At 42.9% G+C, this 72,089-nt stretch overlaps 1 protein-coding gene across 2 annotated transcripts; it reads right to left on the reverse strand.

The window, feature by feature from the left end:
• Positions 1-18,965: 18,965 nt before the first annotated feature.
• On the reverse strand, positions 18,966-55,828 carry TGFBI (transforming growth factor beta induced). 2 transcript variants are annotated; one of them, XM_073355508.1, is made up of 17 exons: positions 55,649-55,828; positions 49,907-50,005; positions 37,358-37,422; positions 35,565-35,722; positions 34,307-34,471; positions 33,063-33,209; positions 32,102-32,243; positions 30,357-30,569; positions 29,488-29,625; positions 29,052-29,197; positions 28,486-28,622; positions 27,538-27,668; positions 23,971-24,095; positions 23,518-23,620; positions 22,553-22,632; positions 21,358-21,382; positions 18,966-20,040 (listed from the first exon to the last, which is right to left on the reverse strand). In XM_073355508.1, the coding sequence occupies exons 1-17, from the start codon at positions 55,768-55,770 to the stop codon at positions 20,000-20,002; spliced, it is 2,037 nt and encodes a 678-aa protein (XP_073211609.1). In that variant the 5' UTR covers positions 55,771-55,828; the 3' UTR covers positions 18,966-19,999. The 2 variants fall into 2 exon arrangements, with proteins under 2 accessions (XP_073211609.1, XP_073211610.1); XM_073355509.1 differs by lacking the exon at positions 55,649-55,828 and adding an exon at positions 53,009-53,181.
• Positions 55,829-72,089: the final 16,261 nt, after the last annotated feature.

Raw genomic sequence — 72,089 nt, forward strand, 5'->3', positions numbered from 1 at the left:
TGTGGAAAAGGACCTAGGGGTGACAGTGGACGAGAAGCTGGATATGAGTCAGCAGTGTGCCCTTGTTGCCAAGAAGGCCAATGGCATTTTGGGATGTATAAGTAGGGGCATAGCGAGCAGATCAAGGGACGTGATCGTTCCCCTCTATTCGACATTGGTGAGGCCTCATCTGGAGTACTGTGTCCAGTTTTGGGCCCCACACTTCAAGAAGGATGTGGATAAATTGGAGAGAGTCCAGCGAAGGGCAACAAAAATGATTAGGGGACTGGAACACATGAGTTATGAGGAGAGGCTGAGGGAGCTGGGATTGTTTAGCCTGCAGAAGAGAAGAATGAGGGGGGATTTGATAGCTGCTTTCAACTACCTGAAAGGGGGTTCCAAAGAGGATGGCTCTAGACTGTTCTCAATGGTAGCAGATGACAGAACGAGGAGTAATGGTCTCAAGTTGCAGTGGGGAAGGTTTAGATTGGATATTAGGAAAAACTTTTTCACTAAGAGGGTGGTGAAACACTGGAATGCGTTACCTAGGGAGGTGGTAGAATCTCCTTCCTTAGAGGTTTTTAAGGTCAGGCTTGACAAAGCCCTGGCTGGGATGATTTAACTGGGAATTGGTCCTGCTTTGAGCAGGGGGTTGGACTAGATGACCTTCTGGGGTCCCTTCCAACCCTGATATTCTATGATTCTATGACGGGCATTTAATATTACCCTTGGAATATGTGGTGATAAGTGACTAGTGTGCTATTCTGTTTAGAACTATTTTTCATTAAGAAAAAGTTATATGAACACTGTTGAAGGACCTCACTTTTGGACTCTAGGTGCCATGGTATCGCAGTGGCATGACCTCTATAGTGGAAACCTCTATATCTTGAAATATTTCTGTGCTGCCCTGGTGCTTTATTTTCAATACAGTAGATGCACAGACAGCAAAATAAGGAGGATAAAATTGCTTTAAAGATACCGGGCTTAGTGTCCATTCGTTGGTGCAAGGAAGATCAAATTGCAAAGGCACAGTTTCCTCTGTGTTCAGGGTAAGATTCACCACCATTGGACAGTGGGGTGGGAGGAGGTATTGTTTCATGATTCCTGTGTGTATATAAAGTCTGCTGCAGTTTCCACGGTAAACATCTGATGAAGTGAGCTGTAGCTCACGAAAGCTCATGCCCAAATAAATTGGTTAGTCTCTAAGGTGCCACAAGTACTCCTTTTCTTTTCACCATTGGAAAGGCATCCATGCCCAGCCATCAAGGCAGGACAGCTTGAACCTCATATTGTTGCACCCTAAAAGCCCAGACATGGTAGCAGCCCAAGGATGCACTGAAAGCCCTGTCCCCACCCTGGTCAGCATCACCCACTTTTGAGTATGGTGCTGGTCAGTGCCATACTGCCCAGCAGCCAAGACAGTCCAGTGCTCACTCACTCACAGTAGCTGTTCAATTGTTATGGCTCCAAGAAAGACTGAAGCCAAAAGCCACAAGGAACGTTCAGCAGCAGCCCGGGAAGAGATCCGTCAATGGGCTAGAAAGATGGATTTCTGAAATAAAAGCTACTTACATTTTTTGGTGTTGTAAATTTCAGCACACTAAGTTCACAGCGATTCAGGACAATTCAGAGAAGTTGTCAGGATGCATTCTGATGCACAGGTGGTGTCCCTGTGTCCTGCCATAAATATTGCTTGTTACTCCTGTTCACTGTATAAAATCTGTCCTCCATTTCTCATGTGCTCTCCGGGAATAAATCAAGAGGCCATAGGTCAGCTGATCCACCTTATTTTCTGACCACAGATAATCCAAGCAGACTCCCATTCAAGTAGGCAGCAACTGCTATGAAAAAAAACCATAAAAGCTTCAAGCTTTTGGGACCTCACAAAGTTTATTATTGCAATATAAAATGTGGAGAAGAACAGTAAGTTTACAAGAAGCTTTACAAGTCATTACCTTAAATAACCTCCCCCACATCTTAATATATGGGCTGCCAGCCAACACAACGACAACAAGTCAGTACATGTATATCTAGAGCCAAATCCTTGTCACCTCTCTCATGCAAGGCGTCCCACTGAAGTCAAGGGGACCTTTCATGCAGTTCATAGTGAGTAGGGATTTGGCACCTAAGACCAGACTCCAAATAAGCTCAGCACCCACAGTTGGGACCTGATTTTCAAGAGCTCTTCTCCCACCCATTAAGGCACCATAATAAATAGACAGATATTCAAGAGTTCAGCATTTTGGTTGTGGAGCCCTTTAGAAAAACTGGTTGTAAGCGCCACAATAGGAGCTGCTGGAATCAGGCTGCTCTTTTGGTTATATGGCCCACAGTACATAGAAGGATTTACAAATGACCTTTCTCAAAAGCCCGCAGGCTACAGATCTGCATGTCTTAGTTGGATCTGAAGAATTTGCAAGTCTGAACTCTTACAGATTAAAATCAGTGAGAGGGGGGAGAATTCAGAAAAGAGCAGGAGAGTGATTAAGGGACTGGAAAACATGCCTTCTGAGCGGTAGACTCAAGGAGCTCCATCTATTTAGCTTAACAAGGGGTTGACTGGTCACAGTTGATAAGTACCTGCCCAGGGAACAATCTAGCCGACAACAGTATAACAAGAACCAGTGGCTGGAAGATGAAGCTAGACAAATTCAGACTAGAAAAAAGGTGCATGGTTTTAACAGTGTGGGTAATTACCCATTGGTACAACCAGGGATTGTGGTGGACTCCGCATCACTGGCAATTTTAAAATCAAGACTGGATGTTTCTCGAAAAGATCTGCTCTCACTCCAACAGGAATTAATTCAGGGAACTCCTAGGGCTGTGTTATGCAGGAGATCAGAGTAAATGGTCACCATGGTCCCTTTTGGCTTTATAATCTATGAATTTGCCTTACCTCGTCCTTTTGCCACTTTGACAGCACCACCGAGATTCATCTGCTTTTACAATCAGTTTTTGAGAAATACTATTGGTTTTTGCCCTATGTAGCCTCATAGAAAAGGGAAAAAATATCCTGGATTCATTCAATTTTGTCTTTTTGTTTTAACACAGATCCTTTAAAATAATCACAGATAATTCCACAACAGTTTAAAATGATAATTTTGATGTGTCTGTCATATTTCAGTCACCCTCTTCTCCAAGAATACCATGTCAACAGAAGCAAGGAATTCTAGGGAAAAAACTTTTAACAAAATGTTGCATGGAGTTCCAGACATGCTCGGGCAAATTCATTCCTGGTGCAATGGATACAGCTCCACTCTGCTTACGTGAAGGCTGAATTTGGTCCGTAGTTTTCACTGGATTTTGTTCTGTTTTTTGCCTGTTTAATATAGCAAACAGTCCAAAGTGCAGACTTCCTGAGACACACAGCTTGGACTCTAGGCATTGACCTGGTACAGCATGAGCACTGGCAATGAAAGCTTCCCTGTGCTTCTCTGCTAACATGCCCTAATTTAAAATCTGCTGCACATTCCCTGTAGCAGCCCACTGACCTCTCAAATCCTCCTAAATTCAGAATACATCCCATTTACAATACGAGCCCTTTTCTTATCACTGTCCAGACATGCTGTTCATATAGAAAAGCTACGCACTGTGTGATGTCGTAACATGTAATATCTGAACTGATACACTTTGTTATCTTTATTTACTGATTCCATACTACAGTTTACATTCACCACTTAGACAGAAAAGTTTGCTCATTTTAAAATTTCCTGTTTGGCATGGACAGCTGTTCACAACGATATTTATAAATATTTCAACAGACTCTCTGAAGGAAATCTGGTTGCAATTACCAAAAAATAAAAGGGAGATGGGTTTGAGCCTGAAAACCCTCACGCCCAGGAATAATTCTCGTCTGGGAGCAGTCCCATGAGAAAGGATTGCTCAAGGGAACAAAGGGGCTCATCGTTTAGTGCACTGCATTCATAACAGTTGGAAAATATGCTTTAACAGACAGTGGTTTAAGAGGCACATTTTAACTAGGAAAGTTACAGTGCTCCTGTGTAGTATCCAGAGACAGTAGTTGTGGAAGAACATTTGGCAGGCATGGAAAGGACCACCTACTCTGTGTGTTAGTCATTCCACTCCCCTTCCAGTGCATTACAGCATCTACATGTTTTGTGTTTTCGAAGCTTCCTTCTTAGTGCTGGCTACTCCTTTCCCTCCCCTTTGTTCCCTGCATCCTTTGTGCCTCTGTGTGTCCCTCTCCCTCATTATAGCCCAGATGTGCAAACAATTTAGTATTCATTCAATAGGAGATACATAGTTTTTATTCAGTGGCAGAGCTGTCCTCAGAGCTACATAGCAGACTTTGATCCTGATATACTGCTGGCCCTGCGAGTGAAATCCACTGCTCCTTGCTGAAAGCCTGAGATACTGGGATTTATATAGGGAAACACTAAGAAACGGAAGCCCCCCTCCGTGACTGCTATTGCAGCCTAGAAGGTGGGGACAGATATGCCCATTTGACAAATATGGAAACCTAGGCACAGAGGTTAAGTGCTTTGCCCAAAGCACCCTGGGAAGTCGGTGTCAGAACTCTGGACTGCCTGGCTTCAGACTAGGCCTCATTCACTACTGAGACAGCAGCTTACCTGATCTGGTGTTCGGATGCACCTACTGCTTCAGTTTCCCCACTAGATAGACAGCGGATTTGGAGTTTGTTCGGGATTTGGCCTCCAACCAAAGGACAAAAAGGAAAACCCTTCAGGGCAAAGTAAGATCCCAAACAAAAACAACCCTTCAGCATTTCCCCATGCTCAACAGTCCCAGCCTCCAGCACCTCTCTACATGGCGTCACAGGTAGCCCTCTACTACAGGCCCCAGACCTTGAGCCCTGAACAGTAGGCAGCAGACTGCCCTGCCGTACTGTTAACCAGGGTCACTTCCTACAGTCCTTAGCGTCCAGCTCCTTCCACACGCAGCCCTTCTCAGGCTCCCTCTCAGCAAGGAGCCACTGCCACAGGTCCTTCCCCATTCCCGCAGAGCCTCCTAGCACAGCTCAGCTTCCTTGCTGAGAGCGGACTACCTGCTCTCAATTATCGGCTCTCTCAGCCACGTGATCCAGGGGGTAGGAGAACCATGCACAGCTCAGTGCTGAGATATGAAACCGTTCAAGGCTGAGGTTCCTTGTTGACAACTTATTATTATATTAGTCCAGAAAAGAGAAGACTGAGGGGGGACCTCAAGAGGTCATCTAGTCCAGTCCCCTGCACTCATGGCAGGACTAAGTATTATCTAGACCATCCCTGACAGCTGTTTGTCTAACCTGCTCTTAAAAATCTCCAATGATGGAGATTCCACAACCTCCCTAGGCAATTTATTCCAGTGCTTAACCACCCAGATAGTTAGGAAGTTTTTCCTAATGTCCAACCTAAACCACCCTTGCTGCCATGTAAGCCCATTGCTTCTTCTCCTATCCTCAGAGGTTAAGAAGAACAATTTTTCTCCCTCCTCCTTGTAACAACCTTTTATGTACTTGAAAACTGTTTTCATGTCCCCTCTCAGACTTCCCTTTTCCAGACTAAACAAACCCAATATTTTCAATCTTCCTTCATAGATCATGTTTTCTAGACCTTTAATCATTTTTGTTGCTCTTCTCTGGACTTTCTCCAATTTGTCCACATTTTTCCTGAAATGTGGCACCCAGAACTGAACACAATACTCCCGTTGTAGCTGAACCAGGGCAGAATAGAGCGGAAGAATAACTTCTCGTGTCTTGCTTACAACACTCCTGCTAATACACTCCAGAATTATGTTTGCTTTTTTTGCAATGGTGTTAGTCCGTTGACTCATATTTAACTTGTGGTTCACTATGACCCTCAGATCCCTTTCCACACTATTCCTTCCTAGGCAGTCATTTCCCATTTTGTATGTGTGCAACTGATTGTTCCTGCCTAAGTGGAGTACTTTGTATTTGTCCTTATTGAATTTCATCCTATTTACTTTACTCTAGATGACCTCCTGAGGTCCCTTCCAACCCTGATATTCTATGATACTTCAGACCATTTCTGTTGTGCTCAGATACCCTTAGGACTCTCTGCACTAACATATAAATGAGGGACAGGGGAGAAGCGAACAAATTAAAGTTCTAGGTGTGCATGCTTTCTCTAGAGGAGCTGTGGAACAATCAAATAATACAGTTTATGATATGGCCTCGGATTCAGCTAATGTGAGACAGAGGTTACTCTTTTTACACTAAGCGACTGAGCAAGAGACTGATTGAAGAATGGGAAAGTCAGATAGAGAGGAAACACTTGCTGCTAAGCTAGCTTCCCCCCAACAGTCTGATTTTAACTGCCCATTGCTGCATTCTACCCTTTGACAGGGAGATGACATGCATGCTGTAAAATGGACTGGTGTAGCCTCCTAGAAACACTTGTGTGGTTTTGTCTGGGATATTAATGGAATGAAAAATGCTTATCAGTAGGCTTGGGAATTGACACAGCAGGGACAGATATTGTAACCACATGCCGTATCTTCGGGGGCCATATTTCTTAAGTGTATGTATCACTGTGGGCCAGGGTTGTATGCACCTTGAGGAGTGAAGGTTATCACAGCTCCTCCAGAAACAGTGGGGAGTGATTAAGGTAAATCACTTAGGTTGCAAACACCTCCAAAGAGGTGGGGAGGCTTGCATATACTGATTCAAACTCAGTTTTCCAGAGACCAACAGAAAAAGAAAGGGGATTTGATATAAAGAGGCTGGATTTAAACGGACTTGAAGCTATCTTTCTGAAGCAGCAAAGCAGGACCTTCATCCCGTATGGAAGTGTTGGAAAGACTTTGGCTTGCTAGGGCCTCATAAGACTGATGGGTGACTCCTGGTATGTTTTGTATTTTTAAGTCTGTTTATTGTTTTTCATGTGATCTCTGTAATGCTTTTACCTTAAGAATAAACATGTTTGCTTAGCAAGAGCTGTGGGCTTGTAACTTGTAACTGCGGGCAATACATTGTTCATAACCCTCCGAGAGAAAGCAAAGTGCTGGCTCTGGCTGTTAGGCAGACTGGCTTGTTGGGGAGATCACACCGTAAGGCAGGGAGCGGTGCAGCCTTAAAAACCTCTTGTCACAGGCGAGTGGGATAAGGGTCCCTGCCCAGAGACAGGTGAAGGCTTGAGATCTGACTGGGCACTCACTGAGTGGACCTTGAGGGGGCTAGGGAGATGGTAGGATACAGGTTCAGTTATCCAGTGATCAGAGGGTCTTACTCAGACATGCCTGAGTAATGAGGTGTGCTCTTCGATACAGAGGAAACTAATGGGACCTCACTGAACCATTCAGAACTCTGCAGCACACAAAGAGGGAGGGGTGTTAATAGTGCTAGGGGAACGGCTGTAAAATGCAAGCTAGCAGACGTTCATTGCAGCAAGGGAAGAGCTGAGCGGAAGGTGTTAACGGTTTTATGGACATATGGATGTGGGGGCTATAGAAGGGCACACTGAGCTATAGTGGTTCAGGTTTTATATGGGAGAGGTGGGTGGCAAGCTGTGGAATTCAAGAACAAGACAACTCCAACCCCTGCCTGAGGTGGAGCCAGTCCTGTGCTGACCTCCTCAGAGGGAGACTTCTGCCACAGTTATGTGGCACTTCTGGTGACACCCGCTCTCCTCCTTACAGAGGGGAGTACAAAGGGATCACATGAGCCATTCTAGACCCACCTCTTCTATCCAGGACTGGGCCCCAAGGAGCTGTTTGAATCTGCTCAGGACCAGTTATGAACTTCTCCTGAAATAAGAAAAAAAATCTGTTTCCCTTTCCTTTCCTCTCCCCACTCTTTTCTGGGCAGTATATTTCATATGCACTTGGTTGTTGAATTCTGATGCAGGAGTGGGCCAGGGAGACCCACACACTGAGGGTGATAGCTGAAAGTGGAGCTCCCCTTTTCTGTGGGCAAGAGGGGAGAGCCATCTATGGCACTGTGCCCCTCTCCATCCCCAGAGATGTCGCTACACGGGGGCTCCCTACAGAGGTTGCTTTGTGGATTCAGGAGGAGGGGAAGGAATCACTCAGGTCGAATCAGGAGAGGGTCTGATCTCCATGGCACCATCTTATGGTCTGTACCTTGGTTTTGGGGGTATCCTGTGCAGATGTTACTGAGCAGCTGCCTGCAGACCCAGGTGATGGCAAGTGCCTGGGAGATAGGGGCCGAGGATAACACTTTTAGATCCACGCAGGCAGGGGCCTAACGTCGGTGACTGGGATGGGGTAGTCGTGCCTAGCAGTTAGCACCAGCATCAATAGACAGAAATTGGAGCTCTGAGTCAGAATCTGAGGCCGAATGCCAGGGTCAGAGCCAGCTTATCTTTGCTGAGGCATGGCAGGGGCACTGCTGAGAACAAGCAGACCCAGGCACTATTGCAGACCTGGGGGAATACTTTGAGCCATCAGTGAACGGCTGCCAGACCCGGCCCTGGAGTACGGTGAATTGGGACAACTGCCCTGGGCCCCACGCTTTGTGGAACCCCGCAGGCGAGGTGGGGAGGCAAGGCGAGGCGAGTTGTCAAGCAGGTGAAGGGGGAGGTGAGCGGCAAGTGGGCGGGAGGGGGCAGTAAGGAGGAGCCCCGCTACCAGAACCTCCCCCTGCCCCAGTGCCTCCTCCGCCCTCTTCAGCGCCTGTCGCAGATCAGATGTTTTGTGGCATCAGGAGGTGCTGGGGGGGGAAGGGGGGGCGGAGAGAGGGGAGTGGAGCAAGGGTTCAGTGTGCTCGGGGGGGGGCGCAGAATTGGGTGGGGAAGAGGGAGGAAGGGGTGCAGTGGGGGAGGGGCCTAGGCAGAGCCAAGGGGAGCACCCCCCTGGCAGATTAGAAACTCTATGCCTAGGTCCCGGTTCCCGCAGCCCCCTAGGGATGGCCCTGACTACTGCTGCTGCTGGACTTAAGAGCCCATCTGTTGACTCGTTCAACCAATCAGGCAGGGTAGCCAATAAGACAACCTCCTCCAGGCTAGCGGTGGGCGGTCGATTGCCCAGGGACGGGCTGTGCTGTAGTTTCTGCTTCCTGACGCTTCCTGCCGTTGAGGGCTGCAGGGAGGAGAGACAGTTTTGGCTCAGAAATCCACACCCCTCGCTAAGGGCAGCAGCAAGGTTTGGGGTGTGCCAGCCAGGGAAACCTCCCCATTTGATGCTCTCCTACTGGTTTTCCCACCCCCCTGAATAAGTGGGCTACCTAGGCCCTTGTGTTACTAATATTAGAAACACCTCAAAAATAATTTTAAAAATCACTAATATAAATAAAATCCAGTACAATGCTAAGGATCACTCAGAGATCAAGCCCAGTCATGCCACCCTTGCCAAGGGACGATAGAACCCCATATATACCCACCCACATGGGCTTCTGTAGTCAGACAGATACACCCCATGCAGCAACTTTGTGTATCCTCATTTTTTAGGTGCAAGCCCAGCTCACAGTGTTACTGTTATACTATCTCGCACAATTCAAAAAACTTAACAACACTGAGCCAAGTTTTCATCATGGATTCAGAAAAGGCAGGGGAAAGGTTATTCTCCTGCTGTCCTATATGCGTTAGCGAAGCAGGACAGAGGAAAGAAACATCCAACCAATTTTGCATTGGAAAAAAAACTCAGTTTTAAAATGACTATCTTACAAGTTCCTGATTTGAAGTTTTCATATGGTAGAAAAAGAAATTGCTGAGTGAATAACTAGCAACCCCTAATAATTGGGCAGGCATCTGTTTCCTGCCATACTCACTTAGCTCATGAGAAACTCCGATTGGATTTCCTGTACTTAAAATGCTAACAGCTGGTCTTACCCTGATCACCTTCTGTTTTTTTAGATGGTTTCAAAGGAAGCTTTTGCATCAATACTAGTGAATGTTGCCCAACAGTGAGGTGCCCTTTGCCCTGCATGAGTGACGCACTGCTTCGATGTATTTATTTTGCTGTTTCTGATCATCAGTAACACTATAAGGGCACAATCCTGCAACTCATATGCCCATAAGTAACAGTCACTCTTCTGAGTAACCCCATGACATCCATTGGAATCAATGGACAAATAGCGGGAGTAGCAATTATTCATGTGAGTTAAGCATGCAGGATCAAATGCGTAATTTGCCTTATTGGAGGATTTTAAGGGGTGAGTTTGGAAAGGTTTCTCTCTTAGCACTCTGCAGTTTATTTCATAAATAAGACAATAAATCCTGGCCCTTATCAGTCTCTCTCGTTCTCAGTTGCAAAGCAGGCGGAGAGCCTGTATATTTACTGGGGAGAATTCATCCAGAAAAAAATCTACGGGCTCTTGGTTAAAAAAAAGAAATCATTTGGCTGTATTACAGGTCAATTTCTTTTTTCCCCTCCCTCCCCTAACTCAACTGATTTCCACCAGGGACTGAATACAAACAGGAACATTCTTATACAGCCTTATGACAAAGTTGTACAGATACAAAACACCATTCAGCTCAAGCTAAGATTGAGAGTCCATGGCCCTGCTTCTTGGCTGCTGCCTGGGAGCACAAAGAGCAAATGTCAAAGGAAGAAGAAGGTATTAGACATTTAGAAAATCATGAAGCAAGGAGTAAAGCAGGCTGTCTATCCTCTTAAGTTATAGTACCTTGCTTGAGGGTCAGTCACGTACTCCTGGAAAGAATTGGGGGAGGGCGGGAGGGAGGCACGGATGTCAGTCCACAGCTGCTTTATCAGCCCTGGAGATCCATGAGCAGCTGGATGCATGATGCAGCAGACTTCAGGCTTAAAGCCACCTTTTGTGATCCACTTCATGGGGTCTTCTTCCTTTGACAAATCACGTCTTTATGTTTCTAACTTGGGTTCAAAAAAGAACTAGATAAGTTCCTGGAGGAAAAGTCCATCAATGGCTATTAGCCAGGATGGGCAGGGATGGTGGCTGCTGGGACTGGGTGACAGGGGATGGATCATTTGATGATTACCTGTTCTGTTCATTCCCTCTGGGGCACCTGACATTGGCCCCTGTTGGAAGACAGGATACTGGGCTAGATGGACCTTTGGTCTGACCCAGTATGGCCGTTCTTATGTTAAAAAAAACAAAACAAAACTCTGAGTCTTTGAAAAATACTTGCTTATATGAAATTCCACAAAATTAATACATCTTTGACCCGAGTTGAAAGAAACTTCCGCTTAAGTACCTTTCCCTGGGAATTTATAACGTTCTGCAAACCTTTCCATTTTGTCACTAAAAAAACTAAAACACACCAAGGTGTTGCCTGCACTACAGCTAACCAGCACAAGAGGAGCTTATTGCTCTGTTTCAGTAACTAACTCTGACCTTTTTCTTACTCCCTTCGAGAAAAATTTAACAGGTGGAACCATTTTATATAGGCCAGTGGTAGCAATTAAAAATACATATCTAGTTAAACTGTGGAATATAATTCTTCCCAGTGATGGCACATGGGTGGTTTCATTTCTGCCTTTGTCTATGGCTATCAAAAGGCCTCACACGTCACCCTTCTGTCGTGTATCTGTGAAAGTCCTTCAAGAGATGCATGTACAGGTCACGAGCGCTTCCGCATTTGTCCGATGCGTGGTTTTGTTAGACTCATGACCCAAATATCAGCAGATGGGTCAAATCAACTGCAAGTTTTCCTTGTAAACTAGTGAAACACTGCTCCAAGGTTTGTGCGCTGTTGAGCGAGCACACATTTTCCAGCACATACACAGTTTTTCTCGGAGTAAAGCAGTGTTGTTTTTTCCCTTGTATCAAATATATTTGCAGAAGACTGGGCTTAAAGGAAAAAGATTTTGAGAGGGAAATAGTGTCTCTGAAGCTGCTATGTTTATGACCTTGTTTCAAAATCCAAATGGGAAAAAACACCCCGTTTGCCTTCCCTGTATGAATCATTTCACATAAAAATGTTTGTTGTTTTGTATAATTTCCAACCCTTTGCATATTTTCCTTTATTTTCCATGGTCCTGATGCAGGAAATCATCCATATTCTGGACAGCACATAGACGCACACTTAAATCTCATGGCAGTTCAGGGGAGTTAGTATGCTTAGAGTTAAGCCAAAGAGCTGTCCTTGAATACAGATAAGCACATGCCCTCACCTAGGTGTTTTTCTGAACTGGAAGGTTGTTATTACAGAGAAGACGTGGAAAGTGAAACTGCAATTTTTGCATGTTTTCAGTGTGAAAATACTTTCCTAAAATAAAAAAAGTGGGCTCCCTAGAATGTCCATCTTTGCTCATCAGTTGGCCTATCTTCACCGAGGTATTTTAACTGATTGAGATTTTTTTTCCAGCTGAAACTAGCCCATTTTAGAGCACATAATGAACGGGTGAGAGGGAAACCTTGAATTCGGAGTGATCTTTTATTTATTAAAAATATTTCACACCAGAGAAATGAAAAACCTCAGACTGCTTATTGGTGCAACATATCAGGTTCTGGAGGAGAATGCAAATTCTAGCTGATGATTTTCACTTTTCACTCTGTGGATGCATCCATGATCATTGATAAATGACATCATCCAAGGACATTTTAAACATGTGCAATCGCTATTATTGCATCAGAGATAATAAAGATATCTAAATACAGTTGCTGAAAATCAACGCACTGTAGCAATACACCTTGCTTAAGTGTGCAACAAATCACAAGCCTAACACCACTGAGTTATGCTACCTTCTACCTCCTCTCATGCAGAGCCTCACCAATTAAGCCCCAAAGAGTTAAGCTGGGTATTTGCTATCTAGCTCACATGCCAAAGCTCACCATGTTAAGGTTAAGATCCAAACAATCATCTTAAAAGAACACATGCAAGGCAATATGCAATATATTGCCACAACTGAGGCCAATATGATGACTGTGGAAGTTAATTGCTTTTCTGGAGATTAAAACAGATTCCAGCACAGCGTTCTGATGGACAGCAGTCACAGGTAACCGTGCCAAGAGAGAAATATTTCACAAGCATGGAGCCTGGAGTAGTGCTGAACTTGGCACGGAGAGATCCCTGTGAAATAGCTGAACTCCTTTCATGGAGAAGAGAATAGCAGAGGCTGTCTGAGCAAATTGCATTTTTTCCCAGTTGGTTAAGCCTTGATGCGTATGTAACTCCCACTCATGCCAATGGAAATTTAGACAAGGACTATGACACAGGGATAACGGTAGAGAGCTCACCCCATACACTAAGGTGAAAGTGGATTTATAGCTTCTCTCAGTGGTGAAACTTGGAGCCTCTGTAGAGGTCACAATCATTGCTGCCGGCGTATGCGTTAAAGTGCCATTCAAAGATTCCTGGTGTACAAAGTATCATCCTGAAACCAACAGGGCTCAAATTTGAAGTTTTAGCCTGTTTTCCGATTATCCTGAAATACCCTTTTGGCTAGAGTGACTAATAACTCTTGAGATCATATTGGCTTAGTCTGTTGTTGGCGTGAAGAGCAAAGTCTTAAGTTTATCCACACAATGGGCAGAACATATGCAGCAGCCAAACCAATTTCTCCACATTGCCCTGCCAATGCGTCTCAACCTTAGGAAATATCACACTGCATGAGACCTATAGTCCACCTAATTCAGTGTCCTGTCTTCAACAGGGGCCAGCATCAGCTGCTTCAGAGGCGGTGCACAAAAACCTGCCGTAGACAATTAACCTTGACTGGAGTGACCAACTCTAGATTTAAGGGTTTGGGTGAATTTCCCTTTGGCTTTCGCCTAACACTGCCCATCACAGGAGCAAATATTGGTGTTAGAGCAGGGATTTTTTTTGATGGAACTTTTCTCTGGAAACTGGACTGAAGCCATCATTCCATTCCACATAGGCTACTCAACAGCCATTAGTGGATAGTTTTTACTCACTCCAGCTCTGGCCTGGATCTGAACCAGCACTGTAAAAGACAAAAGACTTGTAACCCACATCCAGTTGCATAAACTACCTCATCCCTTGAAGGAATCCACTGTTTGAGACTCATTTAGCTGAGACTAGTTTAGAGCCAAATGAGAGCAAAATACGTATTTCAAAACTAGGGGTGAAATCCTAATCTCATTGACATCAATCACAAAATTCCAGTCCCATTGATGTAGCAGGAGCCAGATGCTCATCCTTCTTTCTTTACTGTTGTTCACTTTTGTTTGGTTGACTCACACAGCAAGTTTTTTTGCTTTTGAAGTGTATGAAATGTTACACAATTGTGCTGGTTCCTCTTTTTTTTTAGCTGTTCCCCTCCCCCACCCTGTTATTTGGCTCTGTCACAGCATCTGGGTTAACCAAGCCCAGGTGTCAACAGCCACACTGCACAGATACACCTGAGGTACCGTGTCCTCACTGGTGCTGCACTCACCTGTGTGTGGTGCTAGGCCTTCGGATGGCTCAGCCCATGGCTCTTTGGGCTGCAGTAAGTTGATCTGCTCTATGATTCTTCCCCAGTGAATTGTGAGAGAACTTGTCTGTCCTTCCGGGCACACAGGAGGGAAGGCATTGGATGACCAGCAGCACTTGAGTGATTTAGCCTGCATCCTCACTGCAAAGTGAGTGAGTTATCAGCCAGAGTGAATGTGGATCTGGGCTCTAACTCACACCCCCAGCCAGGTGGAACTAGCCTAGGCTGAAAGCACCACCAAACTCAGGTGAGAGGTTTGGGTGTGTGGATGAGAGGGTGTGTAGGGCAACACCTGGGTAAGAGTCTGTGGTTAACTTTGCAGACTCATTGTCCCATCACCTAGTACTGCAGTGAACGTACTTTGTTATGTTGTTGTAGTTGTATAAATTAGCTGTATTTCTATAAAACAGTTAGTATCTGAAAACCCCTGTAGCTAATACGTAGGCTACCAACTTGGTTTCCTATAACTTAGCTGATGGCAATATGGAAGGTTTACATTGGACAGGCCTCATTTTTATTTTCCACTGTATTTCTCAGTTGGTAATTTGTTTTTCCAGCGTAACTTATTAGAGTCAGTCACTTGACTTTGTCTCTGTGGGAGTCCTCCGCTCTTAAAATTATACTTCCCTAGGAGAGTTATGTTTTTTCTCAGCAAGGGTCAGTTCCTTTTTTTAAGGGTCTTCCTTTCCCTTCCTTATTTAGCCAGATTATGTAATGATTTCCCTCTAGCAAACAAAGAGCAAGTTCAGCATTCTCATCTCAGCTCCCCGTGTCTCCAGCTGCTACGCTCTCCCACTCCCTCCCTCTTAACCTCCTCAAAAACCTAAGCAACACACTCATACACATGCAAAATGTAACAGATTTACAAAGTAATAATCAGAAATAGGGTTAATGGAATACAGGTAAGACTTGGATCAGCCAATGCTTTAGCTCTCTCTCTAACCTGAGCTATCTGTGTAAGCTCTGTCCAGCTGCAGAGAGAGAACAAGCAAGATAACATTGGCCAAGGAAGCAAGAGAGCAGTTCCCCTCTAAAACTTCCAAAGACACACAAGCACACAACAGCACTTTGGTGCTTCCAAAAGTGGTACCAGAGAAAATATTTCCCATTCTTAGTTGCAGCCTCTCAGCTCTTCTCAGCTAAGAATATGCCTGCTCACAGCTCAGGCTACAGGAGAAACAAGAAGGAAGGAGCATGCCTGTCTCTCTAATACCAGTGCTGATTGGAGCAGTGTCTTTATTTTCTTCTGGCCACCTTCAGCCCTAGTAGAACAGGGCACAATGGCATGGCCAAGGGGTGCTTTATGGCTAGGCAGTGGAAGGGGTAGAGAGGCTATAGCAGGAGTATGGAAATATGGGGTTACAAGGCTCAGAAGGGATGGAGAGGAGGAAGAATAGTTGGAGAGCAGAATAAAAGATTGAGTGGCAGGAGGGAGGGAGAAAGAAGGGAAAGATGACCCCCAAAAAAATGTGAAAGGAGGAGGAGACATCCATGGTTAAGGGACAAGAAAAAGAAAACCAAAGTGAATGAATAAGAATGGGTGGGATTTCCCAAAGGGCCTACATAAACCTAGAAGCACACATACCCTTGATTTTGAATGGAATATAGGTCATTTAGGAGCATAGGAGTTTTCAAAGATGCCCTCTGTTATAAAGCAATCACAAAAGCAGGACAGGTCAGTGATGGGAAAGGCAAGATCTGAAATGGAAAGACTGAAAATTAACTTTAATATTTTTGATTCCGTAGAAAAGGGACTTGTTGCTTTGATCTCATCACACCCGTCTTTGCATCATTCTGCTGGCTCCCCTTCTCCAGCACATCAAACACAAATGACGTATCTTCACTTTCAACGTCCTTCACGCCCTGTCCCTACCCTACTGATCATTTCCTGTGCACTATCAAGCTGCTAACGCCCACCTCCAACCAACCAACATTGCTGTCCTTCATTGCCCACTTGTTACATTTTCAAACAAGTCCCTTTGAGGCACTTCTCCCATGCATGCGAAGCAAAATGGAAGAAAGCACAAACATCCACAAAAGCACCTCACTGTTGTCCTTCAAATCAGCCCCTTAGGTTTCTCCTTTGCCACAATGCCTACCAAACACTCACTCAATGGCTAGACACTCTGTGTGCTGAGATCACTCCCTCTCCTGCTACCCAGTATTGTCCCACCGTTTCCTTGTGTGCCCACATTTGTATCTGTCACTACCAGCAGGAGAGTGGGGTGGGGGGGGAGATGAAACCTTTTGTAGTGATAATCACCCATTTTTTCATGGTTTGTGTCTATAAAAACGTCTTCTGTACTTTCCACTGAATGCATCCGATGAAGTGAGCTGTAGCTCACGAAAGCTCATGCTCAAATAAATTGGTTAGTCTCTAATTTGCCACAAGTACTCCTTTTCTTTTTGCAAATACAGACTAACACGGCTGTTACTCTGAAACCTGTCACTACCTCTTATCTTAGGCAGACCTCTCTTTGGAGCATGGATCATTTTTGTTCAGTGTTTGTACGGGATGTGGTATACTGTGGGACCAGGACCGCAACTGTGGATCTGACCTAGGCACTACTGCAATATAAATCATAAAGGGTGAGTATTTCTAATGGAATGCTGGTATTACCGTGGTCGAACTGTGTTTAGATTAAGAAACTCAGTCTCAAGTTGTGGGCCAGGATGGCCTACCCACTTTGGAGAGGTCAGGACCTCCACTATCCTTGCCTATCACTGGCTGATTTTCAAGCCTTCTTCCTGCAACAAAAACTTTGATTTAAAAATGCCACCCCCACCCCCAGTAAAATTTGGGCCTGCTCCTGTGATCCTTCCAGTCTCACTGAGGTAAACCTGCATGTGGTGCACAGAATGTGGCAGGCTCAGGGCCCCCCCACACGTACCTTTGCCTTAGGCCCCTGTGACTATAGGGTTGAAAAGCTCCATGTCACTGCTCTGTTTTCAGAAGACTCAGATCCCAAAACCAAGTTCATCGTGCAGAAAAGTAAGAAGTGCGAGAACCCAGACAAAAAGAGAGAGGCTGTTTTTCAGCTTCCTATTATACACATGGTTCAGATACAGCGCGGGGAAACTGGTTTTGCATTTAATGGAAGAAAAATAAACTGGCATTTTTCTCAGCTTGGAAAACAAGAGAAGCCTAGATTTAATATTTCTGAAGTGAGATGTTTATACATTTGGCTTATTCGTTTTATACAGGCTAACAGATGGGCCCAACAGTGACTATAAAGGCTATAACTCAGCGAAGAAACGTTCCTGGCATCCTGATTTCAGAAAGCTTAACTCCAGATGTTTAGAAAATGCAGCAGAACTCCAGGAGGGAAGGCAGCCTTATGTCCGCTTCCCAAGTCTGCAGAGTAGAAGGAGATTGATTTGATGCTCATTAAGCTCCTAGAAGCCTTGAGGCATTAAAGTTAATGCTAATTATACTTGTTTTTCATATTTCTTCTGATACACTATTGGTTGGCGTGTGAAGACACTGGCTACCACAAATCAGTGGAGAGGTCCAGGGGCGGTTTTCTGGCTGGTATACAGAGAGACCAGAGAGTTTTTGCCTTTTAGATGGCCTTTGGACAGGCTTCAACACTTGGCAGCAGGAATTAGTGATTTAAGCCTCCACCCACCAAACCTGTTGAGGCGACTCCAGAGACTTTAACCTCAATGCAAGGTGATGGCCACTGGTGTGTCCCTGTCAGAGCTCGTAGGGGGTCTCACGATCCTCTGACGCTTGTGGAGAGAGAGTATAACCCTCAGCACTGACACCTGATGGCACTGTAGAAGACCAACAGTCCCTGGTAATCGGCAGGCGGGATCGAACCTGAGGCCTCTGGAGCTTAGTACATGAGCAAAAAGCCATATGGCCCTTAGCTAAGGCTGTAGAGAGAGATTAATGATTCTGCATTAAGTGGTCTTGATGCTACTCGATGGGACAGAACACCCCCACCCAGGAAGTGTGTGGGTTATAGTAGCACCTGAAGCCACTCACAGAGGCTCAAGCCAGCTGTCCTAGTCCCATGTAAGGCCAGCCTCAGTGCATAAACAGCTACAAAAATCTCGGTGTGGAGGTGGGCTGTACTACTCAGACTGCAAGGGCTGAATGTCCCACCTCCTGTCTGTGGGACTGCAGCCCTTCAAAATCCTGTCGCTTTGGGAAATGGAGCCAGTTGCATGGTGGAGGCTTGAAACCCTGGAGTGAGAATCCTGCAAGATGATCTCTTCAGGAGAAGCACAAGTGCAAGGTTAGAGATGATTCCTTTCAACAAGTCACTTGTAAAGAGGAACAAGATTGCAAAATAGAAACAAGTGGAAGTTTCCAAACAGATTGTTTTTCTCCTTTCTTTTTACAGTCAGAGCTGAATAGTACTGCCCTGCCAGTTGATGGTCAGGGGGAATCAAGCCTCCAGCCTCATTCAGAGGGACCATTACTGCTACAAGCAGCCAGGACTACTCCCATCTTCCAGTCCATTCTGCAGTGCAACCAGCCAAATTATGGCTGCTCAGGATTTGGGGAGAGAACTGCCGTGAGAGAAAACAAAAAAGGGGAAGGGTCTCTTGTTCTTTCTCCCCACTCTAATGCAGCCATGGTTTGGTCCACAGTATTTACCAGGCCAAATATAACCTAGGTCCCCAGCAAGTCTGAAGTCAAACTGTACCCTCGAGCAATAAAAATCATTCTGCTGTCATTAGTCATATGTTTTTGATTTTATTGTTTGTTTTTTTAAAAACCAACAGTTATTACAAATGAATCATTTGAAGGCTTCCGAGAGGGAGAAGTCTCATTACAGATATGATGTATTTTCAGTCTTCTTGTGAACTGAGACAGCAAAGTCAAATCCATATGCATAAACAAAACCAAACAAAACCAGAACAGTTCAGACCGCAGGTTTATATCATGCAAATTCCCTAATATCAACAGAAGGCTTTTAAAACAAAAACAAACCTCAAACTCAGACTTCCACGGAAGACTTTCAAAACACAGACGGGGGAAAGGAGGGGTGAAGAGAAAGAAAAGATGTATTCTTTGGTTTAAAACACAGTATTGCTTGGAAAACACTTAGTGAGTTCAACAAAAGGATAATCTTTACAATAATCACTGTGTAACCAACTGTAAGGTTGGCACCTGTGTGATCTATTTACTTGAAAGGCGATCACGTACAATTATGGCCCGGTCATTAGGTGAATGTTTTTGAAAAGGTGACAGACTTTGGATGCTTTTTTATTTTTTGCACAAATTGAGACCATATACTTTAGATCTTGATTTTTCAGAGGTGCTTAGAATCCACAACTGCAGTTGAAGTCAGAGCTGAAGATCAGTCTTGATTCAGGAAAGTGTCCCTGTTCAGACTAGCCCTTAACTAGTGCTGTCCTGAACAGGGACGGACCCAAGTACTTGCTTAAGTGCTTTCCTCAACCAGAACTGTAATCAGCACTTGCTCTGTGGCAGTTGTGGGCCTTACTTTTCAGAAGTGCAAGAGCAAGTACCTAAACTTGAAGCATCCAGAATCAGGGGTTACTTCTGAAAAGCATTCACCTTAATGTACAGCCCCTAAAGGTCAAAAAGAAGCAAAAATGGTTTAAAAATATATGGCTTTTTTCTCCTATCCATTTGAGTGGAAACAAAATAATCTTAAGTGTTATATTTGGTTTTTAAAAACCAATTCTGTCCTTCCCTTAAAATGACAGCAAAAGCTGATTGTTCTGCTGAATGTTCTTCACTTTATTGTTTCATCCTTGCTAATAACCTGGAATATACAGGTGCTGAAAAGGGAAAGGAAGAAGACAGATGTGAAAAATACAATGCACAGAAACGTTTAAATTCCATCTTCCCCTGGATTCACACAATATAATAAATCTCACTTGGACAGAAATCAGTAGCCAGCCATATACATTTGCTATTGCTTTTGCTCTGTGCTCATATGGTTCTAGTCAAGTCAGTAGAAGGATTCCCACTGATTTTAATAGGCTCTTGGTTATGCTCACAGTGCATGTTTTGGGCTTGTTCCTGAGAGGCAGTGAGCACTTACAACTTCCACTGATTGCACAGGGAGTTGCAGGTGTTCAAAGCCTCTCAAGGATCTGGTCCTTTAAGTCCAATAAAAGGAGGTAACCGCGCTATTTCTGATCTGCATTTCCCATTTATTGGAACATCATTAATACTAAGCTTGCAGTTGCATGGTGGCACCTTGGTCTCTTCTGTGGCACACAAACAGTTTAGTCTCCAGAGGCCTGGAATGCCTTAGTCTAACCCAAGTTATTGGGCTCAATATAATGGCAACTGGGTGAAATTTAAATGGCCTGTGATATACAGAAGTCAGATAAGATGATCAAGTGGTTCCATCTAACCTTAAACTCTATGAAATAAAACTTCGATAGCAGATGGTCTGGCCTTGTAACACCTACAGTAGGTGACTACACACCAGCATCACGGTGGGTAGGAAAATATTAAGGATCCCTTTAGAGCAGGGATCAGCAACCTTTGTCACGCGGCCCATTAGGGAAAGCAGCTGGTAGGCCAAATCGGTTTGTTTACCTGCCGTGTCCGCAGGTTCAGCTGATCGCAGTTCCCACCAGCTGTAGTTCACCGTTCCAGGCCAATGGGGGCCGTGGGAAGAGGTGGCCTGGCCCGCGCCGCTTCCTGCAGCTCCCATTGGCCTGGAGCAGCGAACCGCGGCCAGTGGGAGCTGCGATCAGCCATACCTGTGGATGCTGCAGGTAAACAAACCGTCCCGGCATGCCAGCGGCTTTCCCTGACAGGCTGCATGCCAAAGGTTGCCGATACCTGCTTTAGAGGATGATAGTGCAACTCTTATTGCAGGTTCCACATGGATTTTTTTTTTCAGCACTTATGAAATAGGTCAAAGGCAGCCTAAAAGTGCATGTTTATTGGGGGAGGGATTGATTTAAAGTGATAAGTGGAAGTTGGTGACACGTAGAGTTCCATGAGCACAGTAGCAAACGGAGACCTATTTGACTCCTAAAGGGGAAAGTTATTCCATTGGTTTAAAAAAACAGAGGGCTAGTAAAATTGGAAATATCCCAGAGAATACAAGAGAGAAAGGAAGATGTGTTATTTACCTAGCCGAGCACTCCTCTGGGAAACCTGTAAGAAAAGAATATTTAAAAACAAAATAAATTCTGACTCTTATCTATATTGGATAGCAACTAATCAATCACTATTTTCCAAGTATACTGAACAGAACTGGTCAAAATGTTTGAAACTATCAGCAAAAAGGATTTGTTGAAAAATAAAAGCCATTTTTTAAATTGGCTTGAATATCAAAGCCTCAGCAGCAATAACTTGAGCAGAATACAACTGCATCCTGCGTTCAGTGATGTGAGCTGCAGGAAGCACGTTACACTAGCTCTTCAAAGACAAATGCGGACTTCCTAGCTTTGTTTGGGTACAAGGGAAGGTACTGACTATGATGGCTAAGGTAGCAATCCTGAACAGGCTTCTGCAAGTACTTAAACTTTATACACTGAGACTTCAATGGATGATTGTTCACAATTGTTAAGCACCTGCCTTTTTAGGATCAAGCTCTAAAGTCCTACATGATTGGGGTCCTGGTTACCTGAGAGACCTCTCCCATTGTCTACCACCAGGGCCATAGAGATCAGCTGGGGAGTTAGAGATTTTTAGAGTGTGCCATCAAGTGGCTGGTGGAAAGGCATTCTCAGCAGAAGGTCCCACAATTATGGAATTCCTTGCCCCAGTGCGCTAAAAAAACCCTCAATCTGTAAGTGGCAAGGATCAGTGTCAGGTCCATCTCCTCTCCAAGGCATTTTCCTGAGGGGAGGTCTGAGGTAGTTATGGGGTATGATACATAGTTTAATGTTGGATAAGAATCTCCCATTGGCCAACAAGTTAAACATGTTTCTTTCTGGTTATTACTTCTACAGCTACAATTCTCTAGGAGTGCCTGGCACATTACAAACAAATGCAGAGGGGAAGCTCCCTGCAGTAGAGAACTTACTGGATCTGAACAAAGGAGCAGGGGAAATGGTGTAATAATTACATTTGAATACAACATATGCTATTGAGGTTTGGCATGTGTCTTACAGCACCAGGATTTTATCTGCAGTATGTTATGAAATGTTTTGTTTTTTTTTTTAATTGTAAGCAAGAAAGAGAAGACTGCTCAGGGTCCAGAGTGTTATGTGATTAGTATTTTCTTAAATCAAAAACTGAATAAATATAATGATCCTTAAAAATTGTTAATAGGTTTGTAATTTCAAGAGTGTCCCAATACATGGGCTAAATGTTGTTTACCTTGGATAATGCAGATGCCTGTTTGAAGATTTCTAGCGCAGGATCTGCGGGCTCATCTCCTCTTTCTTGAGGCCTAAAAGCTGTGGGTGTAATTAAATCATCATTAATATAGAGACTAAGAATATTTCCTGCTTCCCTCTACTAGTGTTCTGTATATCTAGGCATGAAATCACAATCACACATCAATACAACAGCACCCACTGAATTATAATACTTACTAGGTCATCCCCCGTCTTCAGATAGCCAAGCAAGCAATGGTCCCGCAGCTTGTTCTGAGTAACTTGGGTTGATTTGAACTATTCCTGTGACAGCCCATTCTCTACTGTACTTTAATTGATGCGTACATAACAATAGACAGATAGTCCCACTTTACAAAGTTGTTCACTGTAGCCGATAGCTGTATAGTCACTACACTACCATTAGCTCCTTCAGAGCAGGAGCACAATATACAAAGGCCCTGATTCATCCCTGGTCAGGACCGCTCTTGAGACGTTAAAGAGAAGCATACGCTTAAATTCCACTGACTTCAGCATGACTGCCTACATGTTTAAAGCTAGGCACATGCTTATGTAGCTTTCTGAACTAGGACCAAACTTAATAGAACCCAGATGAACAGATTTCAACTGTGACACCATATGTGGTTAAAATATATTAAAAATCACTGGATATGGATATTTTATAGTGTAACTGCATTGTGTAAAATGAACAGACTATATGACTGATGGTATATTGCACAGATGCTCACAAAGTATCAAAAATTGTACCTATTCTGCTAGCAGAACTTAAAGAACTAGTATATTTGCTATAGTAAATACAGCTATACAAATTTTGCTTCCTAATAAACCTGCACAGAATACCCCTTCTCTTAGCTTCTGCAGAGAAAATGTATTTCCTTTTATAAACTGTGCAAAACATCAGTGAAATTCCTAGCCAGCAGCTTTATATATTTAGAAATGTTGACCTACCTGGAGGTTGTAAGACAGCATTCACAGCATAAATCACACCATTAGTGGCCATGATATCAGTTTCGGCAACAGGTTCCTTGTTGACATTTACTACATTGTTTTTCTGGAAGGGGAGAAAAAGTGAAACCACCATTTAATGGATGGGACAACCCCCCCCCCACCCCCAAACCTCTACAATAAAGTTAGCCTGTATTCTCCCTAGAAGGCTTTTCCTGAGATCTCAAAACAGAGGTTATTATTTCAAGACCATCTGCTTCCTGAGGTTACACACATCTCTCCGCTAGGAACCAGTGATGCCATTTAGTGAGAGCATATGTCCATTTGGAAGCTGTTTTGACATTGTGCAAGTGAGCATAACCATATTGTGGGGAAAAAAAAAAAAAAAAAAAAGCAAAAAACAAAAAACCCACAAGGAAATCCCCAAAAAAAAAAAAACCCCCCACACAAACTTACAGCGGTGACTTCAATTTTATCACCCTGCAGAGACTTCAATCTCACAAGAGCTCCAACTGCTGCACTGACCAAGATTTCATCCCCAATATGGTACTTCAAAATGGTCGCAAGTTCTTTAGCATTACCTGCCAGAAGAAACATGTACAGAACAATGTTACAGCTTTTCCCCTATACACGGTCATAGTTTTAAGAGGTAAATGCCATATGCACAATCAGGTGGGTGAGATAATATTTTCTCATCTTTTATTAAAGGACATCTCACCACCTGGTGTCTCTAATATCCCAGGGCCAGCATGGCTACACCACCACTGCACGTGCATATAAAGTCACTTCACCCTCTACTGAAATCCAATCACCTCCGACATCAAATGGAAAAGATCATCGATTGTTCAAAGCACAGAGGCAATCTGGGGAGGTAAAATGTAAATATCCTAGCTGGAACTGGTTAGAACTTCAGGGTTAACACTCAGCTGTACAGAAAGGCCCCTGGGATCTTCAACCACAAGCAGGCCTAGAGCTGTGCAAACAGCGGATTTTCTTCTGTCTGGTGACCAAAGCTGGAGGTGGAGCGGGGCGGAAGAAAATAAAAATAAAAAAAACGTGCATTTCGGATTGAGCCCATACAAAAAATTCAAAGCAATTTAAACAATTTTTTTTTAAATGAAAAGAGATTAATTCCAGATCAAAACGTTTTACTTGATTCAAACCCAAGTGTGTAATTTTGAGTTTTTCTAAAACTTTTTAAAATAAAATTGAAGCAAAATTCTAAACAAAGATTTTTGCTTGCGGTTGAAAAATTGAGGTTTTATTTTTTAAAAAGGTGAAAAAAAACATTTCAACCTAAACAATTTGGTGAATGGACACAAATTCGCAAAACGTTTCAGTCGACCCAAAACTGCAACTTTTGGGAAAGGGTTAAAAAAAAAAAAGTTTTAGCTGGAAAACATCAACCAACTTCAGTCAAGACCAGTTTATGGTCCAAAAAATAGGTCAGTAGTGCAGTGCCCTCAAACCCCATGCAGAGGTGTTGGGTCAATGGTCACTCGTTGATATTTCCTACTACTTCCAGTACAGATCAGTCCCGCCAGTGCTTAATTTATGAAATCTAACACGATGACAACCCGGAGCCACTCCCAGTCACTTAGAAGATGAGGGGCATACTGAAAAACTCTCCAAAATTAAGGTGTTTCTTTATATTATTTGCTTTATTTCCTGGTATTGACTGGGTTTAAAAAAAAAAAGGAGGAACTCCGAGAATCTTGTCTGCTAGTTCACATATCAGAGTTGCCAATACTAATGTTACTTTAAAATAGATACAAAGCTTGCTCGTAATGAGCTAAATTGTAGCACTGGAGAGTCACTATTTTCACGGAACCAGAGTTTACAGACCTTGGTATCACAGACTCTGATCCAAACCCCACTGACGTCAAACAGGAATCTCTCTATTGAATTCACTAGGCTTTGGATCAGGCCCTGGAAGAACTAAGTTGGTGTATTCCTCGCAGTCTGTTTCCTGGTTAGCCAGAGGGTGGAGCAATAGTGGACATCAATCTCTCTCATTTCTCCTTAGAGATGCAGTGCCAACAACTACACTCTAGGTCAGGCAGAACATGTGATGCTAAGGGCCAGATTTATCAAGGTATTCAGGCACCTAACTTCCACTGATTTTAATGAGAGTTAGGCACCTAAATCCATTTAAAAATCTGGGCCTTGGTGCAAAATGAAAGACGCCCATCTAGCAAGATGTATATTTTATTTCAGCAGCTTCATCTCAATAAGCAGCAAATCTTTTCCTCTGTGGTCCATGTGAGTCAGTTCACACTCATATCCTCACCAGCACGATTCACTTCACCTTCAGAACCATAAGCTAAATATTTGCTTTGAAAGACCAAGAACATTTCAAGCACTCATGTCTGGGATATTTCACCTGTAGAGCTGGTTACAGTAGTTGCAAAAATAGATGTGAAATATTTATACATAAACACTAGAATGACTGCACAGGCTGACGTAATAGATTACTGCTCCATGCACTTAAAAGGATAGCCAGCTACCATACACAGATGCTTTACAGATTATGTCGTCAGTGTTTGGTTGGGTTTTAAATGAATAATTAGCATTCTTTCCAAACCACAGCCATTTTTTAACTCAAAGAGGGACAACATTCTGTTGCTTACACAGAAGATGGCTGTAAAAGTTCCCATACTTTTTCCATGTCATGTCTGCAAGCCTGTGCTTTACAGCTGTGGTTCTCAACCAGGGGTCCGGGCCCTCTGGGGGGCGGGGCGGGGGTTGGCACAAGCAGGCTTCAGGGAGCCCACCAAGCAGGGCCAGTGTTAGACTCGCTGGGGCCCGGAGTGGAAAGCCAAAGCCCCACCGCAAGGGTCTGAAGCCTGAGGTCCTAAGCCCCATCACCTGGGCTTGAAGTTGAAGCCTGAGCCTCTGGGATAGCTCAATGGTTTGAGCATTGGCCTGCTAAACCCAGGGTTGTGAGTTCAATCCTTGAGGGGGCCATTTAGGGATCTGGGGCAAAAATCAGGGATTGGTCCTGCTTTGAGCAGGGGGTTGGACTAGATGACCTCCTGAGGCCCCTTCCAACTCTGAGATTCTATGATTCTATGAATGTAGCTTCATGGGGCACCCTGTTGCTTGGGGCCCCAGGCAATTGCCCTGTTTGCTACCCCCTAATGCTGTCCCTGCTTTTATATGCAGGAAAAAAAAAAAAAAAACAGTTGGGGCACTCGTGGGCCATGGAGTTTTTAGAATATGTTGAGGGAGGCCTCAGAAAGAAAGAGGTTGAGAACCCCTGCTTTACAGGGCATCAGTCTCCTCCCGGTCTTTATCTTTTCCTAGTCCAAAATATCGGTCTCTTATCGCCAGATTTGTTTTCTTCTTTCCCTGCTATTTTATATATAAATATAAAAAAAACCAAAACCACTCAGTTTGGGGTAGGACTCTGCCTGATAAATGCTTGGATAGGAATCATTTTCCATCTGCAATATTAAACACTTCTTTCCACACCCATGCAAAACCTGGTTGTTAAAGCGTCATGAAAAGAGGGCGCAATGATCCTTCTGCCATATACATTTACTGTGCAGCAGACAGGCATGCAGACTTCAGGCAGGCTCATAGTTCTTGCACAGCCGGCATGTGAGGACCAGAGACCTCAAGTGCCAACAGCATTGCTAGAAACACCATGGACAGGGGAAGCAATTGTGATTCCATGGTTCCAACCAGTCTACACTGGCCAGAAGAGCTAAGCCCAGGCAGGGGAGTGTTCCCTGCAGGCTCTGAACAATCCTAACAGATGCCATTGTATCCCAAATGTTCCCAGAGGCCTTGTATCTGCCTCACTAGAAAATTTAAGGCCACTTTTTGATGCCTGCTGGACAGATCACAAGCTTTCTGTTGGTGCATGGCATATGAGTTGGTTATGTAGGACAAGAGCTTTCAATGGATAAGGAGACACACAAATTTTAAGGATCAAAGAATGTGATATTGAAGGCATATTTATCCTGGTCAGCCCTTCAACATTACACAACATTAAAAATCATATCTATGGATATTTACCCATAAGTTTGTTCAGTTCCCCTTGTGGCATAGCTTGGAAAGCTTCGTTTGTTGGAGCAAACACCGTGAAGGTACCTGGCCTATTTAATGTCTCCATTAGACCTGCAGATTGGATGGCAGCCACCAACGTACTGCAAGACACACACAAAACACAGTTGTAGGCAGTGCTTAATTTGTAATGAAAGAAGTGCCAGGGCTTAAGCAATTTTTTTACATTCATAACTGATGCAGCAAGCCCAGAGGTGCCAGGGCTAGAAGCTGCCAAGCACAGAGGTGCCGGGGCTCAGCCTGAGCAAGCCATGGCACAACACACTGGTTGTAGGCTTCGCTAGTTTAAACCTACATTTATCATTATTCTAATGGCAGATACATTCAGCTAAAGAGTAACTGTTGTAGTTATTTTCAAGAAGAATTATAATGTTAAAGATACAAAATACAATAGGTTCTGGCAAATAATGTAACTGAAAACTTAAGGCCTAATCCAAAGTCCACTGAAGTCAATGGCAGTCTTTCCCTGGGGCTTTGAATCACATTCTTACTGTATTAACCTACAGATGATTCTTCTTTTAGATCCCAATCCAGCTCCCACTGAGTTGGTCTAGGGTCCTTTGATAATTTGAAACAAGGAACAAATTGGGGGACACAATAGAAATATTCTGGACTCACTTGGTACTTAAAAGAATTTTAAACCCCATTTTTATTTTAAAAGTTTTGCTGCTTATAATTTAGCAAGACATGCATTTAGATGCTTTTTCATTAACAAATTATATAGTAATGACTTCAATCCATAGCTAATTGGAATTGCTTTGACAGCTCTGCCGCTACTGCAAGACTAACAGCAAGAACAAAATGTCACCTAGTCTATTCTATATGGGTTCTGATATTGTGCTCATCATCACACTATCGGAGCACTTTCCATAAGGTGCATTAAGCAATGTGACTACACACGTGAAACGTTGGTCTGCCTTTAGAACATCCATGACTGTTCCTACTGGTGGAGTCAGCATTTTATCCACTGTAAACAAGGTGCCAAACCTTCCTCTCCTGTCATGGGCAGCAATACAGACGTTTTCAATGCAGAGGTTCTGCAAGTATAAACACAGACAAAATAAATTAAAATATATTTCAAGGGATAGAATATTTTAATTGTTACATTGTTTGTTTGTATTTTTCACTCTGATACTACATTCAAGTTAACTTTTTTATATTATATAAATTAGCCCTTAGCAGGCTTGCATATGTATAACTAAGGGCACCATTTGGCCTCCAGAATCTTTGCTACAGATGACGGATGAGAAAGAATACAGCCTGACTCTCAGATCCCAAACTGAGTTTGCAGATCTGCCTTGAGATCCTGGCCCCGTTGAATTCAATGGAAGAAATCCCATTGACTTCACTGGGACCAGAATTTCACCCCTGATGTGTTATCAGTGAGACACTAATAACAGAGCAACAGCCCTTCTAGAGCAATAATACTGTATCAGACTAAGAAAGAGAGTTAGACAGACACTCACATTGCGGTATACAAAAACTCTCAGTTCTTTGCCACCCAGAGTTTCTAGCTTCTGTCCATGGTAAAGATATTTAGAAGAAAGCTGTTCTTTAAGAATGTGATCTAGAAGCAAACTCTTCGTGTTCTGGTTCATAGGAGGAGTCCCATCTGCAGCAAAAAGCATTTCAACACATAGGGACTCATTTTAACACAATCATTAAGACTCTACAAGGATCTAAACAATAAATATGGTATCTGGATCGCCTTTCAGTTTCAAAGCCACTCTAGCAAAACCAGCTTAAGTGAGAGAGAGGGGACGTGTGTGTGCACACACACACCCCTCAATGAAGAAAGCAATCATTAACAATAGTAAAAATCTGGCATATAACTCTGGTTCCTCCCGGAAGTGGGTCTGTGATAAGAACCAATGGAACGTATAGAAGATTTCCAAAGTTTACCTTTGAACGCAATGTTTACTGGGGCAAGCAGCGTCACACGCTCATTTCCAGTGAGATGAGAGCTGAGATCAGCTTGTCTAAAAAGGTCAATAGACGTTGAAACATCAGATTCTTTTCCTAACTCAAACAAAGTTTTAGCTAAAGAAAAAAAAAAAGAACAGAAATCACTTGTTAAAACCATATTAAATGCTTCAACAAATTTGTTTCAGCATGGACTACCATCTATTTGTAATTAGAAGTACATACTAATGAGCAATGCATATTGCTGGAAAGCAAATGGATGCAAAAAAAGGATCAAGTAAGAGCACTACTTATTTCCAAAGCAGTCATACTGGGATTTTCAAAACAAACACTGAATTTCAAAGGGAGTCGGATGTCCCAACTCTCTTAGGCGTCTTTGAAAGTCCCAGCCTTGATTTTTTTGACTGAATATAATACCTATCTTCTCTTTTGCCATCTGTTGAGTTATTTCCAATGAGTCCTTCATTAAAGAAGCTTAGAACTTTAAATTAGACACCCTGTTAAACTGTAATGATACAAAATTCTACTGAAAAAAGATTTCCAAAGCAGGGTTGGAGAGGAGGAACATAAGGACATCACCCATGTAAAGGTGCATGTCAACCTCCCTAAAGGATCATGAAAAACCCTGTATTTACGCATGCAGGTCAGGTAATTGGGAACTTAATGACATACATAGTTACCGAATTTGTATGTGCAAATACTGGCTTAGGTGGGCAGACATATTAGCGTGTGCACAGGCATGCTTGTTACATTGCCACGTGAAAATTCTATCACAAAATATTTTAAAACCCCACTATATGTACTGCTCAAAAACAAAAGAAATCCAGTATACAGATCAATGGTTTTACCTGAGTCTGGAATCAGCAGCTCATTAACAAAATGTACTACACCATTAACAGCTAGGACATCCTTTTCAGCAATGATAGCCCTTCCATTCAGGGTGAGTTCATCACCAGTACAGCCTACTTCCAACATGGTACCTTCCAGAGTCTCCATTGACAAGCCAGCAATAATGGCCTCAGCACACATGGCTGATTTCAATATGTGATGGTTTAACAGGTCTAGAAGAGAGAAAATGCACATGGTAAATAGAAGTGTGGAAAGCCAGCCTGGAAATTATTTGTAGTGCCTAGGAGCCCTAGTCAAGGACCACAACCCCACCGTGCTAGGCACCGTACAAAGACCAGTCCCAAAAGAGCTTACAATGATTGATAAGATTTTACAGCCTATGGACTAAGACCCCTGCAAGTGACAAAACCTGCACAAAAGGAGTAAGTCACTGTACTCGAGTTTTTATACAGGATACCATCTAGCTTTTGCTATGTTAGCGAAGATTTAGAATTGAAGGCTCCATTCTTGTCCAAGATATGGGTCTAAACACTATCCAGAGAGTTACCATCAATGGAAACCTGAGGGAGCTATATTGACTTCAGTGAATTGCTCCAGATTTACTGTGCTATAGTTGAGGGTAGGATTTGGCCCGAGATATTTAACTTCTCTAGTAAAAATTAATAATCTTCTGCTGGTGATAGATAAAGGCCAGATACCAGCCTCAACTAACTCCCCTTTGAGCTACTCCATTAACCCAAAGGGATGCAGCTAGGGATCTCCCCCGCAAGTAGGCTCAGTGTTACTTCCTCTCAATCTCAGAACTTGGGGTGGGATGGCATGAATCCCAGGCTGCATAACAGCTCCTAGAGGGCCCACGAGCAGCTCAGAGACTGTTGTAACTTATACCTGGAACTGAAGCAGCCACTGGCTGAAGGGAGTGCAAAGGTGGATCTTAGCCCACTCCCCAGGTCCTACACTAAGCAGGGCTTGGCTAGATACAAGGATCCGTGTCCAGATGGCCATTCCAATGGACTGGTAGCTGTGGAACTGATCACATGAGCAAGGTAGCGTGGCCCATAATTTTATGTTCTAAAAATCATTAAGCTGCCTGGATGTTTATAGCAGGAGAAACCCGATTTTCTCTCTACACAGCAGCCCAACGAGTGCATTCGTTTTGATCCGAAGATAGTAATTCTTTTATGGCCCAAATCCTGCCCCATCCCTGTCTGGGTGCAAAGGCTGTCCTACACAGCGGAAGAGCTGCAGTTCCGCTACATGGTGTGGGCATAGATGGATGGCTCTTTGTGCGGGGCACCTTTGCCTTCTTAATGCCACAGAACAGAGTTCCCAGTACAATCACACACACTGGCTCTGTAGCAGTAAGGTAGAGCTGGAGGATTGGTTGCTTTGTGTGTCTGATTTTTCCCCCCACTCCGGCAGAGATTTCTAAAGGAGTTTGTAGTCCAACTCCCGAACACCTTTGGAAATCTCAGCCTCAATTCCCCTGTGAACCAGCTGTGTGCTCTGGGGACTGCATGGCTTCCTCTCTTTCCCCCAAGGAGTTCTCCTATGCACAGCTTGGTGCAGCATGCGGACCTTAAGTTCCCTGTGTTTTGTCCTAAAGAAAAGGCTGCACCATCTAGGGTTAAAAAAAATAATAATAGTAATGTCAAGTGGATTATTCCAGCCTATCTCAGGACATAGCAAGGGTCAGTTCTCTTACTTTTCTACCTTTCAACACACTTGGTAAACGGTCATTTACCTTTGAGAGCTTCTGGGTCCCCAAGGATCCTGTTCAGTGTTTCTTGTGGGATCTTCTCAAAGGCTTCATTAGTTGGAGCCAAGAGTGTGAATTGGCCATCACTTTCTAACAAGGTATTAAGATCAGACGCAGCCACAGCAGCCTTTAAAGAAATGGGAAGAGAGAGGCTAGAATGCGCTCAACAAGAACACAAAGAAGGAAAAACGTTCCCCCCTCCCCCCCCCGAATCCAGACAAGGGCTAAGGAGCAGACTTTTAAAAGCATCTGGTGCCTATCTGCATTCATAGGCACCTAAATACCTTTTCTTAAAAATCTGGCCCTATGTACTTAGCAGCATCTTACCCTTCAGGCAGGCAATCTTTGGAACACATCAGGTGGCAGGGGCGGACTTAGGGCTTGCTCCAATACCTATTGAAGTCAATGGAAAGGATCCCAGTGACTTCAAACGGCACTGGCTCAGCTCCTTAACCTGGTTAACTGCGAAATGCCAATTTATGTTTAAATGTTAAAGTTCAATGTATAAGATGTGCATTAACAATTAATATTTTAAGTTGGCATTTATTAAATCAGTTGGGTCAATGTTTCTGAACAGTAACATCTAATGCCAGGATTTTCAAAAGGAAATAAGGGAGTTAGGCCTGGTGCACATTTAAAAAGTTTTACCAAAATAACTGTCAGTAAGCGGTGTGATTTTTTTATTGACGTAGTTAAGCCAGTAAAGGCCTCTGTGTAGACACAGTTATACCAGTACATGATGCTTTATACTGGTATAGATTCCAAATCAGAATAAGCTATATCAGCATAAGTAGTTTGCTGGCAAAGATAAAACAGCAAAACTTCAAAGTGCAGACAAGTCCTTGGTTACGTACATCCTATTGAAATTCAGTGGGAGTTGGACACCTTTGAAAATCATGAATGAAAGCATAAACAAACATGCTGTAAAGCCTTGAGATGAACTCACCCGAAGAGTTTCAAGATTTTCATTGGTCTCAACGATTTGCTGAATAGTGTTTGTTGTGGTGGCGATGACTTTATCTATCAGATGGACCACTCCATTGGTGGCATGATGGTCTGCTTTCAAAAGTCTGGCACAGTTCACGGTCACAATCTGCAGAGGAAACGATTCAGAGGGGACAGAGTTCAATTAATTAAAAAACAAAAACTTAAAAACCCCACAATCCACAAACTGCATTACTACTAGGAGAAGTTAAAGAAACATATGTAGAGAGGGTGCCATGCTATTAATCATCAGGAAGCAACAGTGTCTTTCTGTGCAACTGCTCTCAGGAGCTCTTTTACAAACCATTCCTCTCTAGGTAACTCTACGGTTTACTGCATCTGAAACTTAACAGCATGCAGTATGGTTAACCAGTCCCAATATACAGGAAATAAAAAACACATTACCAGCCAAGCTAAAATTGTACTGTACTATAGGCCCCACCCTTACTCGAATGAGTAATCCAGTGACTTCAGTTTACTTGTAAATAAGAATTACGCAGGTAAATAAGGGTTGCAGGCTCAGGCCCTATATCTAGAAAGATGCCATTCATTTATATTTTAAATAAGTGGTTACCCTTTATAATAGTGACAAACTGCAGTGTGATTATGCTTTATAATACCTGTAATTACCACTAATTCATATATGCTAGAAGGCTAGCTACAGAATAAATCTAATTGCCTTTTAGTTTCATATTTAATACTGTTATGACTCTGAAGTTATACTTTTCAATAAATGCTCCTAGTATATAGTTCTGTCATCAGAAGCTTAAAACACATTTGACATAATTATACTTCAGCAAAACTGCTCTCACTATAGTATGAAGTAAGAGCAAATACATATCAGCATGCTTACCCGAGTGTAACATTTACTGCATCATCATCATCTATGGATCGATCTGTGTATAAAAATTCTATACAAGCACCTTGTGCACCTATACACCAATATCTGCTCAGGTAATTTGAGGCTCAATCGTGTGACATGCAGAGTGCCTTCAATTCTCATGGAGGTCAATGGACACTGATCACCTTCCTGTATCGGACCCTCTTCCTCAGAGTTTTTGGTCTCTTTATTATTAATATTTTACAAAAAAAAAGATACAGTATAAGAATTCTGGGGCCACTGGCATAGCTCCATTGACTTGGATCAGTTTACTCCATTTGGGGATCTGGCCCCCGTTGTTACAGTAGTACAAGTAATTCACTTACTCCGTTAGGATAGTGGTGGATCTGGAGATCAATATTCTGGTACATTGAAGGAAGGGATGTTCCATGTTTCAGCTCATCTGTTAGGACCCGTCTGTTCACCATATGGTAGCGAAGAGCATTTAGCAGTTCAATGTTAACGTTACTGACCAATGAATCCAACATTTCCTGAAAATAAGCAAAAAATAAGCAAAAAAAAAAAAAGTAATTTTCAGGCAAATTTTTAAGTGTCATTAAATCTAGTGTAAACAGAATTTCTTCAATAGCAGGAGCCCTGATATTGCACAGGGATCTTCCAGCATGGATCTTGACTCCCAAATGGATTTCCACAGCATTCCATGCCACTGTAAAGTTCCCTGGCAACATCTTTCAGTAATCGGTCTATTGAAATTTTGTTGAGGAAAGCTATTGATCTAAATAGAAGCCAGTGAATGAATACTTCAAATGTCTGTTTTAAAATGAAAGTTGGGCAAACCTAAAGGACATGTTTGTCTTGGACTTTAAAACCATAACTTTCATGTAGAACTAGCCATAACTTTGTATGTGTCTCACCATAAGCTTTCATTTAGGATCATCATTTGTATTGTGGTAGCTCCTAGGAAGTCTACAAACAAGGACTGGAGCGCCATTGTGCTAGGCACAGCCGGTGCACGTAATGAAAAGATGGTCCCTGGCCCAATATCTGTTTATTTACTGTTAAAGTGTACACATTTGGCATAGTCTTAGCAGACTAGGTGAACGAGTCTGAATTCTCTCCCATTCCTAGGCTCTCTGGCTCAGGCACTCTGGTGTGACTTGTGGTGAATGCTTTTTCCCATAATGTGTAATTGAACTATGGAACTCACTGTTACATGACATCATTGAGGTCAAGAACTCAAAGAGAGACTGGACATTTATATGGCTAACAAGAACATCCAGAGTGATCTTAATTAAAGAGCCACAAAGAATTGTGGGAGGGATATTAACACTCATGCTTCAGGGCTTCAGACATCCTCTACCTGTTAGAAATCATCATGAGACCTAACACGGGGCAGGATCGGTTACTCCAGGGTTCTTGCACCTTCCTCTGAAGCATCTGGGGCTGTCAGAGATATGATGCTGGACAAGATGGACCTAGCTCTGATCAAGCAGGGCAGTTCCTATGCTGGAAGCTTACACTGCCTCGGTCAGGGTTGTACCTATTATGCGGACAGAGGACTCAGTGCTGCGAATCTAGAAGAGTCGGGGAGAGAACAAGAAGGAAGGTGGATTTTAATCTTACAGCAGGCAAAGCAGCCCAGGCCTCATTGTTTGGGGCAAAGATTGTAAAACTTCCAGGTCCTTCAATTTCTGGCCTCAGGTTAGAACTGTCCGAGTACAGTTGTGTGGTGGAGGCTCCAACAATCCCCAGGGTATCGTAGAGGTTTGAAAGTGGCAATGCTGAAAGAAAAAAATATCAAATTTGATAACACGGTAGCAGTTCCAGCACGCAGTCATTCCTATCTCCCTGCCCATTGCTGAATGAAAACAGAGCTGCTGGCAAAAATGTATCTGGAAATGAAACATGTCAGCGAACTCAGGCGTCAAAGGAATCGTTTGATATAGGTCTAGGTGTGCCACTCGATTTCCCATGTTTTGTCCCACCTCCCTCAAGACATAGCAGGACAGACTATAAAAATCATGCAACGTTCTGTACGCTGACACAACTTCATCCTCCATCCCTGAATTCTTCTGAAATGGTCCCCATCAAACATATATTTGTTGGTACTGGAATACTAGTTTATCCTTCGCTAATGTCCTAAAACTGGGTGAGATTCTGACCACAATTACAGCAGTATAATTGACAACCTTAAATGGAGTTACTTTGGATTTATACTGGTGTAAAACGACAGTCCAAATTGGGCCTCATGTAATTGGGGTTAGAAACTCAAGAAACAAGGAGGTTTATCAATTTCACATGGTCTGTCATTAGACCTGAGGTTTCACATTTTTCCTTGATTGTTCACATTTCGAGATGTGGGTTCACATTTTGGGGCTTAGATTTTGTACATTTTGGTCCTAGGAGATGTAAACTGTACTTCCCTGCAACTGCCGGGTACACTGTGTCTCAGGTGGCATCTCCCTGGACAGCGGTGGTACCACCTTCCCTTAGAGCCGGTCTAATCTCCCTTGGACTCCCTTAGGATCCTTCACTCTCATAGAAGCTGCCTATGGGATATACTTAACCAGTGCATCCCCTGCTACTCTAACCAAGACTGTCCATTTCCAGACCTGACTAACTGCAGGCACCCCACTAGTATGGGGACTGCAGAACCTTGTTCTGCTGCAACATCCCACCAGGTAAACTTGCCTCCCGCAGGGCACATCAATGAATATGCCTGACTGAATCCAATACAAGCAGCCTCTCCCTCTCACGAGCCCCAAATTCCACAGGGCCAGATCCTCGGCTGGTATAAATTGGCACTGTACCTTGATCTCAGCGGAGCTTCACCTATGTACGCCAGCCGAGAATTTGGTCTGCAGCATTTAAAACGAAATATTGCAACTCCCTCAGTAGCAAAAAGGTAGGGTAGGGATGTCACGCCCATGGGAATGATTAAAAGACAAAGACAAAGCAGAAACCATTTGTTACTGTATCCAGGGGATTTCCCACCTTTTTTGAGGTCACTAAACTGGATCTTCTAATCAAAATAGATCTTACTAAATTCATACTCACTGAAACAATAAGCATGGTCTGGAAGAACTGTGTGTTACAGTAGATCATTTCATATTAAATTTCCAGTAGAGTTATATTACCCACCGGAATGTGTATTTTCTAACAGCCAAACTACCTTAACTTAGAATAAATTGCGTTTGATCGTTTTAAGTGGATAGAACATTTCTGTCAAAACTTGGCATGTACTGGAGCTGATGGGCCCCATAACTTAGTGCTCCGCTTGGTGGGTCTGCCCTTTCCACGGAGAGGAGTGTACAAAAATCACACATAATGCCCAAGAATCAAATTTACTTTGAATAACTGTCTATGCTAGAGCTGTAGAATTATGAAGCATCTATATAAATAGAACACATTTTTACCAGCTGGGCAGCCTTTTTCTCCAGGTACCTTTTCATATCCAGGGCAGCACTCGTAGCTGATCATTCTGTAATAGAACACAGACACCGCAGATAATGACAAACAGCTTTTCAATCCATATCACTTCTACCCAGGCAGCCCAAGATAATCATGGAGGGACAACTGCTGTTCTCTACATTCGACTACAGTTCCTATGTGTGTTGTGCTGAGGGCCTAAAGCAAATCCTTCCTGGCTATGTAACTAGCTATTCTTTGGGCAGGTCTACACTTAAAATACTGCACCAGTGCAGCTCATGGTTGCGGCTGGGCTGCTGTAGCACTTAAGTGAAGCTGTTCCTACTCTGGTGGGAGAGCTTCTCCCGCCAGCATGAGAGGCTATAGCTATATTGATGGGAGAAGCTCTCCTGCCGACAGTTATACCGACCTAACCCCCAGTGTAGGCAGCACTATGTGGTTCAGGGGGGTGGATTTTTCCCCCGATATAAATCTATCTAGTGTAGACCTGACCATTATCTCTTTCAAGATTGCAAGCTTCCATCTCGGCATAAAGCAAACAACATTTCCCTTGAGGGTTTGTTCACTGCAAGCCAAATGGAGGGCTGAAAACAATCTGACAATGCCAGTTGGTAGAGTAAGAAGGTGACTGATACACAATGACCATTACAGCAAGATGAAGATTTTTATTTTATTTATTTAAAATACAAATAAGGTGACTTGCCGAAAAACAGCCTGGAACTCAAAAGTCACACTGATTCATTTAAAAAAAAAAAAATTAAAAGTGTGTTGGATGCAAATCATACTTCTACTGTATGTAGTGACCTACCCTACAAGAGATCTATGAGTGACAGTGGATGGCAATTTAGACATGAGTTTTCAAAGAGAGATAGCAATAAGAGACCTGCCTAAATTTGGCCTTGGTTATGCATTCCTTGAAGTGTGCTACAGAGCACACGTGCAATTCAATGTTATTCGCAAGAAAATGGAGATAGAGATTCAGTCTTACATGTTCAGCACATCCATGCTGACAGTGCACCCAGACTTTTTAAGTGCTGGTCATATCACTTTGTCCTTGAGAGAGGAGAGGGACACATGAAATATACTGCTGAATCCATTTCACCTAATCAGCCAAGTGCACTTTATCCCTAAAGGAGAATTCTAGCCAAGTAGACAATTGGTGAAACACAAAATAGAAGCAGGAAACCAATTTTTTTTTCTGGCCTTAGGGCAGGTCATCATCCCTAATAACAGAGGTAAGCCGCTTGTCTGGCTGGGACCAAGTAATTATATTTCACTTGACCACACCTGGGTTTGGTCTATCCCAGTCTACTAGCCAACTGGATTTTGCTTACTCTGCATTACAGTAGGTGTATGCCCACAAGTTGGAAGCACATGCGTTCACACTGTATACTCTATCTGGTCTCCCTGCCAGCTCCACTACTGGGCTCCCGGGCCCACACCAGGGGACTGAAATTGACAAAATGTCTTCTCTTAGTTGCTCATTGTTAAGAAGTCTCATCAGTTTCAGTAGCTTAATGCTGGGTCATAACAATGGGAAAAACAGAAGGATGGTAAACAGGCATTGATTGATCTTTAACTTACACCTTAATAGCCAGTTGCTCCTCTCATATTCATGGAGGCCACGGTGTTCATCGGCATGTATCCGATGAAGTGAGCTGTAGCTCACGAAAGCTTATGCTCAAATAAATTTGTGGCACCTTAGAGACTAACAAGTCCTCCTTTTCTTTTTGCGGATACAGACTAACACAGCTGCTACTCTAAAAGGGTTCATTGTGTATTTCATTTACTGTGAAAGGGGGTGGGGGCGGTCAATGTCCCTTTATATAAACAGATCACACCTCTATAGCCCTTACATATTCACTGGAGGAGGAGGGAAGTGAGTCCTTCACTCCTTACTCATACAATCCCATATAATTAATCACTGTGCAGTATACATGACACCCCATTTTCGACCAAAATATCACATCCTAAACAACCACCTAGAGAATAGAGCAATGGCAGTTGATACATGCAATGCTAACTATTGTAGAGATAGGTTTGTAGAAGATTATAATTTAGGAGACACTCCCTCATAAGGGACAGTATTATGAACATAGCAATTTGGAGATGTACCCTGAAGACAGGGATTGGGAACACTGCACATGGCTGCATGCAGAAGTTCAGAGGTGCCTGCCAGTTTGCTTAATTAAAGTTTTATTCCTTTCCCATTCACTGGTTTGTTATTTAAATGAACCCCAAGATAGTTACAACTATACTACACTAGGGTACCAAAAGCCTACATACAGGATTCAAGTGTGGCCTCCATGCAATGTTGCTTCCTCACAGGAGGTGCAGCCATATGTTCTAGAACTAGTAATAATCACTCAGACTGTATTTCTCTTTTATAAAACCAAGAACTGAATTCTATGGGTGGGGAGAAAAAGTATAAGTCGATTGACACTGTACGCTAATATTATGACACATTTGAGGCAGAAGAAAACTCCTTTTATTAAATTTTAGTAGTTTTAATTACTTTGTTTGGCTTTGAGTTACAATGTCTCTTAAAGGGGCATCTGAAGAAGGGAGGTTTTTACCCACGAAAGCTTATGCTCAGATAAATCTGTTAGTCTTTAAGGTGCCACCGGACTCCTTGTTGTTTTAATGCATCTTAAATAATATCTGGAGCACTCAGTAACAGTCCCTTGTGTCTACTTGGTAAGGAATGAAACTGCAAACGCCAGTTCACTTTAGCACATTAAAACAAGCTATTCTGGTATCTCCTGGGCTTGTAAACCACATTTAATCACTGTTTGGATAACACGTTTTAATTCCATCATGTTTCCCCTAACAAAGCAGCCTCGTGTTTTCTTTCAGCCCTGTTGTCAGCCCAACTCTTCCCTTTAGAAAAGCCATTAGCTCATTTACACCCAAAGCTTTGCAACTTTATTAATTGCTAGAGCAGATTAGTTCACCAACTGCAGTTATTTACAATGAGTGGGAATGGAGTCTGCAATCTCTTATACACACACACTGACATGCGGGGCCAGAAAAATCACTGGAAGTGGCAAACTTACATCTACAGCAGCTGTGTAAATTACTGCAACTTGTGAACTAGTCACCGATAGCAATTAGTAAGTCCCAAGGATTTATAGCAAGGACTGAACCACTGATTGATTACAGAACTGTCGGTTTCATTTAACCTGCCTGATCTGTTATAACAAAATAATCCACCAATGGGCCAGATCCTTACGTGGGGTCAATCAATGTAGTTGCACTGACTTATAGCCATTTATATCAACTGAGGAAGTAGCCCATTGCATGTACCACTTTACAGTTTAAGAAATAAGTGCAGGCAGAAGTGTTGTTTTCAGATCTGCCCCCTTAAGAAAATGTGTCTATGTTAAGGGGGAGGGGGTGGGGAGGGCAGGGGAATAAACAACAAACAACAACAAACCCACAGAATTTACCAATTTACTTGTCTCTGAAGTTTGTTTTAATGGTCACCTTTACAGCTGTTAGAAGGGGACAAAACAATTTGAATTTGATCTTAGTGTCACCATAAAGAAGAAGAGCAGACACTCCTCTTACAAGATACTCTTTCCCCCTCTGCAGAATTTCAGAGTATAATTGGATTGGAGGCAAGTCTAACATTGGACCCTCAAGAACTGACTTTCAAGGAGCTGGGTTAAAAACAAACAAACCACCCCAAAAACCCTAAAGCCCTCAGCTTTCATCATCATTTGACCACCGTTAAAAAAACCCCAACAAAAACAGTGAAATGCCTTGAATTTAAACAGAATTCCTCTGGGTAATTAGGAGTCAGTAAATGAAACAAATACCCACACTTCTGTGACGGCAGCAAATAAATTTTGTGTCATGGTTTCTTAACAAAATTACAAAGCAAATCCAGACTGATTGTCTAGACATTATATATTCCATGTGGGAAAGAATTTGCCTAAAGCAATTCCTTCCTTTGACGACTTGGGATCTTAACACCCTGCTGTTCCACTTCTCTCAGTTCTCCTACTTTCCATGGTCATTAGTAACACACACTTTTGTCCTTCCTCTTTCCCACCCCTGTAACTCTGATTTCCCTTTTTCCACCAAACACACTAACTCAAGTCTAGACAGTTCCTCAGTTCAGAACCATAATCAAAGACAGGGAGCGGATTAAACAGAAATCATTCCAAAGCTCAGCATAACTAATTCTTGAGCTCTGATGTAGTTGTTAAAAGGTTTATTTACAGAATGACTGGAGATTAATGAGCTATGACTAACAGAGCAGGAAACTGCTGATACGCATCACAGAATGTGGTTTGAACTCATTCCAGGGAAACCCCACTGGAGGCTGCCCCCAGCAATGGAAAGGCTGCTGAGGGTGGGGAAGTTGTATCAGAGGAAAAGGCTGCAGCCTCTTTCCCACAAGGGAGAGGACCGTTAGCATCTCCCTCCGTTGAGGGGCTCAATGTGGTAATGGCGCTAGGGGCAGCTCAGAGAGAGAGTCTCTCTCTTCCTCCCCCAGGCAAGTGCCATCCCTCTTTTGACACATCTGTAAAGCACCATGCAAAGTTACAGGGCTGTGTAAAATATTGACTTTTAAACTTGCTACCCTTACAACATCCCTGGGGAGGCAGGGTTGGGGCATCAGCAGCCAACAAGAGGACACCAAATACTTTCACTGGCCAATGGAACTGGTGACCGACTACAGCATGTGATCGATGCCCATCCATCAGGGGCAGAGTTTTGACCTTCTGTTGCAGAGTGACCAGCTCCATATCAACCGGAAAAGCAAAAATGCTGCACATTCCTCCTCTCCAACACGGAATTTGCTGAAGCCATATCTGTCAATCTAGGTCTTTATATGGTGCTCATATCTTTGGTATCTATGCCGTGGTGACCTCTCAAATGGGTTGCCGCAATACCTTCTTAGATACTTCTGAACAGCCCACCTTCTGTACTGACTGGAGTAAAAGCACTTCTTCTCCAGAGCCTCCCCTAACTTCCTGTTAGCTTCTCAGGGGCGGAGCAATCTAAGGTGTTGGTTTTCATCTGTAAAAGCCCTGAATGGTTTAAATCCTGGCTATCTGAGCAGATGCCTCTAGACCACATGGGGAGGTCAGCTGGGGTAGATCATCACTGTAGCAGTTGAGATCAACTAATGGGCCTTGGCTTTAAGCATCTAGGCGCGGCAAGTGTAACGCCGACAGACCCCAGATGTCGGCAGGCGGGATTGAAGTGGGGATCTCTGAAGCTTAGTGCATGACCCTCTACTGCATGAGCTGAAAGCCAACTGCCTCTTAGCTAAGGCTGTAGAGCAAACTCATTAATCTCTCTCACTACGTGGTCTTGGTGCCACTAGATGGGACAGAACACTACACCCAGGAGGTGTGTAGGTTACACAAGCAGGGAAGGTATTAGGAGGAAGGCTCTGGCTGTGAAATTGGCTCTTTGTCCACCAGAGCCAGGTTCTGTGCTTCAGGGCATGGAATAAGACTCATCTACCTCCTCCAGCTTTTGCCTTTGGGGTGAGAAGTGGAAAGGGCAGGGAGCATGCGGAGCTGTTCGGGGGGGGAGTCAGCTTGGTTTGCTTGCTCATGAGATCTTCAGTCTAAATTTTTGTGCCTCTGCTTAGAGCGTGCCACATATGCACATTTTAAAAGGCAGTGAAGAACCGTGGGCTCAATCCATCCCTGGAGTAACACGACTGGCCTCAGTGGAGTTACCCCAGGGATGAATTAGACCTAGAGATCTTTGGTCTTTTGTGGCTGGACCTGAAAATAACCCGACACCCTCCTGGGCTGTTCACAAAACAAAACAACACACAAAACATGCTCTGCTTATGCACAACACCAATGAGTCTCAGAGGGTAAGGTCTTCCCAAAAACCTCCCTGCGGCTCAGCACAGTGAGGTCATTCGCTTCCACCTCAGCTCAGATGCATTTTCAAATGCCTGGGCAATCTCCCAGCTAGGACCTGCTAACTCACTTAAGTCATCCATGTTCTCCCACAGTCAGCTGTGACCCAGGTAGAGCATATTACTTGATAAAACTACCTCCTAATCAGGGATAGGGTTTTAACCCATTCAGTGCCATACACTGGATGGGAGCTGCATCACTCCTAACCCTGCTAGAGGTCTATCATGGCAAAGTGTCACACTTGTATGATGCCACTGGGAATGAAACTACAGCATGTCGGGCAGGCAAGGAAGAAGACTGCAGTATATCACAATACACAACACAAGGAGAGACATTGGCTAAGAGTGGAAAAAAGTGCCCATGCTAATTGATGCAACAGTTGTTGGCAGCTGTACTGTTAATGTCAAGGCAGATGAAACTGCAGAAAGTTAAGTGTGACACAAGGGGTTTTAGTGATATTTCTAGCAAATGGAATGTTCCAAATACAGGACCAAATTCTGCCCTCTGTTATATCCATACAACCCACACCCAAGCCCACATGTGCCAGTTAGGCAGAATTTTGCCCATAATGTACATAGTCCCATATGAGCCTGTAGGAGTGTTTACAGTCAGTGTAAGCATTCAGTTAAGTTTTGTTCTTATATGGCTACACATTACATAGTTTACAACAAAAATCATGAAATACACTTCACAACTTACAGAACAAGCCGGTGGTATGCTACTTGACAGCACTTGAATGTGTCAAATACAGTACAGGTTTATGATGTCTGAGCGTTGGTTACAGCTCATTACATCTCAGCAAGGCTGGTGCCAGCTATGCAGGTTAAATAAGCAACCCCCTCAGAATGCCATCCTACAAAGAGCGTTTGTCATATGTTCTCCAATGCCTTCTGACCACAATTTCCTGCCCTCCCAGTCAAGTAGTTTTAAGTAAAATCTTTATAGTTATTAAATCAGATTTTAGTTTCAAAAGGCTACACTGTAAAATTCAATATGCAGTAAAACTTACGCTGAGCTTCCCCATTTTTATTAGTCATTGTTTCATGCTGTTGTGTTCTTAGGGTCCAAAATTAAAATAAGTGCATTTTTCAAGGTAATAAAAATAAGCTCAAGCATACATTACCAAATAAAGATCCATTTGTAATAATTTTCTGTAATCAAACTCATATGTCGTGTTTTATAACGAGAACCAGAGACTTGGTCTTTTCCTGAGCTGGAGAAATCACGTCAGCCAAAAGAAGAATGTTAAACCAGCATGGGAACACGGGAAAGCAGTCAGTGGCAGCTTCATACGATCAATGATTTTTTGAAGGATTTAAAAAGCAAAGTTATCCAGGCTCTCTCTCTGTTCTTAACAGAAAAGTAAGGAGTTTAATTATGTCCATAATTCAAAAAGCATAAGGCTCTAATAGTACTGCCATTGGATTTAGGAAAATATAAATACAGACAGATAAATAAAATACCCCTTTGCCTTTGGATTAACTACATAACCAAAAGGGGAAAATTGCTTAATTACCAGCACGAAGCTCTTGCCCACTGTCTTATCCCACATCATCTCATTTCTTCCAATGAAGACAATTCAATTCTTAGCAAAGAGTAGAACACCAAAGAAGCAGACAAGATGGTTGGAGTCACATCTGATACATGTGTTGAAATTTCCATTATCAATCAGATACAGTGTATTGCATATATGCTCAAGTATTTTACAGCCATGGTCCAAACGATATGACTTAAGAATGAAAGCCTGCAAAGAACTTGCCACCAGGCAGGTGCTTACTACCATAAGTAGTCTGTTGATATCTATGAGACTACTCACAGTAACATTTGCATGAGTGGACCCTAACATAGTACTACTGCTGTGTTTTAAACCATTAATGTAGAAGAATAATGTGATTTCTAAAATGAAGGACGGGGGCAACATACATATATCAAAAAAATCTACAGGCCAGATTTTTTAAAACCTGGATTCCCCTTTTGTGCCTGCAGTTATGTGCAGGAATAATGTAGATCATTCAGGGATGAAACTATTCCACCATATCATGTGTAAATGCTAAGTCTACCCACTGGGAATTGCAGCTACAAAAATACATACAGGTTGTAAATGTAAAAACAGGAAACTTGGCCATATAAACCAGCCACTCATCTCCCAATGACTGAGATCACAAATAAGTTACATAGAAATCAAAAACCAACAAGGAGTCCGGTGGCACCTTAAAGACTAACAGATTTATTTGGGCATAAACTTTTGTGGGTAAAAACCCCACTTCTTCAGATGCATGAAGTGAAAGTTACAGATGCAGACATAAATATACTAATTGACACCTCCTCATCTATTATTGGGAGTGGACTACATCCACCCTGATCAAATTGGCCCTGTCAACACTGGTTCTCCACTTGTAAGGTAACTCCCTTCTCTTCATGTGTCAGTATATTTAAGTCTGCATCTGTAATTTTCACTCCATGCATCTGAGGAAGTGGGGTTTTTACCCACAAAAGCTTATGCTCCAATAAATCTGTTCATCTTTAAGGTGCCACCGGACTCCTTGTTGTTTTTGTGGATACAGACTAACACGGCTACCCCCGATAGAAATCAAAGATAACTTAAGTGCCAAGTAAGGTTAGTTTAGTAAGAGCCATGTTTCCTGTCCAGTTGCTATAGTATTCTTACAGATGCTCGGTGTGTGTGTGTGTGTGTGTGTGTGTGTGTACGCGCACCAGGCCCAACTCCTTAAGTAGGCCCACTGAAATCAGTGGAATGGCTCATGAATTCAGGTATTACTGAATGCAGGCAAGGGTGGCAGAATCAGGTCCTTTACTACTGCATTCCACTGGACCTAAGCAAGTAAACCTGTTTATCCTACCGGGAGTGGAAGTTACTATTACTTCAGGGCTGAAACAACTTGTCTACCTGTCTCATTCTGAGGACAATCTCCTCTCTGATCCACACAGAGGATCTTGACTCGGCTTTCTCTGGGAAACATGGTCTTCAACTGACATCTCTCCAAAGTACATGCTTGGCAAGATGGGTACGGGGATCTTATTTCAATGTTTGGTAAAAATCCAAGCACCTAATGCAACTTGCTTAGAGCATGAGGCCTACTTCTCTGATACACTCTCCCACCTGGGTCCAGTACTACAGTGCTAATCAGAGATGTTTGCTGAAGACACTACCCTGTGGAGGTCACATCTACTATGTGAAAAAAAAAGGGGAGGGGACGTCAAAACAAGTATTCCCTTTTAAATGTATAATTCTATATCTCCTAATCATGGGCCACATCAAACTTGCCCGCCCCCAGCCCACGCCATGCATTAAGGGGTCTCAGCCACTTCAGCAAAGCTCGTGGAACACTCTTCATTCATCCAGCATCCACAGCGAGGGTGGGAGGAAGAAGGGAGGAGATAGGATGGGTCAGTGGGAGTGAGCAAGCTGGGGATGGGCTCTTAGCCTCCCATGGACTTTACCAGGGAAAGTGTAATCTAGCCCTAGCCTGCATCGCCTTTGATATGTAGAACCACTGGGAGCCTCAGCCAGGGAGGGGCGCTATCAGAGCCAGCATGGAGGCACAAGCCTCATGAAGACACCCCAGAATCTGCCAGGCAAGGGACAGACCCTACACCTTTTGTCCACTTGGGGAGGAAGCAAACCCTGCACCTCTCAGAGAATGATGGGGGCTGGGAGCAGCATGCAGTGCTAAAATAGAAAATGGACATTATTAGTTCTCCTCTCCATTTCATACAGCTGACCTTGACTCTGCTAGTCAGCCCTGTTTACACATGCACATTTCTCATTGCCCCACCCCTGTGTTTGTTTTTTTAATTATTATTCTTGGGGAGGAGGGGTCTGGGGAGCCAAATCCTGCTACTGGAAATGCTTCTTGTACAATAGAGTCATTGCTTCCTCAGTTAGTATTGGCACCCCCACATCTTCCAGGCTAAAATATCTTTGTATTAGGAGTTTGGGTGAAGCCACAAAGACTGATGTTAAGAAGAATCATCTTGTCTTATCTGAGCTATGAATGAAACCATTGGTATGTTCAGCTATCCCTTACTCCAGTGCCTTTTTGGGGAGATCTAGCAAACTCAAATAGAGTTTTTCTTTGCTAATATTTCTGGGGTCTCAATTTCCTGTTCATTCAAAAGTTGAAGACATCCATGTCGGTCTTCACCTCCCAGCGGTGCTGGTGACTTGTCTGAATTCATACTCAGAAACTTTAATAGCAAAGCTATCAGACCTCTGTATCCCCAACAGACATTATGTGTTAACTTGGAGACCTCTTGTGATGATATGTTGATGCTTACATTGGTGACCCTATATTCCCAGGAGTAGTTTAATTTACTTCTAATGGGACTACTCACAGAAATAAGGGCTCACCAACAGATACATGTGTGGCACCATCCTGCCCTCAGAGATTTGGTTTTCTCCGCTAAAACTGCCAATAGCATCGAATATTGTGGGGGAGGTTTAGATTGGATATTAGGAAAAACTTTTTCAGTAAGTGGGTGGTGAAACACTGGAATGCGTTACCTAGGGAGGTGGTAGAATCTCCTTCCTTAGAGGTTTTTAAGGTCAGGCTTGACAAAGCCCTGGCTGGGATGATTTAACTGGGAATTGGTCCTGCTTTGAGCAGGGGGTTGGACTAGATGACCTTCTGGGGTCCCTTCCAACCCTGATATTCTATGATTCTATGATTCTATGAATAGGATTGTGGGTAGGTGACGTGAAGACTCATCTATCTGGAACGTGATTCAAGTCAAACTCATTTCACAAAGGCCACCATGTAGCTGTCAGATGGTCATGGTTATCGACCCCTTTTTTAAGCTGGCGTGCTTCAGGAATGAGGTGCTGTAGCACTGCTAATCCCGAGAGTCATCTAGATTTGCTCTTCCTGAGGTTTTTGTGCATTATTGTATACTCTTGCTGTAGTAAACATTTTGGTATAGATGAGTGAAACCATTTATATTTTCAGTGTGATAATATAGTCCTTCTTCAGTTTTAATGAGTTACAGTACCTCCACGTAAAGACTAAGGAATCCCCTCCTTTAGATGAATCAGATGGAAATATGCTGAAAGTCCAGAAACTGTGTTAAGTGGCAATTTCTGGTTTTCCGACCTCTTCACTATACAATTAACACAGGGAACCGAACTGAGGCTCAGTACATCCAGTTGAGCCAATCTACTATTTTCTTTAGAAGCCAACTTAAACTCCAGTTTGTCCATTCAGGTAGACACTGTGAAAGATCTTGGAGTTTGCTGTTTAGCAAAGACTGGACTGGACTGGGCAGTAAAATACTTTCCCAAATGTTCTCACAAACATCTGGGTGATTTGATGTCAGTTCTCTTGATAAAATGATTTACGACACATGAGCTCAGTCCAGTAGAAATTGCTAATCCTCTCATTTCAACTCTTGCATTTATTTTAAATTTGCATGGAAACCTTTGTTTAACATTGGTGCTAGAAAACCCAGAACTAGAACACATAAAGCCCTCCGACTAGCATGTGTCTTCCAGAAGCTTGTGACGCTACCTCAGACCCAAATTATGATTTTCTGGGGCTTGTGTGACCTTGCAAAGGTTTGTGTCTCTTGGAAGAGAGACAGACTTCATCTTAAGTCCGGCAGGAAGCAGGGCATACACGTTATTAAATTATGTGAAGACTGCACCTTTCAAAAGAATGTGCTGGGGCTGGTTAAATAGATTACTTTATGCAACGGCTAGTTGAAGATTAATATTTGCAGGTTGGGGCACAGAACTGATCTGAAAGCCTAATTAATTTTTCCTGAAAGAGTCGTCAGGAAACTATGTGTTAATCTGACCGCACCCTCTCACTTCATTTTTTCTCCTTCACCCAAAAATCTACATATGTAGATGCATTTTATGTTGTTCCCAACATCCATCAGCTTTGAGCCACTTCTTTAGCTAGAAGCATCTCTAGATCTGGGAGACGAACAGTTAGGTACCAGGTAACACCTGTACATACTTCATTACAGCACTGAGAGCTCTGTAAATGCAGAAAAATACACCCCAATGTATAATAAATAATTGGGCTTTAGATTTATGTAGCCCTTTCCCATCCTTAACATATCAAAGTGCTTGAGGATCACTATCAAAACTTTACAGATGGGAAATCATGAGTCAGAAAGATTTGTTTGGGAATGAATGCTGAAGACTCAATGTATAATGCATAAGAAATAAGAAGGCTCCACATGTTTTTAATTCACCAAGAGCAAAATTAACACATTAGTGCCAAGGATAAGACACTACTTAAATTGCATTTAAGGCCTCAGCGCAAGTGGCCCTTCCTTACCTTTCCAATGACTTCTCAATTCTTGAGAGTCAAGCAGTAGTTTGTGTCTGACCATTCATTCCAATTAGCACATGATACAAGGTCTGATAAGTATGAGTGCCTTGCCCCAAAATGCACTGTTTAAAAAAAATCAAGTAGAATGCTGATAACAGCATTTAATTAAACTGATCTGAAGTACATATAAACAAGAAGCCCTACATTGTAATTCCATGTCCAGCATGTTTAACAACAGCTGTTTCTTTTTCAGAACACTTTGTTTTGAGCCAAAAAAGCCTAATGCGTGTATCCATACTGAAGCTTTCTAGTGAGATTCTAGATACTCTCAAGTACTTACGTTGATTTTCCACAGACTTTTCTCTGGTACCACTGTTTGCAGTTTGTGTAGTATTTCCTGTTAGTTCCAAGAAGCTTCTGCACAGCACACACATTAGGGCTATATATAAAGAAAGACAGAAAAGATACTGTAAGTTTCTCCCTCATTCAGACATGTAACATTAAGAGACACCCCATTGACAGTAGGCCTGAAAGCAGCACTTTGATTTTTATGAAGGAGGAATATTTTATAGCTGCAATTTATCTTTCTAAGAGATCAGAATGTATAAGGAGGACTATAAATTAAACTGAGAAAGAGCTCTCCCTTCATCAAGCCAGGACTTTTTTCTTTCCGGAATGCAAAAACCTGACCTCTTCCATCCCCTCAACAGTAAAAAATGACAGCTAAAATTACACTTGCATCAGTGTTTCCACTATGGACACCAACTCGCAAAGGAAAATAAGCTTTGGATAAAGACTTGACAGAGTAGATAACAGTGTTAAGATATTTAAATAAACGTAAGCAAAAAAATATTTTTTTAAATTAAAAATATCAGGATCCTTAGCTGAAGATTAAACTAGAACTATTTTGTACATGAAATTAGAATTGTCGTGTTACTAATAGTTAACGTGTGCTACTGTTTCAGCACTAACTTTTTCACAGTATGGATTAATATGAGCATGTTGATAGTATCCATCAGTTATCCCGCAAGGGTCCGTGCACTCTGGCCCCAATCCTGCAAATCACTTAAGCACATGCTTAACTTTAAGCACATGACTAGTACCACGGAAGTCAATGGATCAGGGCCAAAGTGCTCAGCATCTCACAGGCTAGAGCACATTCCAAAGAGTCCCTGCTAACTGATGAATAGGGTCCATATATAGGTGTGTACACTAACCTATGAGGATTTCAGGAGTAGCAAGATATGGACAAAAGGATGGTGAATTCTGGCAGTAGAGTTTGTTGCCTTTAGGGATGGGATGTTTCCCCACAAACTACCGCCTCTGGGTCCTGATCCCTAGATGTGGTGAACACCCACAACTCAGAGCTAAGTTAACAGGAGCTGTGGATGCTCAGCACCATTCAGGGTCAAGCTCTGAATGTAACTCGGCTCAAATACATTGTTTACTTTTGTCAGTCAGTTCCCAATAACTCCAGCAGCGGGTTACTAATGGCCTACTCCTGCAGAGCACTGAGTGCCAGCACCCAAGAGGTGCTCTGCACCTGACAGGAGTCAGCTGAGCTGTAATTCACTGAGCCATAAACCTGGAGAGGGGGGTGGGGAGAAACAAATCACAGTGGTCTTCTGTTACTTAGACTTACTCCGGTAAAATAGACTACTCCAGCCTGTTTGCACATATGCTCTGGAGGTATTATGAACAATGATTACTTGTCCAAATGAACACAGGAGAGGTTGTGGTGTAGTATTGATTCGTCCTCCCCCACCTGCATGATTCGTGTTCTCACTGTTACACAAAAGCTCAGTTCTCCAGTGGTTGGTCTCCCAGTCATTAGTATGAATTTGTGAGGTTCTACTATACGATTGCTAAATCCACTGCCAGTCTCAGTGGGAGCGTGGCTTCTCTTCAGTAAGTCTTTTTTTAATCTCGCCACAGCTTTCATCTATAGAGACAGAGCCCAGTCCTGCTAGGTGCCGGGCACTTTTGCCACCCACTGAAGCCAATGGAAATTGAGGGCTCTCAGTGCCTCACTCACAGCTTCCATAACTTCTGCCATTTCCAATAAAAAGAATGCATTTCTGCTTGAAAGTGTTCATTGCACTTTGCGTGCCAAATGTTAGGAATGCAGGGGAAAAAAAATTAAAAACTACTAAAAATAAATCACACAGCCGGCTCTTCAGTTGGTGTAGCTTGGCCTAGCCTCATTGACATCAGTGCAGCTATGCCAATGGACATCAGTGGAGGATCCCGCCCCAGAAATACAACCCACAGACATTCCTGCACCTTCTGACTCAGCCTACCGTGGCTACTCCCATATTGCAGTGAGCAAGTCTGGTTACTAATACATGACAACCAAAGAGCTCCGAGATTTCAGTGTCCATTTGATTGGTCAATCCCCTCCAGGATTCATCCTTTACGTGTCTAGCTACTGGAGAACTAGTTTTATCATTTCTTCTGCATCCTTTGGAATGGTCTCCTACTTGTTAAGAGGCTGGTGAAGAAATACTTTGTACTCCGAGTACTGTTTTCATATTACCCAATTACCTTTTGTAAAGCTAAAATACTGAAGCTACATGCTGCTGCTGTTCAGGTTTTGATTTATCAGTACAATGCCATGCAGGCTCAGATCAAGCCCCAGGAAAGAAAAACAAACAAAACAAAAACAAAAAAACACTGCTCTGTGTTTTCCGTGATCCCCATAACAAAGCTGGAATAGTTGCAATGTATATTCTAGTGTTCTGCCCAGTTTAGATTTAAATGAATCTGCCAGTTCTCTACAGTGTCTGCACTTAAGTCCCTTACTTTAGCTGTGCAACAATTTACAGTGAAACAAGTTGACATATATAAATTGCTTCCTTTCGTCTATCACGTGCTTCTCGCCAGTCAGTCCTTAACAGATAGCCTTGGAGTAGGGACTGGCCTTGAAAGTTTGGAAACAGCCTAGCACATCGTGGATGCTTTCAAAAATAATATGCAGTTCGATCATGATTTACCTACCTGCCTTCAATGGAATAAGTCACTACTTATTTTATGACAGTGGAAATGCATTATTGTCCCTCAATACTTTTTCCAAGCAAATATTTCTATGTTGGTGTTAATTTACCTTCCACAATTCTTAACTGCAGCCCCACTCACAGATCTGCCCCCGTTCATCAAAAAATGTGCAAAAGTTGTCACTTATTTCTGTAGCTCCAGATTCTGTCTCCCTTACTCCTATTGAGTAGGATCTTCCTATGCAATTAGTACTATTGGCTTCAATAGACCTACTCATGGAGCAAGGTGATATACAACATGAATAAGGGTAACAGAATCTGGCCCTTTTAAGTTCTCTGCTAATGATACATGGATGTACTTTATGTCCAAGAATCCTTTACTTGTTTCTCTATTGCTACATGTTTGACACATCCATACCTTGGCATCCAAATACTCAGTTTGCTCTTACTTGATACTGATAAAACTGAACTGCTTTTGTAAAGCTCTGTCCATCAGAAAGGGACGAGTGGGCCAAATTCTGCTTTCAGTTATGCAGGATTTACATCAGCATGTGATTCACTTCATCCATAAACACTCGCTTCTTGTTCTCCCTCAGAGATGCCGGTGCTGCTAGGAAAGCAGTGGAAGAAGCGTGCCTCTACTTCTAATGATTGTACTGGCAACAACATTCTCCTCTGTCTCCAGAAATGAAGAGTCATAGGGAAAATACATTAAATGAAGGTAAGCTTGGTAAGTTACTAAAGCCCTATTTGCACACTTTCATCTTAAAGTTATTGGCAGAATTTGGCCATTGTTTAGTTTCAAGGCATATGTACATGGAGGGCAACATTGCAAGCAACAGCCTCTAGAACTCATCGTTAAGATTCTAGGTCTCATTAAAACACAAACTAATATACTGGTTTTACAACAGCTGATCTAGTTTCCAGGTGACATGTTGATTGCAATATTTCAACATTTTTTCCTTTAAAACGAAGCAAAACAAAAAAACCCACCTTTTGTGGCCTTGTCTCCAACTACCCATTTGACCTGTAGCTTCTCTTTAATCAACATCATGTTGCAATGGTGAGTCATGTGAATTTTGTACCCTTTTCAAGATTCTATGAGATTCTCAGTCAGATCTCAAGACAGATGTGACTCAGCGTCACAAACTACAGATTTCACAGTTAGATGCATTTTTAGCTATAACACTGTGTCAACAGAACCAGCATCAGTACCGAGTGTGTTACCAATCCAGGAGAAGATGTCTATACACATTTTTAGATGTTCTTTGAGAAGCATATAACTAAAGAACGGATTACTTTTGTCAAGAATGCTTTTAAGATCTATTGAAAAGACTTCATGAAATGCTACAGTTGCTCAGGGGAAAAAAGCCCTTTAAAATCTGTCTGACATTACTTCAGACTATGTAAAAATAAAATTAAACCAGAAATAGACATGGAAAATTTCAACTCCGCAGATCAACAAAATGTAAGACAAATTAAAACATCATGCAAACACACCATGTAAAATTCACTACAAACACCTTCTCTTTCTCATGCTTTGTTTAGATGCTGTAGTCTTGATTTTGCATGATGTGGATAACATTCTTGGTGGTCTGCAGGCACAAATATAAAAGATTGTCCCTGCCCCAAGGAGCCACTAGTCTAGCATCAGAACTGTGCCAAAGTCTTTATAGACAAAAGCAGACAATAAAGTCCTGGCCATGAAGGGCCATTCTAAACAGAAATTCTTTTATGAGTAGTACAGAAATATAACACTATAAACTGGTCTAAAATGGCCCGTGCAATACCAAGGCACTAAAGGGAAAAATAAGACACGTGTAAAATCTGTTATTGTTATTTTGTGACACATTCTCACTATAGTTTATATTTAAATAAATATACAGTATCATGAAAAAAGAAAAGGAGTACTTGTGGCACCTTAGAGACTAACCAATTTATTTGAGCATGAGCTTTCGTGAGCTACAGCTCACTTCATTGGAAGCTCATGCTCAAATAAATTGGTTAGTCTCTAAGGTGCCACAAGTACTCCTTTGCTTTTTGCAAATACCGACTAACACGGCAGTTACTCTGAAACCTGTCATACAGTATCATATTATTAGTTTTGCAAACATTTGTTCAACACAACAGCATCCATATAACTTTGCTTGTATGTAAGTACCTTTCCTCTTAGCAGCTCAGGGCGCCTTACAACCATTAATAAAGCTATTGAAACCCCTCTGAGATACATTAGGTGGAAAAGAGAGGCAGCTTACAAACTTTGGAATTGCCTGTTGTCCCATCGAAATGTCGTTATGGTCAATATTTTTCAACAAATTCTTTCCTACTTTGGGGGCACAGAAAGATTAAGCTTGTCCACAGGTGACAACAGTACATCCTGCAGTATTTTAGTGATTAACACTACTGGAGATAAGCTGAATGTTGGCGTCTCTACCATTATTCCGGGTTGTAGCCGATGTGTTCACCCTAGCGCACTCTGAGTTTCAAAAGGTGTGTACACAGACCTCTATATATATAAGTTTCAAAAGGTGTGTACACACACCTCTCCCGCTATATAAATAAAATGTTATATATGGGCATGAATACACTCACTTCTGAGAGTCCTGATTGATTATAGGCAGCATCTCATTCGAGTATATTTCACTGTATGCTTCTAAGTCTGATTGTACCAATAAAATGATTAAACCGACTAAGCAGCATCTACCCCAGTACTTGCAGATACAGGGGGATGGATAACTAAGCCCTGACCCCTTAGCTATCCAGGGCGGATAGTTTCCCTTGGAGTTGACCGGTCTTGCGGCTGGTCAGTCTCTCTCTCTCTCTCGCCTTGCAGCGGCGAGGGAGGCAGCTCACTGCACCTAGGAGGCCGGCCAGCCAGCCAGCCGGCCCTGCAGGAATGAATCACTGGCCTCAAGCCCACCCATCTACCGTCCGGCCGAGCCCGGCGCCCGGGCATCCTCCACCCAGCCCCGCCGCTCGGGGCGGACGCCGTCCCCCGCCGACAGAGGTCCGCGGCCAGGCGCTGCGGAGCAGGGCGGCCGGAGCGGGCTGCAGACGCGCGGCCAGCGGAGCGAGGGGGCCCGCCTTACCCGTGCTGCCGGCCGCGCAGCCGGCTGTGTTGCAGGACCTGCTGGTAGGGGCTCTTGGCTGCCCCGGACAGGGTCACCCCCAGAGCCCAGGCCAGCGCCAGCAGGAGCACGCCGCGCTCCATGGCGCGCCGCGGGGACGGGGCGGGAGCAGGCGGGGCAAGTGAGAGCCTGGCCGGGCGGCCGGCCGCGGTTAAATAGGAGCCGGAGGGACGGGGCGGGGCCGGGGAATGGGATCGCGCTGCCCCCGGGCCGGGGAGCGCAGCTCCCACCCCCGCCGCGGATCCCAAGCCATATGAACATGTAACCAGGGGTTAGCATCCTGCTCTGGCTTGGCAATCAAGGGAGAGAAAGAACTGAAGTGATAAGAGAGCCAAAAAACACACACGCCGATTATATCCCACCTCCTGGCCCAGCTTCCTCCTGTGATTAGCTGCCACTGAGCGTGATGTTAGGGCATCTTCCCTTGCCCATTACACAGGGCCAGGTTGAGCATGCATCTGTGTAACATACAATAAAGCCCCTCATTTTCCACTGACTTTCAGGTCAGATTGGCATGTGGCTTTCCCCCCCCTTAAATATATTTCCAGGTTTGTGTTTTTACTTATGACAAGTGGGGTTTGAAGTCTTTCTCTCTCTCTAGCCTGGTCTACACTACATGGTTATGTTGACATAAGCTGCCTGGCATCAACCTTAGTGGGGAAGTGTCTTCACTTAAATTTGGCTCCTGCCCACACAAGTGCCTCTGTAACATCACCTCCCCGGGCAACATAGAGTCATGGTCAATGTAATTAGGTCAACACAGCATGAGCATAGCTTGGTCGACTGCTACTGGCCTCCGGGAGCTGACCCACAATGCCCCACGCTGACAATCCGATTGATACATGCGCTCCTAGGGAGGATGTGCACTGCTGACACAAAGAGTCAAGTGTGCCCGCACATAAGCGCTTTAATAACGCTGGTGGCTGTATGCCAGCGTAAGTTAGGTCGACATAATTGTTTAGTGTAGACGTCGCCTCTCACTTTCTGATTACTAACTCTTACCTGTGCAAAGCCAGCATAGCAGCCCTTTGTGGCTCCCCATGCATATGAGGGATGTTCGGATCAGTGTAGAGAAGCTCCTAGGACAGTCCACGCCTGGGCCCTCAGTACAGGGAACAAAGGAATGGCCAGCACTGCCCCATGCCCCAGGGAGCCCCAGCTGCTGGAACCATCCCTGGGGGGTTATTTTTAAATTACCATCATTCTCTCTTGCGCTCCTTTTACCCGTTGCTTTTAGACATGCAGATAGATGTTAAGGTTGAATGGAAATACGTTCCCAATTGACTTTCCATGCACTCAGATATGAATACTCTAGAAACAGTCATATATGACCCAGCACTCACACAAAGGCACAAATACACATTTTTAGACTAAGCCATGGCTAGAAATGGCAGCTGCTTAAACAGAAGAGAGGAATCTAATGCATCTTAAGAGGTATCACCAAGCCAAACAGAAGAAGCCTTTAGCAATAATAAAGACATTATTTGGCAAGCTTTTTCTGTGGTAAACAAATCTGATGGCTGGAAGGATTGTACTGTTTAGATCATAAATATTGTTGACATTTTTGTGTGAGCTGCATAGGAAGAGCAGGAGGTTGGTGGCCATTTCTGGAGAGTTTCTGAAAAACTATTCCAACCAATTTCTGGAGAAATTGACATGGAAAACACTAAATTTGGATCAACAGCATAGCATTAACAAGTTATACATGGCGGGCCACAATTATGTTCTAGTAATCCGGTAATTATAAAGTATATACAGTCAATACAGCCACATTCATTTCCAGAAAGTATTTAATCTCCCTCTAACTTTAATCTTCATTGGGAGTTGTGCTGACATCAAGTGCTACATTTTCCCAGATTACCTTCAACTTTCATTGATACAGAGCTCATTCCGTATAGTAGCACTGAAGAATTTTTGAATCTTTTCAGGCTCTGCTTGTTTTAATTTCAGTGGACTACATTCTAACAAATGAACAAATTGATGTGGAAGGCCATTAAATAGACATTCGTTTATTTTATTCTTTGGACATTTGTAAGATCATGGAAAATTCCCATCACCATCAACAGGTGACAATGGAAATTAGAAAACACGATAGTACCTATGCAGACTAAACAAACAAGCTAAAACAAAAAATTGAACCAGCCAAATGAAACCATAGGGATTTACTTTTTAGTTGTTTGCTATTTTTGTACTGCATTTCCTAGACAGTGAGACAAAGCTGCTTCTGGAAAGGAGGACTCTGAAAATGTCCAATTTAACTGGTAGATAGCTAACATAGGAATAAAGGGACTCAACCAGTGAAACACTGGAGTTGAGGTAACTCAGCACCTGGCAGGATCAAGTCAAACTGTTAGAGAAAAAAGCAGCTGATTTTAAATCAACATAACTCCATTTCACTTCAGTGGAGCAATTCTGATTTACACAAGCTGAGATCTGGGCCCCAGTTTAATAATAAAACTGACAAGGTCATGTGGACCAAATCCTGCTCACTTTACTCACTTGGGAAGCTCCACAGATGACAAAAAAATGGAATTTGGGGCTAAGTTTGTCCCCTGCCAATTCCTCATCCTCTCCACACTTGTCTCTTAGTTTTCAGCTTGTGTGTCTGCACATGGTCCCCTTACAGATGGTGATACAGGAGACCATTTCTCATATTCACCATTCCACAGGGAACTGACTGTGTAAGTCATCATGCCGGCAGAATGCATGAGCTGGAGAGAGGTGATGCCAGCCACAAGTCAAGGCTTAGTTATTTTGTTATTTCAGGAAACACAAAGCAGCTGTTCAAATTCTAGTTCCTGGGCATGTTCCCTTAACAAGTCAAAGTCTTGTGGATGGCAGAAGATCACTGTCAGTATGCACAGCTAGCTGAGCAATGTGCCGTGGGCCTGATCCTGCAAATAGTAAATTGCAAGTCAATGGGACAACTCATGGCAGTAAGCTTGCTAGGTACTAAGTGTTCGCTGGATTGGGCTCTAAACCACGTTACTGTTCGAAGACTCATATAATGTGATATCGCATCAAGCAGAGTGAAGTGGACAAAAAGGGCTGGCACTCTGCTTTCTAGCACACGCACCATACACACACCTACTCCCCTACTTACTTGATGGGTATAATGGGGCCTGATCCAAAGCCCTTTAAAGTCACTGGGAAGACTCCCCATTGACTTCAGAGAGTTTTGAGACCCATATCCTCAAAGGTATTTTGGTGCCTATCTCCCATTGAAATACCTAAATATATTTGAGCATGTGGACCACAGACATCAATAAGACCACTTGCATGAATAAGATGGACCATATTTGGCCCTCTCTTTAAAATTCCAGACCACAGATATTATTACACTGAAGAAACTTAAGCAAAATATTCACATCTTTAATTTTTATTTTCAGAATTTTATATTTAATATCTTATCCTCTTACTCTCCCTGCTCCTCTCTCTCTCTCCTGTTTTCCTTATTAATATTCTCCTTTTTGGCCTCTCACCACTTTTCCTTTGTGTTTCCTTTCCTTTTCATGTCTTTTTAAACTCTCCATCTCAAAAGCATAAACATATGCACGCACATCCACCCCCTTTGTGCCTGCTTTTCTGGCTCCATGTATTAAAGATATTGCAGATGCCCTTCTGCAGCAAACTCTTGCCTTCACAAGTGGATCTGGCTATAAAAGGAAACTGATTAGGATCACATAATCCTAGTAAATTTCCCTTTCCAGACAGCTCCCTATGATGTATCCAGAGTTTGCTGAAGGAGGAAACTAGCTAATCCTAATTTCCTTCTGCAAGCGCCTGACACACACAGCCTGCTGCAAAAGGAGAATTGACTAGATTTATGCCCCCATGCCTGTCAGATCCATGGCTATAAAGCATTGTGTAAATGTAAAGTACTGTTATTACATAGAGTAATGCCAAGATCAGATATCTGTTCGGAATGGATGTAGCAATATTAGCTTTCTCTACAAACTCTTAAAAAGTCTGCAGAATAAAGTCTTTTATAAAAAATGCAACCTGTTCTTAGGAAGTATTTGAAGTATATATTTATAGTTAGTGCCATTAAAAAAAGGTTACAGACTAATGAATAAAGCCATTCACAGTTTTGGTCAGACGCATATGTAATAGTAGAATGAAAAATGGGGAATAAAACCAAACCCAGAACACAAACCAAACTGAAACACATTTTGTGTAGTTAATTTAATGCCAGTGAAAGATGCCTGTGTAAAACCCTCGAACAGAACAGGAACATCCTGAGCAGAGGCACTAAAGACTGCTAGCACTTCCCAGGGCCCAGCTCCACGATGGGACTGAGGCACTGTGATGCTGAGCGTTGCGGCAACTAGAAAAATCACATGAACCCCACCACCATCCACCAACCCTGCGTTAGGCACCTAGAATGAATGGAGAGAGTTAGGTGCCTTAGACTGGAGAGCCACCTAAGCTAACCAGTGGGAGACACCAACCAGAGTGTCGCTCTCCCCTCAGGGAGATAGGCACCTAAATCTAGGATGCACGGGGGCACCTAGCTCTACTTGCAATCCATGAATTGGAGGAAGGTAGATGCTTGGTGGGGCCCGACCCAGCAGGCGTGCTCAGAGACCACCGATCTCCATAAAATAGGAGGAGGCGGAGGCTTCAGGAGACCCTCCAGTCCAAGTCCCCCCTTCTTCCTGAGAAGAAGAAGCAGCCTCTCCTATCAGTGTCTTCATTATGAACTGCCCCAATCCCCTTATGATGGATTTAAACACATAACCAAGGCCAAATCCTGCTTGCTCTACTCTCACAAGTAGTCTCATTGACTTTAGTAGAGCTGATCCATTACAAAGGCAACATAAACCCTCATTGTTAAATACATCCTTTTCAAAGCAACTCAAAATAAGTTAGATGATATTATTTTCCCTTTTCAATTTTCTTTCCAATCACTGAGGGAAAAATTATTCTCTTAGGCTTCGTCTATACTTAAAAATTTTAGGACTACAACTATGTCAGTTAGAGGTGTGATTTTTTACAAAAATAATTATTCCGGTTGTCACGGGGTAGGCACACTCCGTTCCATGTGCCGGCTCACGTATGGTGAGAAGAAGGAAAAAAACTGTATAGCAGCCAGTTAGGTCCTGTGTTCATAACCCTGATTATAAAATTTGGCAGTACAGCCAGTGGCTGGAATTAGTAAAGCAGTCTTTCCTCTCCAGGTGGCGGGGCCTAATGGTCGGAGTCAGTACAGCGGCCCTTCCTCCCAGGGCAGCGCGGCCTAATGGCTGGAGTCAATAAGGGAGTCTCTTGCATTCAGGGCAGAGTCCTGGCCAGAAGCAATAAAGTAACTCACCTCTGTGGGATCGTATGGCCGACTGGAGAAGTGGGGTGCCACTTAGGGTTGTGTGGCGCACAGGGTAAGGGGACTCGGGCCCTCCCTGCTCCTCTGAGTCCCAGTCCAGGGCCCTAGCGGGGGTGGGGGTGCTCACCACCAAGTCAGCGGAGATCCTCCCGAAACACCCTGACTGATTCCTCGGTTCACTCACCGGAGAAAAGTCTAAGTCTCCTGGGCTGCTTCCTACCCTTTCTCTCTCGGTGAGACTCCATGGCTCCCTCAGGTCTTTGGGGTCCTCAAGTGGCCTAGCTCCTGCCGGCGCAGTCTCTTATCTGGGCTCATCAGGCAGCCTGGAGTCCGTCTGGAGCCATGGTTCTGTAATCGGGGCCTGTAGCAACTCCCTGGAGAGAGCCTGCAGTCTGCATCCTCCCCCTTCAGCAGCCTGCCCAGACCGTGTTGGGCTGCTTCCTTTTATACTCCGCCTCCAGGCTGAGCATGCGCAGCAGAGTCGGAAGGACGGCCTGTAAAGCCCAGTTAACCCTTTCGGAGCTGGTGTGGGGTCGGTACACCTCATCACACCAGTAAAAACTCTAGTGTGGACTAGGGTGACCAGATAGCAAGTGTAAAAAAATCGGGATGGGGGTGGGGGGTAATAGGTGCCTATATAAGAAAAAGCCCCCAAAATCGGGACTGTCCCTATAAAATTGGGACATCTGGTCACCCTAGTGTGGACACAGTTAAACCAGTATAAGGGTGACTTTTACAGGTAGAGTTAATCCTCCTCTTGTGTAGAAATAGCTATACCGAGATACAGCATCTTTATACCAGCTGAACTGCATACACCGCGGGGAGGTTGTACTGCTTCAGCTATATCAGTATGAGTAAAGCAGTACACGTTTCTGGTATAGAAGAGGCCTTAAGGACTATTTAGGATTGACTATGACCACAACACATTTTTAAAGGTGCTAAGCCCTATCCAGACAAGTGCTTAGAAAGTGTTAGCTAAAATGTTGCAATTAAGTTTTTAACCTTGACCTATTTTCCTAGACTAGACAGGCCATTAGCCATGCATTGCGATATTCAGCCTCAGTGGTAATTGTTACCCAGTGTTCTGCTTCTCTTTCGTGTATTATTGTGCCTGCTTTGATCTCTCCAATATCACACACACATGGAAAATAGACAAAAACTTGCAGGCACAAGTACAGACGCCGGGCTGATGTCCCTTTAAAAATCTGGTCCTTTATTGGTTTTCTATTTTTCCCCAGTATCTGAGATAGGTGATACATTACAATTATTTAGCAATGTCTTAATGTAAGGGTACTCAAGCTCTATTCAGAGGCTACAGGGCCTCTTACCCACTCTACCTCATATAGAATTACAGGGTTTGAAAGACAGAGAGAGAGAGAATGAAAACAGTTCCTACAAAGCATTTCTAGGGCTCATTTGTTCTCTTCTCTTTCTTATTTTTCAATTCCTCCACACATTTCAATAAACAGACTATCAAGAACCTAAGGAAAATATACAACCATGTACTCTGAATCATTGTATTTATTTGCATTTAGGCCTAGCAGCATAAGTGATGGAAAACTCCACAGCACCATGGGAGAACATATCACTTTGAGAGTGGAGTCTTCAGACTTTACAATGGATAAAAGAAAGTTGTTGTTTTTTCTGGCCCATTGCAACTGATTTAAATGTTTGATAGATGCCCAATGTTAATGCGGTAATCTGCTGTGGTTGGCTGTAGGCCATTTTTTAATGTAGCAATAGAGTAAATTTTCAAGTGTCCTGAGCCAAACTATTATAGACTGTTATTTTGGGAGGATAAACTTTGGCATACTTTATTATGATCTAGTGCTATTGCCTGAAAAAAAGAGATTTATTAGCTTTAATTAAACTACAAGAGGCTGAAAATTCTTCTGAAATGCAAGGAAGATAACTATTTCCCGCCAAAAAGATGCGCAAACCATGTTGTCCCAATAACCAGAAATGGATTTTAGCCAGAACACTGCTTCTGCGCTCTTGCTAACTGTGAGTGAAATCCTGGCCCCACTGAATCCATGGCAAAACACCCATTAAATTCAGTGGGGCCAGGATTTCACCGTATGTGGCCTGGCTAGGACTCCAGAGTCAAATTCCAGAGATAGGACTCCACAGCTCAGCATAAGAATTTCCATGTGGATTTTTAGGGATACAGTGCCACGTATAAAAGCGTTTCCCCATCTCCACCCCATAACTGCATACCCTGCTCCCCGCCCCACAAAACCCAGAAGGCTTGATTTGGTCCATAATTACTTAGTGGCCACAAGACATCTTCACAATCACCTGTTTCCTTTCCTTTTGGATATATTTCACATGGAATTATTGAAATTAGAGATGGAAAAGATCTATTAGATCATCCAGTCTATACTTTTGCCAGAGCAAGAGTGTTCCCTACTGTACATTCTCCAATGTATTATCCAGAGTTTATGATTACATTTATGAGGTAATCCAAAAGTTTTATATAAACCATATGGTCGTATTGAGGACCATATTAAAATATTCTGAGTTACAGAGTAATGTTAAGTCAAGAAACTGTTTGGAGACTGGTATAGCATTACATAAGACAGCATTAAAGACTGGCGTGTTTTGTTCAATTTACTCCACAGTAAGAGAGGAAAAGTTACTTCTCAAAAGAAGAACCTTGAATTGGTAAATACTTTGCAGTATTCCTGGAACTTAATTTCTAAGAACCTCATATTGCAAATATTTATGCACATTTTTAACTTTATTACCACGAGTAGTCTGATTGACTTGCACCTGTGAGTGTTTGCCTTTACTGCATGCACACAAGGAGCAGTAGTAAAAGAAACACTGAAGGGGGTAACAGATGTAAAGAGAAAATAGAGGATCAATGACACTGAAATGTCAGGGCACTGCAAAAAAAATAGCAAAGTGTAAACTAAAGCTTCTTTGATTTCTTTCACTGCATCAGAACCCACGTCATATACATCTACGGGTTTTGTTCATATGGTTTCCTAGGTATAATTGTGCTCATCGATCTAGTCAAGGAGTACGAAGCCTCACTGATTGGTTTCACCCGCACTAGCATTACCTGTTAAGTGTTCTGTTCTATGATGTCCTTTTCCACCTTGCTGTGTGTACAGACAAGTGTCCTTGGCTCAGGGAAGGGCTTGAATGTGTCTTCTGCACGGAGATGTTGTCAGCTTCCACCATGAAAAGGCTGGCTTTGATTTTCTCCAGATCATCCATCCTGACTTTTATCTTCACGCACAGTAGATAAATGTACGTCTCATAGATGCTCTTCTGCAAATAGAATAGGGATCACAGAAACTTGGTGGAATGAGGATAATCAGTGGGACACAGTAATACCAGGGTAAAAATATATATCGGAAGGACAGAACAGGTCATGCTAGTGGGGGAGTGGCACTATATGTGAAAGAAAGCGTAGAATCAAATGAAGTAAAAAAAACCTCAATAATAATAGGGGATTTCAAGTATCCCCATATTGACCGGGTATATGTCACCTCAGAATGGGATGCAGAGATAAAGTTTCTTGACACCTTAAATGACTGCTTCTTGGAGCAGCTAGTCCTGGAACCCACAAGAGCAGAGGCAGTTCTTGATTTAGTCCTAAGTGGTCACAGGATCAGGTCCAAGAGGTGAATATAGCTGGACAGCTTAGTAATAGTGACCATAATATAATTAAATTTAACATCCCTGTGGCGTGGAAAACACCACAGCAGCCCAACACTGTAGCATTTAATTTCAGAAAGGGGGAACAACACAAAAATGAGGAAGTTAGTTAAACAGAAATTAAAAGGTTCACACCAAAAGTAAAATCCCTGCAAGCTGCATGAAAACTTTTTAAAGACTCCATAATAGACGCTCAACTTAAATGTATCCCTAAATTAAAAAACACAGTAAGAGAACCAAAAAAGAGCCATCATGGCTAAACAACAAAGTAAAAGAAGCAGTAACAGGCAAAAAGACATGCTTTAAAAAGTGAAAGTTAAATCCTAGTGAAGAAAATAGAAAGGAGCATAAGCTCGGGCAAATGAAGTGTAAAAATATAATTAGGAAGGCCAAAAAAGAATTTGAAAAACAGCTAGCCGAAGACTCAAAAACTAATAGCAACATTTTTTTTTTTATGTACATCAGAAGCAGGAAGCCTGCTAAACAACCAGTGGGGCCACTGGACAATCAAGATGCTAAAGGAACACACAAGGACGATGAGGCCATTGCAGAGAAACTAAATGAATTCTTTGCATCAGTCTTCACAGTTGAGGATGTGAGGGAGATTCCCAAACCTGAGCCATTCTTTTTGGGTGACAGATCTGAGGAACTGTCCCAGATTGAGGTGTCATTAGAGGAGATTTTGGAACAAATTGATAAATTAAACAGTAAGTTACCAGGACCAGATGGTATTCACCAGAATGTTCAAATGTGAAATTGTAGGACTACTAACTGTAGTTTGTAACCTATCGCTTAAATCAGTTTCTGTACCAAATGACTGGAGGATAGCTAATGTGACACCAATTTTTAAAAAGGGATCCAGAGGTGACCCCGGCAATTACAGGCCGGTAAGCCTGACTTCAGTACCGGGCAAATTGGTTGAAACTATAGTAAAGAACAAAATCGTCAGACACATAGATGAACATAATTTGTTGGGGAATAGTCAACATGGTTTTTGTAAAGGGAAATCAGGCCCCAACAATCCACTGGACAATCTACAATCTAGAATTTTTTGAGGGGATCAACAAGCATGGGGACAAGTGGGATCCAGTGGATACAGTGTACTTAGATTTTCATAAAGTCTTTGACAAGGTCCCTCATCAAAGGCTCTTAAGCAAGTAAGCAGTCATGGGATAAGACAGAAGGTTTTCTCATGGATTGGTAACTGGTTAAAAGATAGGAAACAAAGGGTATGAATAAATTATCAGTTTTCAGAATGGAGAGAGGTAAATAGTGGTGTCCCCAGGGGTCTGTAACGGGACCAGTACTTTTCAACATATTCATAAATGATCTGGGAAAGGGGGTAAACAGTGAGGTGGCAAAATTTACAGATGATACAAAACTACAAGATAGTTAAGTCCCAGGCTGACTGCGAAGAGCTACAAAGGGCTCTCTTAAAACTGTGTGACTGGGCAACAAAATGGCAGATGAAATTCAATGTTGGTAAATGCAAAGTAATGCACATTGGAAAACGAAATCCCAACTATACATATAAAATGATGGGGTCTAAAGTAGCTGTTATCACTCAAGGAAGAGATCTTGGAGTCACTGTGGATAGTTCTCTGAAAATATCCACTCAGTGTGCAGCAGCAGTCAATAAAGCAAATAGAATGTTGGGAATCATTAAGAAAGGGATGGATAATAAAACAGAAAATATCATATAAATCCATGGTACACCCACATCTTGAATACTGTGTGCAGATGTGGTCACCCCATCTCAAAAAAGATATATTGGATTTGGAAAAGGTTCAGAAAAGGGCAACAAAAATTATTAGGTGTATGGAACTGCTGCCGTATGAGGAGAGATTAATAAAACTGGGACTTTTCGGCTTGGAAAAGAGACGACTAAGGGGAGATATGATCAAGGTCTATAAATCATGACTGGTGTGGAGAAAGTAAATAAGGAAGTGTTATTTACTTCTCATAACACAAGAAACGGGGGCCACCAAATGAAATTAATAGGCATCAGGTTTATAGCAAACAAAAGGAAGTATTTTTTCATGCAGTGCACAGTCAGCCTGTCAAACTCCTTGCTAGAGGATGTTGTGAAGGCCAAAACTATAACAGGGTTCAAAAAAGAACTAGATAAGTTCATGGAGGATAGGTCCATCAATGGCTATTAGCCCGGATGGGCAGGGATGGTGTCCCTAGCCTCTGTTTGCCAGAACCTGGGAATGGGTGACAGGGGATGGATCACGTGATGATTACCTGTTCTGTTCATTCCCTCTGGGGCACCTGGCATTGGCCACTGTCAGAAGACAGGATACTGGGCTAGATGGACATTTGGTCTGACCCAGTATGGCCATTCTTATGTTCTTATTCCAAAAGAAAAAATAAATAAAAGAGAAGCAGTATCATGAGGAGCAGACCTTAGTGACTCCTTTCTGCTAAACCACTTCCAGGTGTTTGCAGCAGCAAACATATCACATGTTGCCATAACCTACTGACAAGTTGCTCCCTGTTCCTTAATGACAGCTCCCGTTTCCTGGCAGAACAGTGTGTGTGTGTTTTTTCCCACCCCAGTAAGGTCACTAAAGTAATATTGCAGGAAGCATTTCTTCCTTATCAATCAAACTTCACCAAAAGGACAGCAGGATAATGCTACAGTGAGTGAAAAATTTAGTCTCTACTGTTAAGTTCAAAGATCTTAGCTCCGGGAGGAAGGGTGCTGACCCAAAAGACCTAGATGTGCTGGATAAATAAATTATTTTGTTGTGGAGAATTTTAAGATTTTAATATCAATTTTAAAACAACAGATTTTTTAGCACCATGCGTATTAGTTAGCTACCACACACATTAACAGAGTGCAGAATATTCTTTTGTATGAGACAAATTCTACTATCCTTACCCAGGTAAGGCTGCCAGAAGTTTCAGTGGGAATTTTGCCTGAATAAAGACAACAGGATTTTCCCCAAAAAAATATTCTGCCAGGTACAACTTTCAGAAATTCCTATTGGTGTTGTAAACACTAATTTGAGGGAGTTATGGTCCACTGTATGGACTATGGGATTTAGCTCCATGTGTACAACATTCAGTGGCATTAGACAATCTGTTATACAGGGAGAGTCAGCATTGTTGCCAAAACTGTTTTACTCCCAGGAAAACCTGGATTACAACAGATGGGGTATGGTGTGGAACTGATTTCAATAAGCATCCAGGCAATAGGTTGTTTATGTGAACCGTGTCTCCAGAGGTTCATTTATTTCCTATATTTAGTGAACCCGGCATACCATTGGTATGATACTCTTTTGATTGAACTGTAAGGCATATTCAATGTCATGGAATTGACTATATTAGAGGTGAATGAGTTATTCATGAGACATAATTGATGTGATTAATTTCCCCCCTTTTGCTGTTTGTGGAAGGCCTGCAAATGCATCACCATTTTCTCAAATGGTTTCATTATTCAAAAAATGATTAGACAAAATGTTTAGTGAATTTTGATCAATCTAGTGTTATTTGAAATCTGAGCTGCACTGCTTACCCACAGCATGTCACCATTTAGGTTTTGCATTATCCATTCAGCTCTTCCCAATATCTCGAGAGACAGTGTGAGGCACCTTCTAGCACTTCTGGATCAAAATAAATGCCAGCCAATATGAAAATGGCTTACATTTATATTTTTTCCTTCAATCTTAGTTAACAGGTATAATTAAGAACCATTTGTCTTGCCAGTAAGGATAAATGGTTTCTTCCACAGAGAGTTCCAACCTTGTTCCTTGGCCAGGTGGCACGAGGGACTGATGTAAAATCCATTTGGCTCACTCCCCAACCATGACTGCCACCACCACATTAGATGAAAAAAATGATATTCAGTAGCTCATCAGATGTTGGCACAGATGTTGGCCTGACCTGCCAAGCCAACGCTTGTGCTCAAGTCTTTCAGAAATGTTCTTTTAATGGTCATGTTTGCTTGTTAACATGAAGCTAGTGTTCTGGTTGGAAAGATTTTTTTCCCTTGTCCTTTGACTTATGAAAGCCATTTCAAACTTTGTCCCCATCATGTTTGGGCATTGTGGCATTTATAGGAGCAGAAAATAGCAGTGGATTGCTTGCAGTATGCTTTTACTATAACCACCTTCAGATCTATGCTTGATGGGCTTAAGAATGTAAAGTCTGCTCTTTTGACTTAGGGCCTGTCTACACTACAGCAGGGATCAACACTCTGAGATCGATCCACCGGCGGTGGATTTAGTGGGTCTAGTAAAGACCCACCAAATTGACTGCAGATCACTCTCCAGTTGACCCCTGTACTCTACCCCCGACGAGAAGAGTAAGGTAAATCGATGGGAGATTTTCTCCCGTCGACCCCCCCGCCCCTCGTGTAGACCCCGCAGTAACTCGACCTAAGGCACGTCAACTCCAGCTATGTTATTCACATAGCTGGAGTTGCATAGCGTAGGTCGATTTGCAGTGTTAGTGTAGACATAGCCTCAATCTCCTTGATTTAGTCACGTGGCTTCAACACACAAGTTCCACTAGCATTAATGTAAAGCATCTGAGTTGGTGGGGCAATAGGCTGTCTTATCGCTAATTTGTTTAGCCTTATTCCTAAATTTCTGGGTTGGACACTTGCAAACATAGGGGCCAGCTGGTGTAAATTGTCATAATTCCATTATAGAGCTATGACAATTAACACCAGCTGAAGTTGTGCCACACTGACTTCTAGGCAATGGGAGCTATGGTTTCTCAGCAGTCAGGCACAAGGTGTCTCACGTAGGTATGCAAAAACTGAGGCACAAAAACTTAGTTAGTCTCTAAGGTGCCACAAGTACTCCTTTTCTTTTTGCGAATACAGACTAACACGGCTGCTATTCCAAAAACTTAGTGAACACTTCTGGAAACTGTGGCTTTCATGAATCCTCCTTTGTAGTTCTTGCACATACTCTTATCTCCTTTTTCACAGATTGCTCCCCTCCCCCTTTACTCAACACTTGCTCTTGTTTGTAAATCTTGTGGACTAGCTTGTGCATCGCATTTATCAGGCATTCCTCAACCTGCCTGCAATCTTCAGGATTGTTTCATCTCCTGTGCTCTGCACATTGTACAGGTCTTCAAAATATTCTTTGCATGGCTTATTCTCTGCTCGTTAGCCCTCAGTTATTTGCCTGCATTTGTCTTTCACCGCCAACATCTTCAACTCGTATATCCCACTCAGTTCTTGTATCCTGAGAGACAACCCGTGTCACATTTCTCTTCACATAGTCGACTGCTTCTTCACATTGTTCACTCATCCAGTCATTTGTCTCCTTTGCTTTCTGTTTTATTCCTCCAGTCAGCCTATTGAACTACAGAAAAATCACCTAACTGAGTGTGCCGGGAAAAGCAGAAGTCAAGATGTGGCAAAGGAGAATGAAGATGTATGTGGAACTGGCACTTGCAGAGGAACAGGTAAATCTGGACTAGGATGAAGTCCAACGGATCAGTGTATTTGTGAAGTACACAGAATACAATTGAACCTGTTACAACAACTTTATAGAGTTCAAATAGGTTTTTGGTAACATTTGACAGAAAAGATCACCTATGGCAAGTTATGAGACTGTATGGCATCCGCAAAAAATTGATCAAGCTGGCAGAAAAAAATCTACTGCAAGTTGGTGAGTGCAGTGACACTAGACAAGAAGCTGATGGAACGGCTCGGGACAACTGTAGGAGTAAAACATGGATGCATGCTATTACCAGATTTGTTCAACTCGGTAATGGAAGCAGTGATGTCTATAGCACTGAGACATGAAATGGAAGGGGACATTTTAGGTGGTAGGACAGTGACTAAACTTAGATTTACAGACTAATATTGACTTCATAGCATTGACCAAGGAGGATTTAAAGAGAATAACTGACGAGGTAGAGCAGGAAAGCAAAAAATTCAGATTGAAGCTCATCAGCACAGAGAAGATAAAAAGTGTAGCAACCAGAAGACTAGAGGTAGAGATAAAAAACTAGAACAAGTGGAAACATTTGTGTACCTTGGAGGACTAGTACTGAAGAATGGGAATTGTGAAGACGAGATAAATAGAAGAGTCAGACTAGCCACTGCTGCAGTCAGAAAACTCTGCAAGATCTGAAAGGCTAAAGACATTTTGATAAAAAGTGAGACACCTCTCCCCACAAATTGTGCCCAAAATGATTGTGCATGTTCCCTAAGCTCCACTGGGTTCTTTGGCCTTGGTTCCCCCTTGGTGAGGCTTGAATAAGCACATGGGCTCTGTTGGGCATCTTGGGCTTGGCTCTTTCCTGATGAGAAAAAAGTAAGTGGTATCAACTCACCCAAATGCCACCCACGTGTGGCACCCAAATGCCACATCATTTACAGTAAATTTTGCAGATCTGTGATCCTCTCTCTCCTTTCTTACATGAGGAATGAAAGAGTGAATAATATTTACATTTAAATTGTCATTACTGGGCACCTTGCTGAAATGAATGGGGCAGATCACATCTCTCAGAGCTATTTTTCAAGCTCTATACAGATATATTACTGCACTGGTAACACTGTGTTTACATTTGAGAGGTTTTCTTCACAACTATAACAACTAGTGATTTAATGGGGCTTTTTATAGCACAGCTGGGATTCTAGAGGCCAAGAATGCAGTTTGAGAGAGGAGTCAGTATGCCATATTACCCCATACTAGCCTAATCCAAAGCCTTTATACAAATAACTGGTTCAGCTCACACCTCTCTGAAACCAGGAGAAGCTGTTCTAATGGAAGTCACTTTTTATGGCGGTACAACACAGCTTCAGTAGGGGGGTTGGACTCAGGGCCAGCCCCTAGGTATTTTGCCACTCCGGGAAGAAAACATTTGCAGCACCCCTACCCAGCTGACTGATTGGACTGGTGCTGATATATTGGTGAGCAAACATATCCATTGTAGATAAACCCTTAGCCACATTGCTATGTTTCTTCTTCCTGACTAATTGAACATTTAAACAGGATAATAGCAAATAATTAGCACTCTTGTTCATGCCCAAGTACCATTGTCCATATGTTAATTCAGGCTTGTGTATGAATAACAAAGTGGGGTGAACATCAGTGTGAACAAAGACCCATTTGCAAGCGTTTATCAAGTTGCAGAATGGTTCAAAATTCAAATCAGTGTTTGCGCAAACTGTTTTGTAACAAGAAAAGAAAAGGAGTACTTGTGGCACCTTAGAGACTAACCAATTTATTTGAGCATAAGCTTGCGTGAGCTACAGTTCACTTCATCGGATGTATACTGTGGAAAGTGTAGAAGATCTTTTATACACACAAAGCATGAAAAAATACCTCCCCTCACCCCACTCTCCTGCTGGCAACAGCTTATCTAAAGTGACCACTCTCCTTACAATGTGTATGATAATCAAGGTGGGCCATTTCCAGCACAAATCCAGGGTTT

This window comes from Lepidochelys kempii, chromosome 8, assembly GCF_965140265.1.
Source record: "Lepidochelys kempii isolate rLepKem1 chromosome 8, rLepKem1.hap2, whole genome shotgun sequence".
Classification (NCBI taxonomy): domain Eukaryota; kingdom Metazoa; phylum Chordata; order Testudines; family Cheloniidae; genus Lepidochelys; species Lepidochelys kempii.

What these genes read in the sequence shown, in the direction of transcription:
- TGFBI (XM_073355508.1), bottom strand. Translation starts at nt 55,770, where the DNA reads ATGGAGCGCGGCGTGCTCCTGCTGGCGCTGGCCTGGGCTCTGGGGGTG. An exon ending in GAGTTTTTGTATACCGCAAT is followed by an intron (nt 28,623 to 29,051) that starts GTGAGTGTCTGT and finishes TTATACTTGCAG; the next exon opens with AACCTCTGCATTGAAAACGT. An exon ending in CCAGAGGAGTGCTCGGCTAG is followed by an intron (nt 20,041 to 21,357) that starts GTAAATAACACA and finishes TTCCCTTTTCAG; the next exon opens with CACCTGTATATTCCAGGTTA.